The sequence below is a fragment of the Typha latifolia genome, chromosome 1, assembly GCF_019914945.1.
Source record: "Typha latifolia isolate L0001 chromosome 1, TyphaL0001v2, whole genome shotgun sequence".
Classification (NCBI taxonomy): domain Eukaryota; kingdom Viridiplantae; phylum Streptophyta; class Magnoliopsida; order Poales; family Typhaceae; genus Typha; species Typha latifolia.
Window position 1 is genome coordinate 8,875,469 of NC_133086.1, and position 55,661 is coordinate 8,931,129.

Here is a 55,661-nt window from a genome sequence, read left to right on the forward strand (position 1 = left end):
CAAAATTCCCAAAGGCTTTGTGTGAAATTATAAAATATATAAAATATAGGATGCAATTTATAAAATTTCTAAAAAGAATATATGCTTTAATATTCGGGTGCTGCTTCACACGTCACGCAAACTGCTAAGTAGTGCTTCCTGGAAGAGGTGGCAATGTCTCCACCAACTTTCCCCCCATCTCCATCCAAACGCTTCGTAGGATCACACTACTAATAATTTATTAGGAGGCCACCTACCCAATCACTAATTCTTGTTGTGCAATAAAAATTGCCCCCATTTCCCTGGTAAAAACTCTAGTTTGCCACTAATATCATATGCTAATTAAGTTTGCCTTGTGAATGTTACTATAGTTCTTTTCTTTTTCTTTCTTTTTTCTTGGGGTAAATTACATTTTTATCCTCTTGTGGTTTTAATTAACCCCATTCTCATGTACTTTAAACCCAAAAAAGCACTCAATCTTTATGTTGTTTATATCAAGGTATTAGTCAATATTTAAAGACAATGCGAAAGAAACTGATTACTCTCACAGAAATAAAGTATTATTTGAGGATCTTAGAGATAATTTAATTATGTAGCAACTTACTAAGAACGAAAAATGTGGAAGCTAATGAACCACATTGGTTCCATTACACGGTTAATTTTAGATGGAAACTATCGGTTTACAACTTAGTTTAAATACGGAAGAGTTAAATATTTAGATTAGTACGTTAGAAATTGGACCCAGACCAAAAGAAGGTGAAATATAATTTTCCTTCTTTTTTTCCTTTCTTTTGTGAATGCCAAGAGTAAGTTGACCTCCTCCATGAGAAAATAAGCTTAGTCGTCCAATTTATGTACCGAAGAGGACCGAGAATTAACTCGTGTTGTCTAATTTATAATTACTCTAAAGACGAGCAAATCCTCCTGATTAAGGGTTTTAAATATGAGCCCATACTCCATCACAAAATAATTGTCATCATAGTGACAATATTCTTGGAGCTCATGTACGTGGGATCATCTCTTCTTCAATTGAACTCGATTTCGTCGGCTTCTACTGAAGTATATTTCATGTCGCTTTTCTTGCAAGAGAACGATATAAAATAATCTTGATCATAGCACTCTTGTTTATCCTATCAAACAAAGATTAGGGTGTGCAGCATGCAATATTTTCAGCACTAAGAATATTATTTGTGCCATCCTCAAGCTTTTGTGCTTAGTTCGATGGCATATATATATATATATATAATAGCTCAAATGAATCTGGCCTGAAACCTTGCCTCCATTCACTTTTCTGATGGGGATATGACAAGATAAGTAGGATTTGGGTTTGATCAAACTGAACAGCTACCAAATTCGGAAGTACCCAACAGTGTGTGTATGAAGTGGAACTAATTAATATTATATATATAACTTTTAGGCTTTGTGTTTGTTGCATGGATGTATCCTCGGTGGTGTTTGATCATGATGAGATTTCTCGTGCTACTTTAGGTCATGTCGCTGATGGTCACGAAGGAATTGGATCCATGCATGTCTTGCACTTACTTGGGTGCTCTTCTCTCTCTCTCTCTCTCTCTCTCTCTCTCTCTCTCTCTGTCTATATATAGACATATCCTCCTCGATATATACCACTGTTAGATTAGAGTAGTAAGAAGAGGAAGTGTGAATTAATTAGTTTTATAGAGAAATCGATGGAGTGGAGAAAGAGTTATTTGGATGTGATCTTGGTCCCTCTTGCCCTCCTCTTCCCCATCCTATACCATGTTTGGCTGTCGCATATGGTCCGATCTCGACCGCATCAAACCATCATCGGCATCAACTCGATCGGCCGCCGACGTTGGGTCCTCGCCATGATGAAGGTATATAGAGATAAGGCACGAGTGTTTGTAGTTGTAAATGATTATATGCAACTCAAATTCTAAATGGGCATGGCGGCAGGACAACGAGAAGAAGAACATCCTGGCGGTGCAAAGCATCCGGAACGCGATCATGGGGGGGACGCTAATGGCGACCACCTCCATCCTCCTCTGCTCCGGCCTCGCCGCCGTCATCAGTAGCACGTACAGCATCAAGAAGCCGCTCAACGACACCGTCTTCGGCGCGCACGGCGAGTTCATGCTCTCCCTCAAATACGTCACCCTCCTCCTCATCTTCCTCTTCGCCTTCCTCTGCTACTCCCTCTCCATTAGGTTTCTCAACCAGGTGAACTTCCTCATCAACACACCCTCCGGCGACGACGCAGGCCCGGTGTCGCAGGACTACATCTGCGACCTCCTGGAGAAGGGGTTCACCCTCAATGCAGTGGGGAATAGGCTCTTCTACGCTGCTCTCCCTCTTCTGTTATGGATCTTTGGCCCAGTCTTAGCCTTCTTGTGCTCCGCTGCCTTGATTCCAATACTCTACATCCTTGATATCGTCTGTGAGGAAGAGAAGGGTGGCTCTGCATGTAGCAAGGACTGCACGGAAGCTTAAAACAATGATGATAATGATGATGATAATGATGTTGTTGTTGTTATTGTTATTGTTGTTTTTATCCTCTCTACCTTGTTCTGAGCTATTATTAATTGTACTCTTGATCTAATTACTAATTAATGCAAATGCAAAAGGTCTGCAATACTTGGAGGTGTTAGGTAGCAGCTAACATCAAGAATCTTGATCCTAAACTGATCAAGCACTAGCTAGGATCTCCTGTTGAAATTAAGGAGCCACTAGTATATATAATGGTCTACTAGCTATATCTGTAAAGGAAAAGCCATTGCTACATTATATAGCACTAGTAGATGCGACTATTTATTTTCCCAGCAGCACATTGAGGTTTAAAAAGGATACTACTATTAAGTGCAAGAATTAATTTTTGCATTAAATTAAGAACTGCCATGTCCTTTCCTACTAAATCACTCCTCTCCCCTATTAGCTTTGATCTTCTACGTCCTATCACTAGACTCAAGACGCTCCGATGTAAGAAAATGCAGCCCATTGTATGTGTTGCTCTATGTCCAATTAAATCATCTTAGTGGGTTAGAATTGGATCATAAATGTTAGGGATATAATTAATTTGTACGCTATGATCTGTGCTACTTCCTTGATAAACTTTTACATTATAATCTAGACATATTAGAAAAAAGGAACAAAAAATAACATTATTAATTTGATCCATGGGAATTAAACTTATCATGATCAGTAAAATTAAGAAGAGCTGAATTATTCAGTTATGCATCAAATTGTACTTGTTACCAACTTAAGATTTGCTACTAAAGGGGCCAGATACCTTGTTCTTTTTATTGGCTGTCATAACTTTGGTAACTAGCATGATATTGGTATAAGTATCTTTGTCAACTATCATTGCTATGGAACACTAGATGGCCCAAGGGTCCAAACTCTGTCGATATATAATTGGCCCCGTTTCTTTACAAGATCGATGGGCCTTTTAAAGGGGTAGTGATATTTATAAAGCAAAAAAAGAGAAGTAATTTGAACAAGCTTTTGCTTGTCCAAAGTTCAGGTTGGAGGCTTGGTGGCTAAAGGATGAGTCTTTCCTACCCTATTGAATCTATCTTCTAGGATCAGATTTTAGGCTAGTGAACACTCCAACAACCTACGAAACTAGGTAAAGATAGTGGAGCAAGATATTCTCAATATCAAATCAAAAGGTTTCACATCTACTGGGTTTTGTGGGATATCCACAAAGATCTTCTGCTAAAAGAAGAAATCTACTGGCACCAAAGATCTTGGGTAAACTGGCTGAAGTGGGACGACTGCAACACCTCTTTCTTCCAAGCTTCGACGACTGCACGCAATAGGCGCAACAACATCACTGCTCTCCTTTCCACAGACAACTGGAAGAGGAATGTTCGCCAATTTAGAGCAGCCTTCATCAACCACTTCAAAGCAGTATATAGTACCTCAAACCCTCCTTCACTCCTAAACTACTACCCACAAGATCTAAGTTCCACACAGAGAATCCCTCACGAGACAACCACCAGCCTTTGTGCCATCCCATCCAAGGAAGAGGTCAAGATCGTTCTCATGAGTCTCACACCGGATAAAGCTCCTAGACCCGACGACCTGAACGCAAGGATCATTCAAACCCTCTGGCCAGAGATTGGAGATGCAATCTTTAGTCAAGTGAAGCAGTTCTTCCATACCAAAACAATAGAGAAGGCGCTAAAACACACAACTATCATCCTCATACCTAAAAAAGATAAACCTAAAGGAGTAGGTGACTACCGCCCTATCAGCCTATGGAACACAACATACAAAATCATTGCCAAGCTACTAGCACTAAGAATGAAGCCTTTCCTGAACGATATCATCTCTCCAACCTAGAAGGCTTTTGTTCTAGGACGACAGATAGTGGACAATCAGGTGGTGGCACAAGAAATGTTGTGTTACCTCCAAGCCTCTAAGAACAGCAAATGATCCTTTATGCTTAAAGCAGATTTATCTAAAGTATTTGATCGCTTGGAATGGACATTCATCAAAGACTGCTTGATAGGATATGGCTTCCCTCTTAAGTTTGTTGACCAGTCTATGGCTGCATCTCAATAGTGTCAATTACAATTGAGATAAATGGTTCCGCTAAAAGCTCCTTCAACCCAACAAGAAGGCTAAGACAGGGTTGCCCACTCTCACCCTATTTATTCTTCTAAGCTCAAACATCCTATCACTGTTATTGGAAGATGGAAGGATAAATAAAAGGATTAATGGCGTCAAGGCGGCTATGGGAGCTAATCCCCTCACCCACTTGATGTTTGTGGACGACTTACTTCTCTTCAGAAGATCCACGGCTAAAGAAGGCTCAAACTTGAAGAATATAATTGATCTCTACTGTTTGCATCTCGGGCAGGCTATCAACCTCGACAAATTAGCGATCCACTTTAGTAAATGTGATGGTCAGTCAGGATGTAACAAAGCCATAGCAGCCCTCAAACTTGAAGAATATAATTGATCTCTACTGTTGCATCTCAAGGCAAGCTATCAACCTCGACAAATCAGTGATCCACTTTAGCAAATGTGATGGTCAGTCAGGATGTAACAAAGTCACAGGAGCCCTCCAAGTTAAGCGCTTGTAGGAAGGAAATCAGTATTCTCGGTAATCCAATGATCCTTCCTAGGTCAAAAGTTAAAGCCTATGCTTTTGTGGTCGAAAAGTTTCAACAAACACTATCTGGCTGGAAGGCTAACTATCTCTCTCATGCGGGGAGACTAACCCTACTAAAATCGGTCTTAAGCTCCATCCCTCTCTACTTCATGGCGCTCTACATCTACCCTAAGATACTTGTCACGACTCGAAATAGAAATCATGACCGGCCATGCATCTCAATATGCTTGAGATACACGAAGCCTTATTAATACTTTCTACGCGTACGATGGCAAATTAAATAAATAAAATAAAAATCTGCTTTGTTAAATTTTTAAAACTAATTGCAATAAACATAAAACAATGTTAATATATTTTCGAGTCTCTAAACTAAATAAATAAAACTTCTAATCTATAGCATAAATTCTAAAAGAGCGGAAAAGTAAATAGTGAATCCTAAGTGGAGGTGGAGTCCGGGTACATCTCGCTTAGTCGCCTCGCTGACTTTTACCTGAGATAGATAAATAAATACAAAAAATAGAATCCATGAGCCAACAACTGTAACTCAATGAGTGGAATCCACTCGAAAACCAAATAAATTCTATATTATTGTAATGCTGAAAAAGATTAAACTAGAAGCAACAATATCCATGATAATTTTGCAATAAGCATGCTCTTTAAATAATAACAATGATAACAATAGAAAAAGTCACAACTTGTAATCTTGCACGGTTTCAACATATTAACATATTTTCAATATTTATAATGTCATATGTCTCAATGGGTCAAAACACTGTGGATCCACATCAACTAGAAGTCACCTCAAGATAACGCTCATAACTTTTCTTCATAGCTGATCCGGTTAGGGTCATCATAAGGTATCACCCTGTGATTAACACACTCTGTCTTTTCCTCTAATCGTTGAGAGAAGTTAGAGTCACCTAGGAAATTTTCTCATTCATCCTAGGACTATTTCCTAACCACGCTAGAGTCACCTAAGAAAGTCACCGTAGTGATCTAATTTAGGACTTTCCTCTGGACTTTCAAATAGACTTGAGTCACCATAGAAAATCGCAAGCGATTTATACCGGAACTGTTCCTTAAGTCGTATCAATACTAGTCTCGTTTTTTTCTCACTAATTTCAATATTTGCACAAAATATAGTGATGCACTGAGTATAATGATTAAATATACACAGAAAATATAATAATTAAATTTTGCACGTATGGATAAAATAAATAAATTTGCACATAGAAAATGTAACAATTAAATTTTTACACGTCAGGGTGAAATAAATAATTTGCACACAAAAAATTTATATGGTCTAACCAAGGTACGAAATATAATAAAATAAATATGTGAGTGACCCACTCACCTGAGTCTAGGCAAGACAACTAAATCTCAAATCCCTAACTCACGTGCTAAAAATCACCACATTTAATAATAAATAACAATAATATTTTTCTATAATTTAACTCAATAATCATTAATTTGGGCCAAAATAAGCCCAAATCAGTTGGGTTGGGCTGCAATGCCCACCCAACCTATTCTTAAATGGATTGGGCCCAAGGCCCAATCCAATTAACCAATGGAACCGGGTCGGGTTCCTTGGATTCGGATCCAACCTGACCCGAATCCAACATCTTAATTGGGAGAAGGCCAGACTCGGGTTGCCCGAGTCTGTCTTCTCCAAGCCGAAAAGAGAGAGAGAGAGAAAGAGAGAAAGGGAAAGAGAGAGAGGAAAAGAGAGAGAAAGGGAGACGTCGGTGGCCATCGCGGCGACGGTTCGCTGGCCAGCACGCGCCCTTAGCTCCCAACACCCACACGGTGCCGCCGCCCTCGCGAGGTGGAGAACTCACCACCGACGGCCGACGCCAAGGCCGACATCGATTTGGGGCCACGAGGGCGCCCTAGAAAACATCACCGACACCGGCTTGGAGCACGAAGCTTCCGGTGACAATGCGGTTGCGACCCGGCCGCCGCGGCCGGCCTGACTTGCCGACGAAGCTGAATTCCACGAATTAGGTATTTCTAATTTACCTCTTTAAATTTAAATTAAACTAGAAGGATGAGAGAGGGCTCACCGAGGAGGAGTGCGGTGGTCTCAATTTCCTCCGGCGATGCTCCAACGGGCCGAACCCTCATCGCGATTTCGACGGAGAGAAAAGATAAGAAAACGAAAGAGGGGAAGAAGAAAAGAGAGAAAGGGGGGATGAGATGGTTAAGCAAAGAGAGAGGGGATTAGGGTTTTTAATTTATAGTTTAGAAGATGATCAAATCTAATCTGATTTGGATTAGATGAAATCCTTTTCTTTTTTTCTTTTTTTTTGTTCTGCGCTTCGTCGTGTGCCGGAGAGGGAGAGGGGAGGGGCTCCCTCCTCTCTCAACCCCCAATTATTTTTTTTTAGTTCTGACAATACTTATCTCAAAATTAAAGACTCTCATGAGGGACTTCTGGTGGGGATTTTCGGATGAGAAGAGGCACATCTACCTAAAAAGTTGGAAATCAATTTGTAAACCAAAGAATACAAGAGGCCTCGATGTCCGATGACTAAAGTTGGTTAACTAGGCGCCGATACTAAGCTTGCCTTGGCTCTTGATCAAAGAATCGAACTCTAATTGCGCCTCTCTCTTGAAGGAAAGATATTTTTGAAATGAATCCTTTTGGAAAGCAAGATGGAAGCAACGTGCCTCCTGGATGTGGTCTTCTATCTTAAAAATGTGCAACAAACTCCGACAAAGTGTAACATGGCAAGTGGGCAATGGTAGATCAATCATGATCGTGGACGATTCCTAGATCGTGCACCGCTTGTCTGAGGTTCAGCTCCCTCCAAACATTAATATGGTTGCAGATCTAATGGACAGTCATGCTTGGGATGAAAGGATAATTCGTGAACTACTTGCAAAGGATGCTACTCAAGCTGTTATAAAATCCTTCATTAGCCCGGCAACCATTGAAGAGGTTGATTGACTGTTGTAGATACACTCAGCTTCTGGAGAATTCTCTGTCAAAACTACTATCAACCTCCTTTCGAACAATGACTATACCAGCTCTTCCTCATGCTCGGATAAATGAAAGCTATGGAAGACCATCTGAAGCTACCAGAAGATCTTACCAAGAGTTCAAACCTTCTTGTGGCGCTGTTTGAACAAAGCTATAGCTGTCAGGGAGGTAATTGCAAAGAGACTCCCCATGGTTGACACCACCTGTCCAATATGCAAAAATGGATTAGAAACGCAGAGAACCTCCTCCTAGGGTGCAGCTTCGCTTAGGCCACATGGTTTGCAAGTGACCTCGACCTCAGGATTGACACAACATCAGATCGACTGGATGATTGGCTCATGCACATGTCGGAAAAGATAAACGTCGGAGGATCTAGCTTACACTTTCACCTTGATGTGGGAAGTCTAGAAAGCTCGAAATGAAAAAGTATACCGTGGCATAGAATGCAAGGCTTCATCAGTGATCAATGTTACAAAGAAAAGCAACTTCGCACTTCACGCCTAACATGGTGAGGAATCGCCCAACGAACCACTCAAGCTAAATGAAGAGTTACCCAAAGAGAATGGGCTGGTTTGCTGGGTTGATGCATCTTGGAGAAGCAACAGCAAAGGAGGCCTTGGCATTATGATCTGCAGGTACCCAAACCGATTTTGCATGGCAAAGTGTATCCATATAAGCCATTGTTCCATCGGCTTAGCTGGGGAAGCCCTAGCCCTACTAGAGAGATATTGGATAACGAGCTATGTTGGCTTTTGAGCGACTCCCTCAATGTCGTGAAGGCGATTAATGGTAGGTCTTACAATATCGACTGGTCCATACGCTCGTTAGTACTTGAAATGTAAACGGTGAATTTCTAATTACCCTAAGATTCGGGTTTGTTTTACAAGCCATGCCAATAATGGTGCAACTCATAGGTTAAGCAGTCTAGCTTCTCAAGTTTGTATTACTAAAGTCTAGACTGATCCACCAACTAATGAGGAATGTAACATTTTGACAAATGAATACTAAAGTCTACAGACATTTTCTCAAAAACAAACTTTTGCTTTTGATTGATGGGGAAGAGAACTACATACTTACCCAAGATATTAGTCCAATTAGCCTGCAAGAATCTTGTCACTAACTATAAAATATAGCTCTCCTAGCTAGGTTCAAAATAAAAGGAGAAAATAATGTTCTACCGTATTTAGAAGCTAGCATTCCAAACTAATATCATCTTCAACTACATATGTGAACCAGTTCTGATCATTTGGAATTGCACCTCGCTCTTGCCTATCATAACTATTTTGAAGTTTTTTTATTCCATTATTCTTGTTAGCTTGTTCAATGGTGTTCGTGGTGCTCCTTAATGGACTATTCACACGATGGAGACTTTTAGGCCCTTTTTATCTCATCATCTCCTCTCTTTTTTATAATAAATAAATCTCCCATATTGTTGTTTGGGTTGCCAATTGCGATCGCTTAATAATTTTTGGCTTTACATGTCTATGAGACTTGCAGTAACCATAGCGGATTATTAATAGAGATTTTTTTTCTTTTAGTAAAACATATATATCAAGACGAATTCCAAAACTATTCTAAATAACCATTCAAAGTCTTGGCTAATCCTTATATTCCATGTCACTTAAAATTGGCATAACACTTGTCTTAAGTTATTCCAATTAAAGGGTGCGATATCCATTACTTAACAATAGCTTACGTTTGGAGTTAAGTGCTTATCAAACATAGTATCGGAACCAGTTTTTTCTGGAGGTCATGTACGCAACTTTAGCTTTAATATTTAAGAGCTTTTTTTGGACTTTGAGATCAGATCCGAGAGAGAGAGAGAGAGAGAGTTGAGAAGAGAATATTCTCTATGCATGATTTGAAATTATTCGCATCTCCTTTATAACGTACCTTTGGACCATGCATCCAATTGGCCATGTTCAATTCCTATCACATTCCAGAATGGGCTTCAGAGTATCATGGCAGCAACCTCAAGGATGCCGGCACCGACTCCACCGTCTTCTATGTTTGACGCCGACTTAGATTGCCTCGTTTACTACACTTCAAAGGCTAGCTATTGAAGAAAGTTTAGCCATGCAAGCATTCATGTAATGATGCTAAGGAAATAATTCACCCTCCATGTTATTTATCCGCCTTTTCTTAAAGAAATAATTTAATGGATCAGTTTATCTTGCTGATCTTTTTTTATTTTTTTTGGGGGGGGAAGCTCGTAGGTAATAAATTTCAATAGAGATAGATCAGCGAATCTTTAACACAAGTCTCACACTTTACTATATTAAATAAAATCACAAATAAAATGATGCATCAAGACTGAGAGCACTAAGAAAGCATTAATAAAATATGATCAGCCCTAGCATATGTATTCATAGGCACAAGAAGCCTCAAGTTAGTATACGACTCTATCACTACTCAGCAATCTAAAGTATGACCCTAGATCCTATACATCATTGGAGACTAGAGAGGTCATCCCTCGTGACATAGCCAGAGAAGAGCAAAGGGAAAGGGAGAGGGAGAAAAGCCAAACTAGATGCAAAAAAAGCGATCCTCCCTTCCCTAGCCAGAGCAACTAAGGAAGAGAATGGGAAAAGGTTGTAACGACACTGCCCTAGGCGACACAGTGCTAAAGAGTAAAAGAAAAATAAATCTAGTGCCCTCGTAGGGTTTGAGAAGAAAAGAAAGGTGCATCTATTTGCCTTGCTGAATTGATCACCTAAAAGGCATATACAAGGAAATATTCTCATGAATTATTTGAGTTTAATATTACTTGTAATTAAGTAGAATAGCACATGAAGAGTTCAAATCTATTTGTCGCCATTGAAGGTGTATTTTTCACTGGAGCGCTATAAATACACATTATTTCACTTGAGTTTATTGGGAGAATTTGTTGAGTTTAATCTATATATCAAAAAATACGAACATTTTTATCTAATTTATAATTAATCTACGAGCTTATGATTTATTAAAAAAAAACTTATTGTTTTTAATTAGGAGGACAAATTTGTCAAAAGGACTTAGTGGACATAGATAATATCATATTCCATGTAGGTTGTGTTTCATCTCTCCATATTATCCGGTCCACGTACTTAGTGGACGCATTCCAATCAATTAAAGAAAAGTGCATGATTCGAAGAGAAATATATCTCATTTAGAGGCAGGAAGCCATGATTATATATTGAAGTAAAATAATCTAACTTGAGAGATAATTTGTTTCAAGTCAACATTCCTTCATGCATGAAGAAGAACTTGGATCTTCAACACATACACCTACCCACCCATATGATAGCACTTGCTAGAAATAAATAAGCACTACAGTGAGTCTACAATTAATAAAGCTCATTATTGCTCACAGAAAACAACAAAGTCAGCTGCTGTACTGCATTATTGAAGAGCTTTGTACAATAGACGAAAGCATATAAAGTAAGTAGAAAAATGTTACTTGAGAAGAAACAAAAAGGCTTTGGAAAGAGGGAAGATCATTCATTATATTTAATGGTTCAACATCATACCTTAACCTTGGTGATAACAAAGATGAAATAGTGATATATAGGTTTAGATCGAGTGTTCTTTTTTTTTTCTTTTTAACCATGTTAGCTGCCACCTTCCTTTAACCTTAGAGTAGAGCCTAACAGAAAAATGCTAAATTTATTAGTGTTTTCCTCGACAACTTAAGTATTGAATTAAACTCGACAGGTAAATTGTTTGTCAGTGTTTAATATGTACTAATGGCTTAGTTAAATACTTTCTATTAATATCATAGTAAACACGTCAAATCTTAATATAAAATACTGATTTGTTTTATTAGTTTAATTTGAAAATAAATCGTTGATCTTATTAGAACGTTAACGTTATGCAATATGATTTGCATATTTAATGTGAATTGCAAGATACATAGTTAATTCTTAATTAATATCGCAGTCTTCGATTAAATTAATGCTACATCCCAAAAAAATTAATGTTTGGCTATTTATCCTACTGATTTATAGTTTTTTTTTTCTTTTTTTTCTTCTTATGTCATTTCCTAGTCTTTCGCATAGATAAGTTTTTTAATCGGCTAAATATAGGGGCTTGTTCTCTCTTAATTTTTTTCTGCGAAAAAATTTATGCTTACAAGTGTTTAAATATATAACCTCTTGTCACAAATTGGCATATCTTAGTTCTCAGATTTTTATATATATCATGACAGATAATATTTTTTAACTTAAAAGTTTTTCTAAACGCTTAAGTTGTTAGAGAATCCCTTCGCTTTTAGGCTTGATAAATTTTTAAGAGGCCTAAAAAGAGCACTTGAACTTACTTAATACATTCTATATGAATTCACAAACCACAAATTATTAGAGAATAGTGGTTTTTATAATCTACATTCTCATAGGTGCAACTCTCAAACTTAATACATTCAAGGTTAGTTTTTATTGAAATGATTACACTTCAAACTCTCTATTTTTTCACATAAATCCTCTTATTTATTCTTCGCGGCACAATAGTTCAGGATGTAAATGTAATGAACCCTAATTAAATTTGAGAGGCTGCCTGGTCTGATATTATATTTTGAGTAAAAGTACTGAAATGAGAAGGCACCTTTGCATAGATAACAACACCTTCCAAAGTTGAGATTTATTGGAACACAGCATAGAATATTATATAGGTATAGGTGGGCAGACCCATTTTGAATGGGCAAGGCAGAGGGAGAGGCAGAGGCACATGCCTTAACCCCTTGCCTCAAGGGGGGGTAAGGATCCCTTTGACTTTGTTCTTCCTCAATAATTAAATTAGTATCCCAGAAAAAAGAGAAGCCCAGTAATCTGATTGCTAAGATAGCATCTGGGGGATATGGTCAAATCACTCTTTTAGTACTATTATAGATGAGAATTAGAGATTGCATTATATCCATACTTATTTCATACATACATACATACATACATACATGCAAACATATACAGATACAATACTTGTGAGGATAAGAGTCTGGATTGGATGGATAATATATTCCTGGAGTGGCAGTTTTGGATCATTTCCTTTAGTTGTCAGCAAACTGTTTGGTGTATTGCCCAAGTGAGTGCATTTACCTCTTCTATTTTATTTCAGCTTGCTCTATTAAATCTTTTTTTATTATATATTCTCTGATTAATCTAGTTCAATCATTAAAGAATCTAGTTGTTCATCTTTTTATTATCACCTAACGCTGATAGTTGATTGACAAGTGTGTCAAGCTTTTGGGTTGTCATTATGCTGCTAATATCTAATTCAGTTTTAAATTTACACATAGTACATATCAATCACTGAGTCATTTATTAAGTTGAATACATATAATGGAACCTTTTTTATTATATCCTTACTGTTGATAATTTCAACAAGTACTAAGCTATTGGGGTTGTCATTACACTGCTAATATGGAATTCAGGTTTAAAATTTTCATAGTAAAAAACGCATAAAATAGAGCAAAGAACGTGGTGGAGACTAATTATGAATAGCAGAATACGTATTGAACTGAGTGAAGATCATGGTCAAAAAGTATCTTCAAATATGCTTTTGTTTCTGAAAATTACAAGCCAAAAATAGAAATCCAAATTCTGATGTATATCAATCGTTTGCACCAGAAATTGTTTCAATTAGTAATTGTTCCAGAATAAAAAATCTACTACATCTGTTATTCTATATTATAGCGCAATATATTATATAGATGATAAAATTATATCAAGATGTGAAGCCCATGTAGTTCCCTGATTAAAGAGTTGATTGTTTAAGGTAAGGACCCAAAAGTCCTTTCTCTAATCCTAGAGGCAAGTCCTGGCCTATCAGTTTCTTTCTCCACAGTGTGCACTGAATAACATATTGTTCTGGTATATTTTTGTGTCATAAATGTACATTGACATGCTCTCCTGCTTCACCTTTGCATATTATGAAATTGACAAGATAACTGTGGAAGTTGTGCATCTCTAACTGTCTTGTTCAAGTCGGCACACATGCACCCTCAAAGTGATACATAACCATGAATGAATGATGAGACTCTAATTTCATATCCTGACCTTCCTCTTCCTCAGTTTTATATTTATGCTGATAAAATAATGAGAAATAATGTGAGCCATATGCAAGTTTCTATATAAACCCAGATCCATTCTCATTGAACCAAGCAATCTTTCATTGTCATCCAATTAAAACGAGCTGCATACTAGAAAACTCTTGTGAAATAGTAGATGGCTTTCTCTCTTGCTCAAACGAAGAGCTGTGCCTATGCATTCATACTCAATAGGACGCAGAGTTTCACTCGTGCAAGTAAATATGTTTGCAAATGCGTAGCGTTCTCCTATCGCTTCTCTGCCTTCCATTTTGACCCATTCTGGATTCATCTATGTTACTTTGTTTTCATTGGCTTGTTTGGTTCTCTTCTGATGATGATCCTTAAGCCAAGTAACCATGAAGAACCAAGTCCTAGGTACGTCGACATGCTATTCATGTCAATGTCTGCACTTACGGTTTCAGGTCTTGGGACCATCGAAATGGAGAACCTTTCAAGTTCTCAAATTGTAGTCCTAACACTATTGATGCTTGTAGGAGGTGAGGTTTTTGTTTCTTTAATGGGCCTTCTACTAAGAAGAGGTAAGAGTAATAGAGCAGAGCTTGCTGACAGTAGAGTTGATTCAGTTGGTACCATTGATCACATTGAGTCAGGTCTAGATGTTGTGGTCTTAGATGGTTCCTCACATGGCAGTAAGGATTTGAGGCATAGGTGTGTACAGTACTTAGGTTTGGTGGTCTTAGGTTATATTCTTCTGATTCTTGTGGCTGGTTCTGTATTTGTTTTGTTGTATGTAACTCTTGTCTCAAGTTCAAGAGATGTACTAAAGAGGAAGGGTATTCATGTAGTCCTGTTCTCTATCTCTGTCACCGTTTCTTCATTTGCCAATGGTGGATTAATACCAACAAATGAGAACATGGCCATCTTCGGAAAGAACTCGGGTCTCCTCCTACTACTTATTCCTCAGATTCTTGCAGGAAACACCTTGTTCCCTCTCTTCCTGAGATTAGTCATATGGGCCTTGAGGAGGATCACCAAAGCTGAGGAATTCAAGTATATGTTGGCAAACACGAGAGAGATAAAATTCAGTCATTTGCACCCTAATCTGCGGACGACATTCTTGTTGCTGACTGTTATAGGGTTCATAGCAGCTACGGTTGCACTATTTTGCTCCATGGATTGGAACTCTGCAGTGTTTGATGGACTAAATTCTTATCAGAAAATTGTCAGTGCATTATTTATGGCAGCGAATACTAGGCATGCTGGTGAAAACTCAATCGATTGCTCCCTCGTCTCCCCAGCTGTTCTGGTGTTATTCATTGTCATGATGTGAGTTTTCTCACCCTTTCGTATTTATTTTTGCATCTACCTCCATCTTTTTGTTCTCCCTTTTCATGTTTAAGGATTGCTATTAGAGATCCCCAGTAGATGACATCATGATAATATAGATGTTAAACAATACAAGATCTTCTCTACTGAAAATACAAGCACAGCATGAACATCAATTTACTCCACACATATGAAACAACTGAGGACATAGAAGCATTGTTCCTATTTTGCAAGTGATAACACATACTAAGGTTTTTCTCAGGTACTTTCCTTCTTCAACATCCTTCTCACCTATTCAAGAAGAAGATGCAAGCCCTACAGGAAACAATAATGAAGAAAAGAGATCATCTGTCATGCAATACCTGATATTACCGCAACTCTCCTGCGTCATCATTTTCGTAATTTGTATCTGCATCAGCGAGAGAAGAAGGCTGTCGAGAGATCCACTCAACTTCTCCACTTTGAACATGATCTTTGAGGTGATAAGGTAAGCTTCTAGCAATCGCCTGTTATTATCGCTAAGTTTTACCAATGCAAGACAGAAACAGATACGTAAAAATCGTTAACGAGAGAATTTTCATTCCTTCTAACAACAAAATCCATATGCATAGTGTTAACAAGAAAGGTTTCATGCTTCTAACAACCGAGTTCGGTCGATTGACTGGTTCTTTTCAAGTCTCACTAATATATCCAATTGATTTGTCCAATTTATTCTTGTTGCAGTGCCTATGGGAATGTCGGATTATCTACTGGCTATAGTTGTTCGCGGTTGCTAAAACTACATCCTGAAAGCATCTGTGTGGATAAAACATACAGTTTCTCAGGGTGGTGGAGTGATGAGGGAAAGCTGATTTTGGTCCTCGTCATGCTCTATGGAAGGCTCAAGAAGTTCAGTATGGGAATTGGTCAAGCCTAGAAGCTAAGAGATGCAGGGAAGATAAAAGGAAGATGTAATTAGCTAATACTCCATTGATTCGATAATGACTGTCAGATCGAAGACTTCATTCTAGATAACACCAAGATCAAAATGATCAACTCTTGTGTACAACCAAAAGTCAAAATATTGAGAGAAATCTTAGATTTTATTACTGATTAATCTGAACTTCTCTGGCCATAGATACTAGAAGACTCTATAGGATAACATAAGACTCTAAACTATATATCGGCAAAAAAAAGGTGATTCTTCATTTTATTTAAAAAAATAATAGAAAGTTGTACAACTAGACTCATAAAACGCTAACTTAACTTGGCGGCAAACTTAAATGAATTAAACAGAATTAAATTCAGAGTTGCTACTGGCTTGTGATGAAATTTAGATAAAGTACACCTTGAATCATAACTATTAAAGATTGTGACAAGTTTTGATCAGGATCATGTCTTCCATCAGCCTACTAAATTAATGTAAATTCAAGAGATTTTTATAAATTACACCTTACATTTACTTATTTAGTGTCTTTAAAATTTTGTAATTTAACCCCTTATTTTTTTCCTATAATTCTTATTAAATCTGAGCTAATTTAGATGATACTAGAAAAAAAAAGTATTTTATATAATATAACAGGATAATTTATAAATACTTAAATTACTCATCCTCTTATTCTCTTCTGCAAAAAAAAAAGAAGAAAAAAAGAGGGGGGGAGAACATGAGGAAAAATGGTAGAGTTATAAAATGAAAAGGACTAGTTGGTGTATTTTAATAATTTGGTCAATGTTAAATAAGAATTATAGGAAAAAATATTAGGTCAGATTACAAAATCCTTATAGTGCGAATCACAAAATAGATAAAATATAGAATGTGATTTGTAAAAATCTCTAAATCCAAATATCAGTTCCTTTCCATTTTGAATATGGATTCTTTGAGGAATCTCATTTTGTGATATCCTTGGAGGATCTATAACCTTTACTGCTTCATGAACCAATAATCGGGATATCAAACTTGAGCTATTGAAATTTTGCTAATTTATTTCCTCCCTCCTCCTTCGTCACGAATCTAAGTTTGTCAAAATTATATGCATATCCTCTTCCAACAGAAAACCTCTGCAAAAGAGTCCATTGTTGGAGATTTATGAAATTTTCAGGGTTGAAGCATTAGTAGTAGGGATTTTTACATAATCGACACTAAAAACTTTCAAAATATCATAATTACCGCTTGAAATATCATAATTGCCATTAAAATATTTTGACTCTTTTAAAATTGGTCAATTTTTAATAAAATATTCCTATTATCATTAAAACTAATAAAACGTATAAATAACTAAACTATCCTTCTATTTTTCTTAATTTTAGAGTGTAAAGTATTTACCAACAATTTTTGCCGCACATAAGAACCCAATCGGTGAATAGTATTTTTCTTTTCACGGCAGGGGTACATTTATCATATAAAGTCTTATGGTATGAAAACTTGGTCTATGGCCATCAAATACGATGGAAAAAATAATAAAGGTTGCACTTGGCTCTTGATCACAGAGAGATTAAGTTGAAAGCTAAAAAGTCCAGAAATCCAGTGAATAATACAAATGCTCTGGACCTCTAGTATCTTTATTTTTAAACACAAATCGAACAAAAATCCATTGGAAAGAGGTGGCAATTTCTTCTCTTTATTCTCACAATGTCACCCTTTTCATATTGTATTTATTGTGCGAAAGTGATCACAAACTCCAAATAAGTATCACTGAGAGGTTGGGAAAGTTTAGATTAAAGATTTGAAGTACACTATACTCGGGCCAGCCCGTGCTTCCCACGTGCAGCAACGTTTGGCATGACCCACATAAATATTACGCCGTGAACAGAACCAAAAAAATAAAATAAAAATAAGCAACAAATTTGTCATATCAAATGCCAATACATCTGCTGTAACTTTTAAGTGACAAGAATTAGCTGGGCCATAGAAACAAAGACGAAATTGGGAACCAAACTGGAGCTCATAGAAATTCAAACATAGAAAGGTGTCGAAGCTCAGAACATTTGAGGTAACTTGTTAGCTTGGTGCATGCATTCATGCCAAAGCAGCCATTTTCACTTAAGAGTATGGATGTTAGAATTGATAAGTTTTTCTCCTTTTGTTGTGTAATAAAGAGGACGCCTGTAAGCTTACAATAGCTTTCAAACACCAAATGTTGCATCTATGGACGCAGCATTTCTAGATAAAACAAACTAAAAGACACCAATTTCTCAACAAAAGAACAAAAATATACACAAGGTTGAAACCTGATAAATATATTAAAAAATACTGCTGCTATAAACTATGGGAAAAACAATCCTTTTGTTTCTTAGGATGATACATGCCTCGGCAACTATGAAGCAAGAATCCCAATGCTTCTAAATTATGGAGAAAAGATTGAACTTAGAGGCAAAAATTACAAGATTATGACTGCCTCCTGAGGCTTATAATGCTCGTTCTGTATAGTAATTTTATCAGCCTGAGGATTCTTCCATACAACCCTAGTCATATATAATGGCACCGACACACAGCAAAGCATCCAAGATCAATAGCATTTAAGATGCCAAAGGTTGAAATTTGACAATGGAACATAAATTAGTTGTAACAAATTTTGGCTTACATCCAAGTACATACCAAAAGTTCCATTGTGAAAATGACAATTTGATTAATACAAGGATAATTATGCTATGTCATTTCACGGCATTTGCAAAAGAGCCATATTTTTAAAGACAAATACAGTCTTTTAAAACATAATAAATATAAGGTTAATCGTGCAATTTTGGGCCTTTTTCAATGGCAATAGATAGAAGATCCTCGTTCTACAACCGATTGGAACAAAATAAAAACACTCTACATATAAGACCCAATTAATGCCCATACCTTGACCAATTTCTCAAAAAATAGAAAGTTCATGCCTTGACCAAAGCCACCAAGGCAGGTAAAGAGATTCATATTTTGATCTCTGTCTAATGCTAATTACTATGAATAACTCTAGAGAAAAGCAAGGAAAATAATTAATGGGATATACTATCAGGCCATTTGGTTTCATGTACTTGAAGAAAATGAAAATCAGTTTTTGTTTTACAGATCCATAATATAGCCTTTCTAAGTGCCAAGCTAGGTTCATATGCAGCATCTTGACATCCACCCAAATTGTGAGGGTGTCAAAACGCAGTTTCTCAAAACGCAGTTTCTCAAATTGTGAGGGTGTCAAAACGCAGTTTCTCATTTAAAGATGCAGCATCCAGAAATAGATGAAACCAAATGGCCCCTATGTAAATTTCAAGTGTCATGAATACAAATTGATATCTTTTAAAAGTGGCATAACCAATTGTCAATTGAAATGGTAGAGAGACTCTTTTCCAGGAGAATGTTGTAATGCTCATTTTCAAGAAGGAAAATTAGATCAGATACTGAAACATGTGTAAATGCAACTGAGAAATGAGTACCAAAAGACATCTTTTAAAGATCAATCAGAACATTAATGAACAAATAACTCAACCCTCGTTAGACGAAAAAAAAAACTTTTATCACTCTGTACAAGGATATGAGAGATATTTACAAGAAACGATCAGTTTACATACAACAGTTGGAAGATTCAAAAGAAAAAACAAATAAAGAGATCATTAACTAATCAGCAAAGAGCATAGGATCACAAGACCAAGAGGAATGGTGAGAATAACCTTACCATCCACAGAAGGTTGTTGGTAAATGACATTACTTCGTAATGACTAAATGCAGGTAAGCTGCACTTCAGTTGTACAATGTGTGAGCTTCATGTAGTTCAGGAGGATTGCTGACCTGGGTTCCTACTAGTGTCAATCCAGCAGTCAAATTAGGAAAAGCTTCATGTACAATGCGTGACCTTCATGTAGTTCAGGAGGACTGCTGACCTGGGTTCCTACTAGTGAATCCAGCAGTCAAATTAGGAAAAGCTGCTCTGTTGCCGTTCTCATGATCTTTCTGAATATACAGTTACTGGAATAAGCTGTTGATATAGCAGAGCATGAACGAACTTCAGAAGACAGATCTATGTTATATGACCAACAACAGAAACATAGATAGAACCACTTGGAAGAACACAAACAAAAGAAACAAGTTAAACCCAAAAGGAAGAAGTCGAGATTTAAGAGTAAATCAACCTTCTAATTGGAGCAGTAACAGCTAATTACTTTGTGAACCATTAAGAAACCACAACAGAGAATAGAGTACTAGATATCAAGGGTGCTTTACAAATCAAGAAACCTCAATGAAGAAAAAATGCAACAATAATGTGTGAAACACAAATACCAAGGTTCTTATAAGAGTAAAGTCTATTATCTTCATTAACCTCAAAAGAAAATACAAGGGGTCTATATATAGACCTATAATTAATTCAGCAAAAGACACCCTAAATAAACAAAAATTATAACCAAATCCCTATCAGCAATGTCTGCATCATTCTCCCTAGGTGAGAGAGAACTCGACCCTGTTGAGTGTGCTGCTCTTATACTGCTCTAAAATATCAGGGCGACACCCCTCTAAATCATGGCAATCAAGCCACATGTCATCAAATGAAAGTCGTCATTTCCAATGTACTAGATAGTGTTGGGTTCCACCTCCTCTAGTTGAAATAATCTCATTATCTAAAATTTTATCAATTTCGTCTACTATGTTAGGTGGAATATTGAGAAGTGAAGGTAAAGAGGGTCTCTCATAAATAGGCTCATTAGTAGGCTCACTAACTAGTGGATTATCTAGGATAAAATCTAGACATTTATAAGCTACTAGATCCTCAATATTAAAAGTAGAACTGATGTCGAAATCATTTGGGAGATCTAAAACATAAGTATTATCATTGATTTTCTTGAGAATTTTAAAAGATTCGGCACTTCGTGCATGCAACTTTTTAACAGTTCTAGGAGGGAGCCATTCCGGATGTATCTGAATCATCACATAGTCTCCAACATAAATTTCTTGAACCTCCTTAGATCAGCTTGAATTTTATAATTGACATTATTTTGAGCAATTTTGTTACTTATTTCTTTATGCAAGTCATGAATATGTGATTCGAATGCAGATGTGAACTCAAATAATATATGATAATGGGTCATAGGAATGAGATCTATAGGTTGTCTAGGTTTGTAACCATATACTACCTCAGTTGAACTTAGACCTATTGACCTATTAATAGAATTATTATATACAAATTCAGCAGTTTGCAGTTTTTTATCCCAATCCCTTAGATTTTCGTCAACAAAGATCCTCAGTAGATTCCCTAAACTCCTATTGACTACTTTAGTCTGCCCGTCAGTTTGTGGGTGGAAAGCGGTTGAATACTGAAGCTTAGTTCCCATTTTATGCCATAGAGTTTTCCAAAAATAACTAGTAAAATGTCTACATAGTTAGACATAAGAGATGCCCACCAATTTTCACATGCATTCATGTTCATATACAACATGACACCACAAGACGATTCTCCCTCCCTCTCCTGCTTCGACCTTCCAGGAGATTACTGCAGCAAGCAGCACAAATTCGCTGCAGTTTAATGCATGAATTCCTACAGGAAATTTCTCAATGACAGGTACTAAGCAGTAAACTACAGGATTTGCTGCAGTCACGGTGTTGATACTGCAGGAATTTGAGAAAAAAAAATCTGCTGGGCAGATGTCAAACCCAAGATGGGAATATGTAATTGAACATATTTTTAGTGAATATTTCTTTTGTTCTTGGATTGCTATCCTTGGTCCAATCCTATGGTCTTGATCTGACTATCCTAACACTGATCAATCCAGGATTCCTGATTCAAACCCTTAAATACAACATGCCTGCATCACCTAAATTGAGAAGGTGGCAAGCTGAGAGAATATTGATGTATTGTGTTTGTGAGCTTTTGACTAATCTATTCCTCGTCCAACATTTATTTACCGAATTAGACCATACCCCAAACATAATACCAAAGGGATCTACGCTCAACAAGGTCGCCAATAAAATGTTGAACTAATCAGTTGTTTTACTTAGAATAAGAACCATTGACGAGTTTAGTGTCTCCCTAATAAGAAAGTCACTAGTCTTATCATCATTTTTACTATGGTAACCCAATACATCTCAAAACAATTACTAAGGCACCAAATAAGTATACTGGACTTAAGTATCAGATAAAATGTTATTATGTTCAGCGCCTTCTTAAAAGGAAAATGCTAAACATTTCAGCATTTTATTTGATAGAAAATGTCGAACTTATAAGTAAAGTGCTGATCAATTCAGCGTTCTACTAATAACCTTATGACATGGATGTTGATATGACAAAAGTAGACCCTTTTTGGTATAAAGTTTGGGGCAAAGATGGTTGTGCCGATCGACACAGGGGTGCCAACGACACCCCCTGAAAGGCTTAAAAAAAACCTTCCTACGAATGAGAAAAACCATTTCCATTGTTGGGGTTTCTTAATTCTTTCAAATCGAGTGAAGAAGATGGAAATGGTTAAAGGATAGTAGATAGTGGATGCAATCCATTATTGTAAGTTACTATCCATCGTCACTAAAATTCAAATCCATTAAGATAAGTTAAATGACTCAGATCCATTATCACTAAAGTTAGGACCCATAAAAATATTTTACAATCCATTATTAAATGTAAAAAACCCTATCATCTTTTTCTTCTTCACCCACTCTTTAGCTATGAAATCCAAAGACGGCGACGACGACGGCAAATGACAGCAACAGCTAAGATGGAGAAAGCGGTGAGGATCCATCAGGTTCTTCTCTCTTTTCTCTCTTATCTTATCTTTTTTTCTCTTTCTTCTCCCCTCTCCTTTCCTTTTCTTCTTAGACATGTTGGTCATGTTGTGCAACTTAGGATTGTCAAAAAAGCCTGTGGGCTCATGGGCTCGGCTCGAACTCAGCTCGAGCTCTAAATGAGCTGAGCCAAGCTTATTTTTTGGGTCAAATGTGTTATCAAGCCAAGCTAGCTCGCTCGAGCTCGGCTCGATTAGGCTTGACACTATGTATATATATTGCTAATCCGTACAAGGGATAGTATAGAAAGTGGGTTGCATGAACGCAATCCATTTGTTTTTGACAGCGTATGTATGACCCACCCCCACATGAAGACAAAAAAACTCATGTTACCTTTCCACTTGGATGGATACCACCACTAGCATATGACCCACCACCAAGGTGAGGTTACCTGTCCCTATTCCTCAGTTTACTACAGTCATGAGCAGAGAAGAAGACTTCCTTTCCCCTCTTTCACGCCCAATGGAGATTGCAGAGAAGAAGACTTCGTTCCTCTCCTCTTTCACGCCCGATTGAGATTGCTTCGCCGCATTGTCTCCAGATCGAACCATCAAGGTGTGGGATACCTGCTCTAGCTCCATGGTGGCAAATTGGAAGGACCCAAATGTGGAGTCCATGATTTCTTGCATTTTATGTTATTATGTCAAAAAAAGAAAATTGATGCTCTTCCATTATTACTTCTCTCTCAATGTTTTCAATGTTTCTCATTTGCCTCTTCTGCTCTCGATTGCCATTTGCTTTTACCCAATGTCTATGGAGAAAGGCCACAAATCGGCAGTTGCATGGTGCTCTTCTAACGATCCGTGAACACTCTTCTATGCCCACCCCCAAACCCTCCCATCGAGCTATCAAGCGGAGCTCGAGCCTCATCAAGTTGCAGAAGAGTCTAGCTGAGCAAAACTTCTCTAGCTCAAATCAAGCTCGAGCCGGAAAAATCCAACAATCGAGCTGAGCCGAGCTGGGCCTAGATCGCTCAAGCTCGGCTCATTTACACCACTAGTGGCACATGCCATTGGTAAGGCCACCCTTGGTTTGGTTTGGGGTATGGTCCATTTCAGTAAATAAAGTTTGGGGAGAGCTAGTTTAGTCAAAAACACCATGTTTGTTGCATTTATGCTACTTCCAAATCTAACAATTCTAGCATCTGGCTGTGTAGGATTACTGAACTTGTGAGACCACAAAAGTGTCTTAAACTAAATTGCAAGTCAAGTCTAATGAAATGGTCAGAAAGATAAAAATGGAAGTGCATGAAATCAAAAGGCAAAGAGCAATTACTCCTGTATGGGGACATCAAAGGAGCATTAACAATTAGAAAATCAGAATAGTAATATGTCATGTCATTTAAATATATTTTGACTTTTCTTCAGCAAAATATATATATATCCTGTTAAGACAGATTAAAATAGAAAGCAACAAACACAAAAAATTATCCATCTCAGAGCGCAACCACTAGAAGGTCGAGTATAAACTTGCCTTAGCTTCTTACAGCAGAACTCATCGTCCCTTCTTGATAGAGGAATTCTTTGACAGATGCCTTTTTGAAGATATAAGAGCTGATGATAGCAAAGAATCAACGGCATCACGTTGTCGCTTCCTTTCTGCAATCAAATGATCTTGTTTACCAAATTCAGTTGATTTCCTCTTATCCATCTTCTTTGTTTGGTGCAAATTTCCTTCCTCGGAGCACATCAAATTTGAAGACCCCCCTTGATCTTTGCTAGATTTATGCTGTTCAGAAACTTTCCTTGCTTCTTTTGCCTTTTTTGTCAAACTTTTGGTATTAGAATCTTTTTCTACTGGCATATTGACCTTGGTCCTGTCTCCTACTCTCTTGACAATTGAATCCCTTCCCAATCCCTCAGTACTTGCTTCATTTTGCTTGCTGGCTTTCTTTCCTTCAGTGCGCCTTTGTGCCACTAGGGTCTCCCTATCTTCAGAGCATCCCTGATCCTGCTCTTGATCTCCCGCTAGTTGATGGCTGATCTTTGGCAAGTTCTGGATTACCTTCGGACTAGTCAAAGAATAATCTTCTGAACGCCTCCCTGTATGTTTGTCTAAGTTCTTGTTTGCATGCTTGACCTTTCCTCTGTGACCTTCTATAGTATTTACCCTGACATGTTGAATATTAGAGCTGCCACCTTTATCCTTACCATCCTGCTTTTGTTTACTTGAATATGAATCTAAAATAGGAGAGCCAGCTCCTTTGGAAGATGAAAGAACCTTCCCAAAAATAGAGCTATATGGTCTAGCAATTGAATTGAACAACTTTCTTTCTTTAGCGTTCTGGATCAAAGCAGACCAGTGGGGATTAGTCTGCAATGTTCTTGCATTGCCAACTATCCACAAAGAGAATTTAGCACGTGTTAATGCAACATTCATGCGTCTCACATCAGCAACGAAGCCAATACTACTAGATCTAACACTCGACTCAGAAGCTCTAACAGTTGACAGGAACAATATGTCAACTTCACGGCCTTGAAATCCATCAACAGTATTCAACTCTATATCAGAAAGAACCTCTGGCCCAAACATGGACGAGAACCGTGAGCGCAACAATGAAAGTTGACTCCTATAAGGAGTTATGATCCCAATTTTCCTATAGCCAAATTCTGATGGGTATCTGTCTCAACACAAATCAAGATAATGAAATGTTTAACAAGATGCATTGTATGTTATAAATATGTCGCAAATAGGGGGAAGAACAGATTTACCTTTTCCTCAAGAACTTCAGTATTTCAATCACTGCATCAGCTTCGGAGTCATTAAAGAGGGATTGGACACCAGTATTTTTTCCATAGCATTCATGGCCATCAACAATATCAAAGAACATGTATGGACCAAGAAGATGATTCTCATGAAATGGTGCTGATTTGCTAGCCAGCTGAGCACCATTAAGTAACTTGTTCTCATAAAAATGCAACGATGGAAATCTGCATATCTCAGGGTGCATACGATACTGGACAGGATAGCAATACATAAACTTGTCAAACAATGTATCAGGTAGGCAAAATGATGGAAGTTCAGCAAGCTAACAACTAATCTATTAGCTTTTTATCATCAGATAATTGGAATTTTAAAACAAAATAGCAATGTAATCAGCATAATGTCCTATTTCATCTGTCATCTACCGCATGGTAGTTCTTAAAAGGTGTATCATTAACGGTGCAATGCTTATGCTGTTTTCTATACCATCCAAAAGCCTTTTTAGTCTTTATGTTACATGAATAAGCCCTCCACATAAAACTAAAAACCTGTCTTGGTCAACCTATACAAATCTATTTCATAAGGCCAAACTAGCATCTCCCCACTATTGTTAATATGTGGAATCCTAAACTTTACAGTAGATATTTCGTATAGACATAACAGGAAAAAAAGGTACAACTAATTAAGTAAAAAAAATTGATAATTCATATTGTCTCAAAATGTCCACAAAGTGCTCTATATGTCCTGGATGCCAAAAAGAAAAACTGTAGGTCACACTAACACAAATATGAAAAACGTGAACACATATAGCATCTAGGGCCTTCACTACCACCTGACAAGGTGAGCTGCAACACTGATCTTCTCATCAAAAGATAGATTATTATATTGTGATCAGCTTTATGTTATGCTGCAAGTTTTCTAGAACCAAATCAGTATATCCAAATACCAGTGCTACTTATGAATATCATTATAACCTTTCAATTTCAATTGTTTCTGACCTAAAAGCTACAGCAAAAGAGCCAGTTTCATGTTTTATTCCATCTACTTAAACTTTGGTATCCACTAGTTTTCTATCTTAATGCTCCAAAAGCTTCTTATTCCTTTGGTCTATTCCAACAACATAGACATTGTTGCACATTGATAATTGTTAGAATATTAGATATAAAAACTATCATTTTAATAGCTTAAGCTTTTAGTATAGCAAGTGAGTTAACATTATATTAGAATAGATGTCCTGAGTTCAAATCCTATCATACTGATCTATTGTTTAAAATATAAAACATCCACTCATTTAAGTCAAAACTCATTTCTTGGCCCTCCCAAAATGTCTCAAGCTCAAAAGTAGGAGAGAGTGTTAGAATTTAAAATATATAAATCACTGTTCTTTAACCACTTAAAACTTTTAGAATAGTTAATGAGTTAAACAATGCCATCACGTTTGCTTCCTTAAGACTTTAAAGCTAGTCCGGTAACAAACAGGCTAGAGAAAGGAAGGCTATTTCTCGCCGTTGCCTTTTCTTTACTCAACTGATAAGACATGGTATGTTCGTGTTGTATCTTCAGATATATTCCACTGCAACAATTCTATTAACTGATGCATGACATGACCTTTAACTTCTAATTACAGACTCCAGGCTGTCTACCTAAAAGTTGACATCAGTAATCAGTTAAAATATGGAAACAAGCCATGTAGTGGCAGAAATGTGATCTGTAACAGTGTAGATAAGATCAATGGGAGATATGAGAAAACAGGTAATATCAGACTTCTTAATGTATGTATCTATTAGTAACTAGAACAAATTATAAGAATCCCTTCTAAACTAGCATTAACTTTTCCTTAGTTTACTAATATCTGATCACCTTTTGTACAAGATGTTGCATATGCTCTCTTCATTGCTGTCAATTTTTTACTACACAAATAAGCCCAAATTGAACATATCTGACCATGAAGCAGATAGCATATCATGATTAAGATCAAAACCCTAACCACTTACGACAACAAACAATTCAATAATGGGTTTCAAATATTCATTCCATTATGGGGAATGTTGGAAGCATTCCTGGAATGACATTCATTCCTTCAATTTCACCAAATATCCACCTATCACTGCCCTCTTATGAGCTCGAGCTTGACTCTTCCCTATATACATGAACCAAGAGAGATTGCATTGCTGCACATAGATTAGCTTCTGTACTTGTAGCATATGATGACCACAACAATGTTCACAGCCAGCATCAAGCAAACTCGTAAAGAGACTTTGTTAATTGTTATAGACAGCATTAAATTATTAGATTTTTAAATCATAATTTCACCAAGAAAACTGCAAGTCATTATAAGATACAGGAAGCATATCCAGGAATATTTTAAATTAAATCTGTAAAAGATTTATTACCTGTTCAGTGAGCATTATTACTGGATGGCCTGCTCTTTGTAATCGTTCAAACATGCTGCACTCATAGAGAAATTTGCTAGCTACATTAGAAAGCACAGTAGCAGGTAGCTGCTTCGGGTCACCAACCTTAAAGAAAATTTAATGTGTAAATAAATCATATATTAAAAAAGCTAACAAATTGATTGATCATTGATGTTATTACCATTACACATTTGGTTTCATTTGACTTAAGAAGCTGAAGTGGAATTAAAGTTGCCGGTTCAAGAGCCTGCAGAAGAAAATGATAAAAGCAAATTCTTATTTAGATTGGTGCACCCTAGGACACATGGAATTAACATACACAGAACAGGACAAAGAGGTACACACCTGGGCTGCTTCATCAATTATGACAACATCAAACAAGGTTTGCTCTGAAAAATTTCCAAATCTTCCAGCTGAAGAAGATTCAGAGCACACTCCATATATGTCTCCTCCGCTCCCACTGAGTGTTGTTAACACAATTTCAGCATCCCTGAGGATAGATTTTCGAACTTTATGCTTGAGAAACTTGCTCTCTTCAGCCAATTTTTTTTCTCGGGTCTGAGAAACAGCAAGGTCTCCACAAATTGCTCTTTTCTGCCCATACAAAATGTTGAGCTTCACTCCTATTGCTTCATCAGAAACTTCATGCAGGTCATCCTCCTTTGAGAATCTGTCATCAAAAGAGATCTTTCCAATCGTATCACTATCATTTAGTTTAGCACGTTTAGATTCATAGTATCTTATACTATCAACAACCTTTTCTAATCTTGCCCTAAGTGCACTAGATGATTCAGCATCCGTATCATTTCTTGCAGTAGTCTGGTATTTCACTTCTTCCACCAATCGCTGCTCAACTAGTGTATCAATGAAAATAGGTAGAGAATTAGGATGAACTGTTTTTGCATTTCCAACCCTCACTATATAAGGTTTGTATACTTTTCCATCAATCCCCAAAAGGCCTTCATTGAGTCTTGATACAAGCTCATCAACTGCAGCATTAGACTGGGCACAAATTAGAACCCTTCCTCTGGAGGAATGTTCTGTTGTTCCAAAGGAATCTTTCTCCGAATCCTCAATAACTTGTTTAGCAAAGGCTGCATCCTGCCAAGCTCTCGCTATTGCAGCAGATTGGCTAATCATCACTCTTGAATTGGTGCATCCAATATTATTCGACTTTGAATCACTGGCCATAAATTTGGAAGAATAATTCTTCCGCATTGTCGGTAAAGCAAGCAATGCACTTACAATGGCAATAATGGTTCTTGTTTTACCAGTGCCTGCATGCAACACAAATTTTGAAATGTCAATTATTCTGACTGCAAAAATTAACAATTCATATGCCAAGTAAGATCAAAGAGGAGGAAACCTGGAGGACCCTGAATGAGAGACAATTCAGAACTTCTTCTGGAATTAAATGTTCCAATGGCGATACTGATAGCCTGGAGCTGGCTGTCATTAAAAGATGACATCAACACTTTCTGCAAAGGCTGGGAAAGTTTACCCAGCTGAACTTTTCTGGATTCAGGATAGCTTAGAGAACAATTAACTGGATTCAAAATAACTGGTAGCATTGGGATATCATGCAACGATGAAAGAGCCTGAAATTCTCGAAGTTGAGGGGTTATACTCATAATCCGACTTAAGAACCATTTACTTCGTTCAACAAGAAGCCTTCTAACTTTATTTAACCGTGAAGAATCATTTGAAAGATAGAACCTGATTACAATAATTAAAGACTGACTTTTATCACGTTTCTCACGTCGTTCGACCTGCATGGAATCAAACATGTCAGATATATACAAAAGGAGTGAAACTAAAATCAAGCACCATATACAGTCAATACCTTTCCAAGTACATGCACATTTTGTGCAGAACTTTTCAGCGGATCTTTAGTAAGCAAAACTAGATCATTTTCTGTAAGTCCTCTGGACATAATAGATCCATTGCCATCAGGCCGGCCACGAACAAGCAGAAAATCATCAATTCTTTCAACTGAGAGAATGCAAAGGCTGCCAGAGGCCATGTCATCAGAAGAATTTTCCAGAAATGAACTGTGCAACTGAGCTTTAAACTCTTCCAAGACCAATGGCCTAAAAATATCAACATAATGATTTTGTGAATCAAAGCACAAAGGAACCTCCTTCAGATTGGACATCTTATTCTCGTCTCCATCAGCAGAAGATAAACCCACAACTGCAAAGAAATCTATTTCTAAAATGTCTTTGTACCAGCTGTCCAATTTTGGAGGCTTAAGTCTTCTAACGCATGTGTCCATTTTACTAAGAGAACTAGATTTGCTTCTAGTAGGCAACTGAAGTTGGACAACTTGTCTTCTAGGAGCATAAACAGGTGGCTTAGTTAGAAGAAATTGCGTGCATTGGGATTTATCACGTGCACGTTCCAGGGGATCATCTTCATCATACTGTATAATCTCTTTGATAATGGAGTCACCTTTATCTGATATTAATGTGCTTTGAGCTGAAGATTGATGACCAGATTTGTCAGATAATTTGACTATCTTCAATGATACAGAAGTACCGGTTGCACTAGAAGACTTACTTAATCCTTTTTCTGTAGTTATTTCTTTTGAGGGTATAATTGTACTTCTACTACCACTAGATTCAACTGCAGAAGAGACACTACTGGTTTCAAGCACATTGCTGCCTTGCTTTTGCAAAGACAATTGACTATCCTCTACAAATATCCTTGACGGAAAAGGCTTCCTTTTTTCTTTCAGTGAACTTGTGCTGCCAGACTTCATACGACCATCTAGCAAGACCTCTTTGCAAACCAAACTATTTGAAGGCATCTTCTCTGTTTCATCATCGGAAAGAACAATAATAGTTTCATCCTTGATTGCATGGTTGGGTTTGGCACCTTCATCATGCACTACTCGGGCACTGCATCTCTCAGGATCTACACTTCTCTTGTCAAATGAAGGTCTGCAGGATAACTGTTTTGCAATTTTCCCTCCAATGTTCCCAGAAGTTTCTTTAGATAATATAACTATAAGATTTAAAATTGTCTCTTTTAACTCATCAATCGAAATTGTATCTGGAAAAGATATTAAGGAATATTACATAATTACCAAAAAAGGGAATGTCTGAGGGAAATAGAAAGAGTTCAAGAAAAAAATATTCTAACCATGTGATATAATTGCTTCAGTGGCACCAATAAATGGAATAATACCACTATGTGAACCTTTCAAAACCTCTAGCAAAGCAAGCATGCACTGCCTCCAGTGTCTTGTAATGACAATAAGAGATGATTTGCCCCACTCCACCAAAACAGAAAGCCATGTCAAGTTAAGAACATCAGGCATTGTGGAGACCAAACTCCCTGGCGGCATAGATGAATATGTATTGAGCCTCTCATAAACAACAGGAAGCATTTCCAGCAACCGAACATTTGTCATCTGTACAAGAAACTTAAAGAGAGTTATGAGTGTAAAAGCATGATAATGTTACAAAGAAACATCTCAATGGAAGAGATGCTATTGATAAACACAATTGGAAGTTACTTCAACACCTATACCTGACAAGGTTTGCTATTGATAAGCTCCTTTCCTTCCTCAATGCATTTCTGAATAAAAGGCCAAGTAATCACTGATAGCACATAACTGAACTTATTCCATGAGACAGTGTCCACAATGCTTGCCGAATTTTCAGGAGGCCTGACTGGCAAATAATTAGGGCAGTGTTGCCGCAAAAAACCCCCCTCAGGAAGAGATTTGACAGACTCCGAAGTATTTGGTGATTTTTGAGGAGAACTAACTACCTCCTTAAGCAGTTTGCGCATGACAAAGAATAAGTGGTGAAGATTATGAAAATTTACCAAAAGCGAATTCCTCTGAACCTGAGCATAAAATGTCCATGAGTATGGATAGAAGACCTTCCCATCATGTATTATCAAGACATAAGGAACCAAAAGAAGAAAAAACCTTACAAAGACTCAGAAGGAGAAGATGCATGGTTTAATAAGATCAAAGACCCACCCATTTAGAAGAAGTGTGCCGAGGAAGTGCTAAATAACAGAAATAAAACATGTGTCTAACACCAACTTGTTGGCATAATGCATTTAATGCTGCTCATATAGACTTCTTCAAAGCAACATATAACATAGATGAAAAGGTTCTCAACTCGAATGGACCATAATTAACATAGTTGTAGAAAACGAAGACAACTGAAACAATCTAAAGACTACAACATGATACTTCCAAATAAAAAAAATAAAGATGAGATCCTTTCTGTGGAACACAATTAGATGGGACTCGATGCAGCGTTATTATTCTACTCAAAGTCTCAAACCAAGAATAAATATGCCACTATGAAAAATAGCAGGAGAAAAGACAATACTGCAAAACCTAGCCATAACAAAATATTCGTGCCATGTGCTCACAAAAGACAATATCAATGATGGCCTTAGTAGCTTACAAATCAGATTAATTCAAGAACCCAATCAGTTATTCAAATTTTCAAAAGAATAGCTGCATTCTACTCATTGCGACTCCTCTACTTTATAATGAGATGGATAATACAAGCACAAGGAAAAACATGGCATATGGAAATAACTTGTAGTGGCAGGAGAAGATAAAGACTTCCAATTGCAGTGGAAATAACTTGAAGCCTACTTGTATTTGTCACTCCATAGCTAGCAAAATTCTTCAGATAAAGAAAGAAGACAAGCATCAACATCAAAAGTAAAACCATTTTGTGTTCAAAACCAAAAATATCAGAAATTGTTAATTCTTTCCGCAGATCTAGATAAGATGACTAAAATTGAATTCACCTAAATTGGAATGTATCTGATGCATCAAATGCATCATGTAATGTTGAATGTTCAGAATTCAATCTACTCACGGAGGTTGTAAAGATTTCAAACATGACCTATCACAATTGTTAACTCACCAATTATTCTAAAAGTTTAAATTGTTAGAGCATGAAAAATTTTGTGATTTATTTTTTATATTCTAATACTTCTCCTCAATTCTTGCCTAAGACAACTTTGATAAGCCACGAAAAAGAATTGACTCAAATGGGTGGATAGTTCCCAAAATCGATCGATCGCGAGTCAGATTAGGATTGGGCCATTGGGCATAACTGATCTCAATCCGGATCCAAAAGTCTAGGATCGGCTAGTTTCGATTGATCTGTCTCGATCATATCGGCAATCGGCTAAATCTGCCAAAACTCGGACAAAAATAATTTTTTTAAGATTAACATCAAATTTTTAAAATGTGTCTAACCTAAGAGATATTAGTAATTAATATTCTCAACTGTCTTCTCAAATTTTCAGTTTTTACCATCATCGCGCACCATGATTTCAAGTTTCGACCTATCCCCCTACTGATGGCACCTAATGTAGATCCCGACGACCTCGATGTCCGGCAACATCCTCCGACTAGATCTAATGAGTCGACCTTCGACGACCTCGAGTTAGTATTTTTTTTCTTTCCTTCCTTTCTTCTCTCTCTCTCTCTCTCTCTCTCCGATGCTCCATCTCTCTCATCTCTCTCTCTCTACTCTACCCGACTCCGCGAGCCCCCTCTCAACTCTCTTTCTCTCTAGCCTCTCCCCCTCTCTTTCTTCATCTCTTTATTCCTCCGATCTCTTTCCTCCCTCTCTTTCTCTGTCTCTCTATGTTTTAATCTCTATTACTGTAGCAGAAAATATGTTGTAGTAACATATAGTGATAGAGAAATGAGAGAGAGAGAAGTAGAGAGAAGAGGAAGAGAGAAGTAGAGAGAAGAGGAAGAAATGAATCAGAGGAAAATTTTTCTTATGGCAATAAGAGAGGGAGGAAAATAAAGACAAAAAAGGAAAAGAGGAGGGAGAGAGAAGAATTTAAAAAAAATTAGAAAAAATAAATTTGTCCTGCAACCGTAGGAGAGAAAGAGAAGATAGAGAAGAAAGAAAAAAAATAGAAAAACAAAATTGGTTTTGAATAAGTTATACATTTTTTAATTTTTAGGATTTATATGAGTAATTATTATTTTCTTATTTCCTTATCATTTTTCTAAAATTTTTAAAAAAATTTCTGCATTTTTAAATAATATTCAGAATTCTTACATAATTAAAAAATAGTTTGATCCGATTCGGGCGGTCAATATGGTTGATATATATCATTTTTTGGATGGCCGATCCCACACCGAATTTTAGAACCTTGTCTGCCACTCTTCTCACATCCCTCACACTTCATCGAGCTCATTTGACCGCCGATCTGATGAGCCGCTCCAGATATTCTGTATTTTAGTGAACTCGATTAAGTGTTTTTTTCTCATTTCTCTTCTCTCTTTCTTACTCACTCTTTAACTATGTTTTTCTTACTGCTGCAAAACAATAATGAATAAAAGATCTCCCTTTTCATTATTGTTCTGTAATAGTAATTTACGAGCATCAAGATTTACCAAATTCAAGTTGAAATTCATCATAGTTTTGAATAAATTTATTCTTTAATTTTTAGGCTTCATATATGATTTTTTTATATTTTTGTGATATTTTTTCTAATTTTTAGAAATTTTCTGCATTTTTAAATACTATTTAGAATTTTATATAACTAAAAAAAGTCTAACCCGATACAGGTCACCAATACGACCAATACAGCCAATATGGCCGATATCGTTTTTTCTAGCAAATTTTAGAAACTTGGTCTAGTGGAATTCAAACTCAAAATCTCTTGCTTTAATACTATATGATATCATCAATTACTCTAAAAGCTTAAGCAGTTAGAAAACAGTGGTTTTATCTTTTTTAAATTCCAAGCTTCTAACAATGGTATCTAGTATCATGACAAAGAATTATGTCCATAAGACTTAGTAACCGAGGTTTCAAAACCAGCATGAATGCACTAGTTCATACATGTAACTAAGAACTAATCTATAGAACAAAGTATTATGTCCATAAGACTTAGGAACCGAGGTTCAAAACCAGCATGAATGCACTAATTTGTACACGTAACTAAGAATTAATCTACAGAACATCATTCAAATTGCAGTTTGTATTCTTCTTTTGCAATACTTCCAATTGACCAATTGACACAGCTCAAAAAAAATGTAAACAACAAAGTTACCTAGCATAGAAGAAGTTAAATTACAAAGTCAACTAGTTGCTTTATTGGAAGGAACACTATCAAGAGGCAAACATGTTGATAATTCTCTACCCTGCATATAGACTGCTTGTTTGGATAGACCATCATAATGCCCAGTGTCAACAAAAATACCATTAAAAGAACAAATCTATGATCTGCCACTACAATGTTCATCAACCCATCTAGTACTTTGAATTTGAAACTCTGACTCAGGGAAGATTCTTATGCTAATTTAGCATCATCAAACTGATTTCAAGTATATTGGCATATGAGGCAAATCGTAATTGCAAAATGTCTCCGCCAACTGTAGAATCACCAATCTATAGGAAATATTAATTAATAAAAAGATCTTAACCCTGTCAAAAGAAGAAAAGAATGGGTGTACAAATATAAAAAATTCCCGAAATGGATGTTGCTTCCCCTGGATAAACAATCTCTGCAGAGCATAGATGGCTGTGAGTTCATGTCAAACATCAGTAGTCATCTTTCAAATATCTAACTAAAACTTCAATCAGTTTCATTGTCATTTCAAATCTCTTGACAACTGCTTTTTTTAAAAGCATCAGTATATAATTTCAAATAATGCATAGACCTCTATCTAATCAATCTTTCTTATTGAACAGCTATTAACCCACATATGACTTTCTAAGAAAGAAACCACCGACAGGAGCAAATCACAATAATCAAAGAAACAATTTAGAACAAGGAGCATTCAAAGATAGCCTCAAAAGCATGAGCATGAAATCATGCACATAGAAACAAGGAAGATACGAATGCTTATATGCACACGCTACTAACTCCTACTTGAGAAACCTTTTGCACCCAATAGCCCATGCAATATTGCGAAACTTAGCTCCACTATCTCTACCAATTGGCACCCCAACCAAATGCTTCTTTCTCGTCACTTGATTCACTCTAATCAATTTCTTGACTAAATATCTAGCAAGATTGTGAATCTTTAGATATCAAAAGCTAAACATCAAACACCTCGTTCACATGTGAAATAGGGTTGAAATAGAAATAACAATTCTTATTTGTTTTATCAAAATTTTTATTCTAGAAACAACTATTCCTAAATTCACTAATATTTTAGAATAAAAATATAATAATTACATTGGATGTAATATAAAATGAAAAAAAAAGATAGGAAAAAGGATATTTTATTTTTTACGAAATTACAATAAATAACTTTTCATTTGATACAAAGAAGATTGATAGGATAGATATCAAGGATAAATTGGTAAATAAATTAGTGTATGGTACAAGATATAATTTCAATAAATAATGTGTGTATTCTAGAATATAACTACTATGATGTTTAACTATTAATCTGGAATAAAGAAAAAGTTATTCCTGAAATAAACGGGGACAAAAAGAATAAGAAGATACAATGCCAATATCAATGGGAATTGAGAAATGCTCGGCAATCCATCTTTTGATAATCAAAATATTTATTAGGACAAATGAATTCAACTGTTCCAAAGAGATGATTATCTATAATAGCTAGCTAAAAGCAAGAGAATCAATAGCGAGCACATGAAACCTGTATACAATTGACCATCATCAGAATAGGTTCCCTACAACACCAGGTTCCCCCTGGTCTGGGCAGGGAAAGATGCAACAGAGTGACCACTTCCCATATAAGCATGATCATGTATGTATACATGGAGACAGTATGATTCCTTGTACTAGAGCGGTAAAACCATACAGAAATATTAAAAGAAATATAACTAACATAGACAATTAAACTCATACCAGAAGCTTATGATTTGAAAATTTTAAGCATATATAGACCTGAAGAAAGGAGGAAAGCTTCAATAGCTTACCAGTCTTAAAGCATATCTCAGACCCAAAAATATAGCAGACAATGAAGATGCACTAGAGCAAAGAAATTGGAGTCCAGAAGTCAATCCTCGGGCCTTAGAAACATGTTCTAAGATGCCCCTATCAGCTTGCCTTATGTTCTGCAACAAGTGAAATAGCTTAAGGTGAACAAATTTCACAGAGATCCTTCTCTAATCGCAGCAGAGCAATAATTTGGCACTTAAAATTAACGGAATATATTCTCTTTTATCAGTGCCTCACATCATTAGGGTCTATAAGCAACAGAATCAAACTCTCTGCCATCCTTGGTTCCCATGTCCATTGCTTGTGAAGCTCGTGCTGCTCAATTTGCATGATAAAATGGCTGGCAAACCTAAATCAAAATTCATTTGTTCTATCACTGGAATATACAAAGGTTTGTGATTAAATGTTAAATAGCACAACCATCTACTCAAATAAAGTAGAATAATTAATTATAATAAAAAAGAAAAGCATCCAAACCTTTTAAATGTTCTTGTCAATAGAGTACACTGTTCTGATAGCTTGACAGAGTTTCTTGAATCCTTCCCCAGTCCACCATCGTCAGAACCCTTGGGAGTTTCCCATACAAATGTTGAAGAAATATCTCCAGCATATGATGATAACCAGTTCTCAACAGAGAGTGATGAATCCAAAGTGGATTCAGGCTCAAAAAGGGAAATATGAGATAAAGCCCAAAAGACAGCTTTGGAGAAAGATACAGGAAGCATTGAGCAGTCCACTTGTATCATGGTGTCAAACCACAACAATGGAACACACAACCAGTCCTTACAGTCCTGGGAGGTTAGCTTGTCCTGAATATTAAAATCACTCCAGCAACTGTTATCCATCTCCTCAACATCACAGGAGAAAGGTTGTTCATCCTCATCATCATCATCAATGGAGTTGCTCACATCAATATTTGAAGCTGCAAGGTGATTTGACTTGAAAGAGATCAAGGCAGAAGCATCAGAAATTAGGATTATATTGATAAGATCAAATGCTGGTTGACGTAAAGAACTATGTAATGATGAATCCTTCAACGAGCTGACTAAAGAAGGGCCCCTGTTCCACAAAATTGGAGCCAAAATGACTGATCTGTGCAATAAAATCTGAGGATAATCATTACTGGTTTCAGTATATTACTTTCATGCTGAAGAATACATTTCTTTTCATTTGTTAAATGGCTATCTAACCAACAATAAAATATATGGGTTTTTGTATGAAATATACGAGTTTTTCTCACACATAAACTGACATGCCTGCACCACAAGAAATTCCTTTACAATGATTGATAATCCCTTATTCTCTATGTGGCGATTTGAGTCACTGAAGCAATTTCCTAAGCCCACAATAATTTGAGACAAAGTGATGCAACACTACAGGGTCTAGATTATTCCATAGAAAACCTGAAGATTGTTGCAATATTATGTAGGAAAATGACCAGACATTCTACACCAGTTTTTGTTGGAATGAGAATCTAAGTATGTCACCTCAGAGAATTTTAAGTTTTTCCAAGTGAAATAGAACCCAGAGATCTATATATCACTCTCATGATCACGAACATTTACTGTAGCCCTTACTTATAGTGGAAGAAAAAAAGTGTGATGACAATTATTTTACATTGTCTAGAAAAAAATTACAAATGAATTGGAAGGAACGAGATTTTTTTATGATTTCTATCCACTTCCAAGCCTAATTTGTTTTACAGAGAAGGGTCGGTTTAAGTGGACTGAAGACCTTGTTAGGCTGACCACTAAAAATGATGGCTCATGACAACCTGGTTTTGACTACCTTGTTAACCTCCAACCCATAAAATTTTCTTTCTATTCTGAGCTGAACTTGGCCATCAGATGGTTTTATTAAAGCCAGTAATCACTTCATTCAGTTCTTTGATCGTTTTCAGTCAAGCAATCTTACATTTTGATCATTTCATGTTGAACAACATTTTTAAGGATTTAACTCTTCCTACTTTAATATCTTTTAACAGTCTACTCAAACCCACATAGAGGTAGCTTCACAGCCAGCCTAAAACTTCTCGGCGAAGAAACTATGAAAATGGATCCCAAAGGAAAAGGATTCATATAGCAGACCCCCATATAGTTAAGGCAATTGTGATTTTTGTTGAACAATATCTTAACCATGTTGAGTTGACCAACTTATCCTAAATGTAGAAGCACAACTATACCAGACTACCACAGAGAACTCACAGAATGTTGCTGCCTAGAATAATCATGTCTACTTACCATGTAGATTAAGATGCTTGAATTTAACACTCAACAAACGGACTTCCTGACTTTCTATAACTGAAATTGTACTTCATTTTCCTCAACACTAGAAAAGGCGCCTTTTCAAATTTGAAGTTCTGGGGACATCTATAATCAGCATTTCTCTTATCCAACAGTAGGACTCTATTACGAAGCAAATCACATTTTAGAATATAACTATTATAGTGTTTAGCTATATTTAGATCCCAAAGGCTCTAAATATGGAGCAAATTACATTTTAGAGCCTAGTGCACTCTAATGCATCCATGCTCTATTTTAATTATTTATTATTTAATTTTAAATTTTAAATTAACTCCAAAATAATTTAATAGTAGACTCACTACAATACCTTCCCAACGGTAGTATTTTTCTTAGAAATTGATTAACAAAACTAAATATACTCTAAATTTAAAAAATAAGTGAATTAAAAAAAAAGAATATAGATAGAATTTAAAAAGATGTTGTATATCTTTAGAGGGTAATTTTATAACTTAAAAATATAACAGTAATTTGGAGGAGGGGTCCAAAAGTCCCTCTCAAGCTCCAAATTTGGAGTTATACTATAACAAGCTCGAAATTTAGAGCTTTGGAGACCGGTTAGAGATACCCTTATTACTTACCATATTGTGGTACGTAATCATTAATCATTTAATATGCTAAGTAGCCTTTCATCACATTAACATATTACTGCACATCTACAGTGTTGCCAATCTCCTCCATTTTGTATTTTTCTGTAGTGGACTATCAAAAATTTGTTTATATATTATATTATTATATATTATATATCATATATAATTATTTTAAATTTTCTATATATTAAAAATGCCAAACAATTATGCACCGGATATGTGCATGAATACTAACTAGGAATTACATGGCCAGGTGACCGCCCACATATCCCGGATGCCTTTCAAAACATTGAATAAGATCAAAGATCAAAAGGAACCCAGCTTAAAAAAAGTGGCCGCCTTATATAAGGGGAAAAATAAAGTTGCATCACCTACTATATATAAAAATAAGAACAGGGACGCTTACTAGGTGTGCAATTAGATTAATATAAGACATCATGAATCTGACTTGCTAAGGTATAAGAGCATAAGATATCCCAAACGAGCATGGTAATCTAAAGGCAAGAGGTTAAAGGAAGTTGCACAGCCACTAACGATCAAAGAATAAATATTTTCTACTGTAGATCAGTAGTGTTGGAATTTCCAATATATATCACTAAAGCCACAAATAAATGCAGTAGTAAATTTAGTAAATTGATATTCAATAAAGTATTTATACAGGGCCTTGAATTTCTTCCTTTCAGTGATAAAAGAAATTTTAAACCAAAACAACTTTCATGGAAGCTCTGAATATGAATGTTAAAAAAGGAAAGGTAAGTCCTAGTAGAGGAACATATGTTAAAGGACTAAAAACTAAGTTACAACTTACAAGTTAGAAGTAGGACTAGTATCATTTACTATCAAACTTATGAATATATACAAGACTGATATAATGAACTTCAAGAAAATTACCGATAGAAAAAATAAGTAACAAGTGAAATTCTCTCGTTATTACCACATATGGGCACACTCAAACGGTGGACTTGGAGGATTCATCATGTAGCCTCGTTGTACAATAAGAAGAGCAATCTGGAAAGGAATTCTGGGATAATCAGAAACAGCAAATATCAACAAAAAAAAAAAAAAAGTGTTAATATCAACACAAACTTATGCATATACTTCCGAAGTGGGATAAAGAAAATATGTTAGGAAGCAGATCGACTTGACATGGATTTAATTTGACTTCGTTTACTATTATTTTGGAAAGTAAATTTCAGAAATCTAAATACGAGAGTGATTGTGCAAAAGATAAACTGACCTTACAAGCATTTTTCCTCATTAGGACGCTGAAATTACTACTACAAGTTACTTGATGGAGGAGAAAATAAAGAACATTCCTCCTCTGCTTTTCATGTTCACCATCTTGCAATGCTTCAAGTGACTAGAGGAAGAATTTCACAATAAATCAGCAACTTCAATACAGTAAACAGAAAAATAAGAAAGGTCATACATCATTTCACTTATCCAACAAAAATAAAAAGTAAAGCAAAATTTCTTGAGGAAAAAGGTTGCTGCCTAAAAAGCTCATATCATATGAAAAGACAATTACACGTGCCTGCAGAAAGGGGAGGAAAAGATCAAATATCTCTTTATGGCTTTTCTCATTTCGTGTATGAAAGCAGTGCCCCAACAGCGTGTTGCGCATCACACTTGGGGATAGTGTTGTTCGCAGCCAAAGTTTACATCCTAAAACCGCAAGGACAAAAAGCAGAACAAATTACTTGACAAGTAGATAAGCATCTTAAAAGTAAGACAAACTCTAACTTAGCATACTTACCAAGCATTTCAAATGATACTTTTAGGCAACTAACAGCACATGAAAAGTCAGATGTATCATCGCTGACATGATTGAGTACAATATTGAGAAAAACAGGATATCTCTCCAATATTCCATCTTCAAATGCTGGTGCTTCAAGAAACCCAAGGCTACAAAATCCAGGAGATATTGATCAGCATAGTTACATACAGTGATATAGCTTAAGAAAACACAAATAGAGCAATAATACATCCTAAATTCTAGAATCACATACAGTGTCTTAATTCCAAGCCACACGTTTGCACGCTCGAGTTGTACCCTTGGCCTTGAGTTGTCCAATGTTGATGGAAGAACCTCCATTTCTAAAAAACCAATATACTTCCTTAATAGAGGTTGTAAAGGTTCCAAATCTGTCGCTCTCCTAAAGAATAGTTGTATTAATATATATACTGTCAAGATAATCACTTTGGAGAACATAATATTGTTATTCAGAATGAAAATGGTAGAACGGTACTAGCAAATGTCGAGATAAAGAAAATGCAAATTCTAATCACCATAAGGGACAGAAGGACCATGATATATAGATGACAATTTTAACCTACTTAGGATTGTTATTATAACATTGCTGTGAGATGAAAAGTTAAATGTTTTCAGCATTTAAGTTCTCTCTCACATGTAATGATTTAATATGACATCAAAGACCTCTTTACAAGTCTATAAGCACTCACCGATCTACTAGAAGATTAGAACCACGCACTTTCAAGTTTCAACTGGCATATGGAAGTGAACCAACTACCTGAGGCCCCGGGATAAGCAAGAAGATTAGCTTCGTACAACGAAATGCCAAGTTACCAATCATTATCATAAAATACTTCCTCTGAATTCTCAGATAATTGGAGCATATAGGGCATATTTAGTGTGATGGCAAGGCTTGCCCCTTGCATTTAAGGGGCCATGGTTCAAGTCATCGAAGAACATTGAGTGTCTTAACTTTGGATTTTGTTATTACCCTTTGGAGTTTTATCAATTAACTTGGATCTGTTGATATAAATTTAGTCTTATTTGTTCAGATTTTGGAAATTTATTTGCTCAAGGCTTCATGTATCTCAAACTCTATTGGGATACATGCCAGTTATGATTCCGAATTAAGGTCATGATGATTTACGTCTTCCCTTTCCAAACTCCACATAGGTAGGAGCATCATGAACTAGTGCAAACAAAAAAAAACTCTCTTCCTCCCATGCTGTTCAACATCAGTAGTTGTCATTGTGAAGTCAGTTTACCTTAATTATAATGATAAATGATAATGGAAAATTTGTTTTCGCAGTCAAATCAGAAAATGATTCCAAGTGGTTGATAGATAGGTTCACTTATATGAAAAAGTTAAAAGAGCATTGGGGAAATGTTACCTCAGCTTTCCCATATATCTAGCTAAGCGAAGCCCAATAGCTCGAGCTTTACCACTTTTGAAGAAAAGTAGCGCATAGACTCCCTGAATTTATACATGAATTGTTTACGAGATCAAAATGATGATAGCATAGACAAGACCAGAATAACAATTAACAACTATAAAGCAGCATAACTAGACTGCTGAGTATTAGTAACTCTATAAAAAACAAATCTCAGATTATGTAAGCAATTACCGGATACTGCTGATTACTTGAAAGAGTCAGTTCAAACGAGTCATCAATTGCTTCAATGAAAACTTGAAACTCATTGGATAATGAATAATCATCTAACATGACAGGAAACAGCAAGACCTGTGTATAATAAAGAGCGTGAATCAAAACAGGCAGTAAGGTATCTCAATGTTTTAAACAAAAAAACTGAAGTCAGATTATGCAAACTACATATAAAAAAGCATGAATTGAGCTGGCACCACAATACAAATATTAGATCTGCTAGAACAGCAGATAAATAGAAAGAAATATGCCCATCATGATTGATCATCAACATAAGTGATTGAACCAAAACAGGTTTCCCAGGCATATAGTGTGAAGTGCATGTTTAGAGCTCACTGGGCAAGAAGTTGGTCTTCAAAAACTCTCTACACTATTGACACGTAAAGTAACTATAGATCAATGATCAAAATAAAAGAAATATGTGATAATTATACTATTTCCAGTATATTCCAGATATACTCCAGACCTATAAGAAAATTACATCTTTCACAAGTTATTCAGGTACAGCTGAAAATTTTTGCACACAGTAGGTAGATGTAATCATCAACACAGTAATGAGTTAAACCAAGAGTTGATAGCTAAGCAATGAATAAAAAAGAACACATACTTCAAACATCACGCTAACAACTTCTGCACTATGACATTTGGGGTCATATTCTTTGTGTCGAATTCTAGTGTTGATCTCTTTAAGATGCTGAGCAACCCTTTCTTCGTCAAGAAGTTGTAAGATTTTAAGAAGAGGATCAACCGTATTATGTTGATATTCAACTTCATAAGATTCCTGAGCTTGATGGTGTTGACAGACGCATTGAGAGCAACAACCCAATTCTATAGAAACTCTCTTCCATAGAAGTTTGAGAGGTGACTCATTACTTTTGTCCTTGAAATAATTGTGAAAAGTCTCCAGAAGAGGTCCCATTAAATCTGGACATCCACACCAGATGTGGTTTTCTTTTGGCAAGTTAATCAAAAAGTCAAAAGAATCTGAGAACCTGCAGCAAAATGATTAAGAGTTTGATAATGAGAAGGGCAATAAGTACAGTAAGTTAGTAACCACTAGCCAAGCATCAGAGATGACAAGATACTCAATTGACAAGAGTATGATAATCACAGACAGACAAATTGACATTAATAAGTATCCAGCATCTTCGAGTACTTCTGGAGCAACCTATTCCACTTTGCAAGAACCATTAAGGCTTCATTATTTATCATATATTACTTACTAATGATGATAAGGATAATTTTGAGTTAATTTACCATTTTGTAAAGCATATCAGGATATGGTGAAGTTCATCTCCCTACTTACCTTCAACACCTCTTGGCATCAGCACAACGACAACAACAACATTTTCCTCCATGCAGCTGTAAGTAACTATATCCTACTGGACCTGGAGTCCATGGGTATCACCCAGCTTCTACTATTTGACTAGTGAGAGCAAGCAAACTTCAAGAATGTCATAAAGCTCCTAACTTTAGTTACCATTCCATCAACTCCAATATACCATTGACATTGATCGACTAAGTTAACATAAGATTTTACTCTTGCAAATTAGAACACATCGACCAAAAAGAAAGTGCACGAATAGGGAAACGTATCAAACAAGAAACTAATCCGACAGAACAAACGGGAAGAATCGAATCGAATCAAACCAGTCCTCTTTGGCGCGGAGAATGCGCTGCTGCTTCGAGGGGGAGAGATCGTCGTCTTCGAGGTCATCCTGGATCCCTCGCCATCGATCCAAGAGCTCTCGCCGAGTGCACGCCCTCCTCGCCATGGAAGACGCCGACGGCGATCAAGGGCTTCGAGTTCCAGCGGCGATATCGTAATGCGAGGTCGAGCACCGAGATCGAGTTAGGGTTTCTTCATCCTTAGTCGATGTCGTGGCCGTTCTTCGAGGGGGAGAGCGAGAGAAAGAGAGATGGGACGGGGAGGTAATAAAACGGAAGGACGAAAAAGGGTAGAGCGGTAAATGACCATTTTGCCCCCCATGCGGCGGTAGAGGCGGGAGATGAGTCTCAAGATAACGCCAGTCAGCATGAACACGAGTGCTATATTTACGGAAACGCCCCTTCTTTGCCAATTTCCCATCGTGCGGCTGTTTTCGGATTTGGGTCTGGTCGTGTAATAACGTGGCTCCGGAACCGCTAAGCCAGGGCTCTCACATTAATCATTATCCATTTTTTTCACATAATTTTGATATCGTAAGTTCCATTATATTCGTGGAAATATCATAGTTGGCATTATAATCATTTTGTTCCTAGCATACAATTCCTAGATTAATCCTACTAAACATAATTTAACTTAATTGAGATGATACAATGATCTTTTTATCTTTATTTAACTTATAGTGCTAGTTTTTATCTAACATTCAAGAGATTGAATGTTAGATATAAGCTAGACAAAGAGTCAACTATCTCTAAATGCAGAGCACTTAGACCCAGAGGTGTTCAATTAGCCCAACCAGTCTAGGCCTGGCTCGAAACCGTTTTGGGCTCGACCTAAGCCTGAACTGGCGATAGGCTAAGCCCTTTAAGCACTAGACCCGACCTAGAAGCCTATCCCATGAACTTAGCCTAATCATCTCCTTAATATTAGTTACTCTTCAATCTTCCTCAATTCTCCCTTTTGACCCTCCCTAATGGCAACACACAAAAACCCAACCAACTTCTTCCTCGTCACCTACAGCAATAATCTCACATCTCCTTACCGCCGGCCCCTTGGACTCTGATCTCATTGTGATCGATGAGACCTATTCATTCTCCCCACCCACCCACCTCTGATCAATCCTCCAAGAATGCCTCCTTGTCATCACCGGCTTCCCCAACTGGTAGTCCTCGTCGTCGCAGCTCTGACTCCTCCTCTCCGTCCCCTCCTCCAGCCTTGTCACCAGCTTCTTTCAATGGCCGCTTCTAGTCCTCTTCTTGGGATTGACGCTAGAGATCGCCACTGATTTGATGACACGAAGATTTGTCAAAAAAATTGTGTTCTATCAAGTTTTTGGATTTGTAGGTTTATAAGAGCTGAGGAGAATAAGACAGTTGCCATTGTCAAATTTGCTCGATTAGAACACCCCTATTTTGGGGTTAGAGATGACCAAGCTACTATTAAAGGAGAGGAATGTGGACTTCAAGAGTCGGCTTAATAGGGGCGGCCCGCCACAATGGGAGAGATGAGGGGAGGTGGAGGACGGCAAGGTCGAGAAGGGTGGAATTGACTCGGAGGAAACCAAGGGAGAAACTAGGGAAAATGAAGACATGAGGGATTGCTCCTTCAGTATCCACCCGTTAAGTATGGCCCGGCTAGCCGAGCCCAACCCACCCCAAGCCTGCTCTCTCACGGGCTAAACTATTTTGGCCTAGCCGGACCCACTCATGGGTAGGATGTAAGGGTGAAAACGAGTCGAATTAATTCTAATTTGATTCGGATCGGATTCGGATAAAAAATTTCTATCCGATTCGGATACGGATAGAATTTTTCAAAAAAACTCGGATACGGATTCGAATACGGGTCGGATATAATTTTCGGATACGGATATCAAATATCCATTTACCCACATATTTTTTTGAATGATTTACAGTTTTTAGTTTGCTTATTTAAATAGTGAATATTGATATTGTTACTAATGATGTGTTACATATTATTTATAGAGATTCATTTTTCTAATTTTATATGTATTTGGCATACATAATTTTTTTGAAACTCTTTATAATTCATTTAAAATTCGATCGACATTCATTTAAGATCCGATCCTCTATTCGAAAATCATTCGTATCCGTTTAGTTAGGATATTATTTTAAATTTTACTATCCGCCCAATATCCATATCTGAATCTGTATTCGAACTAAAAATATGGATCCGAATATAGATTGAGCATTATCCGGTCCATATCCAATCAGTTTTCACCCCTAATAGGTTGGCGAACAGAGTGCTTAGCTCGATTGGCTCGATATGTCTAGCCCCACCCCCCTCAATAATCACCTCTACTTAGGGCCACCAAATTTTAGCCAACATATTAAGCCCAAATTTAGGCTTCAAATTGTGTATATTGTCATCAAACTATTGCTCTAAACTAAATATTGTTAAAACATCGCTCAAATCCACGCTCTACCAAATTGTTCCTTCAAGCTACTATCGTAACGCCCCTGCTCAGTGACCACGTGCCCACATAATACACACGATGCACATGATAAGATGAACGTAACAGTTACATAAAGATAAACATATATTTAAGATAACTCATCCCAGAGATAAATCATATTACCATCCAAATAAACATTTTAGCATATGAATAGCCTAATCCTCAATTCATACTAGACGACTGCATAGTTTGATAGAACTCACATAAGCCACGAGAAATCATTAAGATACAACTAATATACAAGTAAAATATAATCCAATTTGTGTTAGCCAAATCATCATATAATATAATAGTGTACATATATCCAATATCAGTACTACCATATATAAGATATATTCTATATCATCTCACATCTAACTTACCTCATCTTTATTCTAAAATGTCAATTCACGATATCTTAAGTCACTATTAGCTACCACATATTTTGGAGTTAGGAAAAAAAACTAAAGAGAGTTATGAACCAAATGCTTAGTGAATAGATTTTACCCCAAATTAGTAATATCAAACAAAAAGTAAATTATGTATTAAATAATATGAATCAGAAAAGAGTATCATGTCATGTATGAGTATATAAATAAGTAATAAGTCATATGTTATTAATGAGTATATATATAACAATCTAGCCTTAAATAAATTACAAAATTAAAAAATTAAAAAAACTTGGCACATCACGACTTGCCATGTTGTGGTCGACCTCATGCCTTTTATTTGCATGAGCAGGTTTGGGATATGGACGTCACACGTCCCCATCGCTGGTCGAAGCCAACTAGTTGTGCCAGCTAGACTTGGGGTTCCCACCACTCCGCTGACGTCGACTGTATTGATCCCACCGCCTCTCTCACTAAATATTCCTCTCTTCCTCTCTCTCTCCACCTCCACCTTAGTCACTCCCTCTCTATCTCTCTCGGACCGTTACAGTTGGCCACCTCAAACCACTGCCGTCGAGTTGCTATCGTCGGTGAGACCTTCCCTCTATTGTATTATTTTCTTTTACTATCTCTTTCTCTCTCTCTCTTATTAGCTCGAGTTTGTCAAAACTGAGCTGTTGGCGACAAGCTAGCCATGACTGACCAATAGCGATTGGTTCCTTCCCTATCCGCCTAGTTCCCCTTCCTTTCTTCCTTCTTCTTCTCTCTTCTCCTTCTTTCTTTTTCTTCCTCTTTACTCTACCATTTAATGTAGCACTAATACAGTCAATCCTTTTTCCATTCTATTAATTAGTTATTTTATTTAGCTAATTTAAATTAGATTTAAGACAGTTAATTACTTTAAATATATATACTTAGTAACATAGATATTAGATAAATATAATTAGTAGACATTTAATTAATTATAGTTATAAATATTTGCACATAAATATATGTATAACCTATGTGTGTGTGTATAAATATATATAATTCTAGCAACTTATTATATACTATTATGTATAGAACAAGATAATAGGCTTATCTAGCCCCTGCCACGCATGAAATCTTAGATTAGTGAGAAATTTTTAGTCGATCTCACTGCACTATTTGGGGGCAATGAGCTATGAAGATTTCAATGCTCTTCTCATTAAGACGGTTCGACAAACCACCGTGTTTTGCATATCAAGAAGAGTTTCATAGAATTAGTATTCGTTGCTTTCCACTATGGAAAGATTCATTGTTAAAGGGGCATTTATTTCAAGAGGAGCCTATGAAGATGCCAAGATGAGAGGTACCTAGTTCAACCGCACTTGACGGCTAAATATTTTTCTGCTAGACCGAGATTGCTGTTACAAGTTCTAGACAACGAGCACTTCTTCAAATCTCAGCTGATATAAAAGAGATGCTAGACCTATTGTTCGTACTCTAACACTGGCTCAGGTGGAGGAGAGGCGAGAAAAATGTCTATATTTTAGATGTGACGAACACTTCACACACAGTCACTAGTGTGTGAAAGTGACGAGAAGCATAATATTGATTGATAGATATGAGAAGATAGAGGATGATGATGCTGATGTTGATGCTAGGAAGATGAGGAGAAGCTAGAGGAGATCATGGAAGAGTATGTGGAAGAAGAAGTGCAAACTAATCTCTCTATGCATAAGTACTTGAGAACCGTCGCACCAAAGACACTTCAAATAGATGGCTTGGTCAAGAAACATTGCGTACACATTCTTATCGATTCAAGGAGTAAGCATAACTTCTTAGATGATAGATTAGTAGAGAAAATTAGGTTAAAGGTGGAACATACTACCGAGATTGAAGTGACAATCAATGATGGCACAAGGTTAAAGACGAACAATTTATGTCATTGAGTAGAGAGTGGTGTCCAAAGCCATAATTTGATAGTAGACTTGTATTCTCTTGCCATACGAGGAGTTGATGTTATCGTAGGTACTCAATGGCTTCAAAGCTTAAGTCTAGTAACATTTAATTTGTAATAACCAAAGTAGTATAAAAAAATAAAAAAATAAAAAATAATTAGCTGGTCACGACTTGACCAGCCACACTGTGGCCGACATTGTGCCCAGCATACGTTGCATGCTATGGCAGCAGTGGAGGTGCCTAGCTAATATATATTATACTAATATATATTATGTATAGTTGAGATCATTAAATTTTTGTTTAATGGTTCATATCATCTCTTATCCTCTATTAGGGTTTATCTAAATTTGTTCTTAAAAAAATCTTAATCAAGTATCATTTAATTCAAGCTTAAATTAAGCTTGAGCTAACCAGTTTAATAAAGGCATGAAATAGGCTTTTTTAAGGCCTAAGCTTGAATTAGGAATTGAGTTCGAGTTGAAATAGGCAAGCATAAGGCTTATTTAAAGCCCAAGCTTGACTCAAGCTTGAACTAGGGTCCGCTTAAATTCTTTCTAGCCAAGCCTGAACATAATTTTAGATCTTGAAATTAATTTTTAAGCTAGGGTTACTCAAAAAGCATATAGACTTAAAGCTCGTTCATATTAAGCCTTTACAAAATCAAATCAAGATCTAATTCAACCCGATTTGGAAGCTTATTAGATTGGCTCGAGTCAAGAGGGTTTGAAGCATGGCCGACTCGAGACGGTAGCTCTTGGACAGTCCATTAGAGCCTTATATATTAGAATTTGTCCACAATAATATATCACAATGGTTTAAAATTTTTGAATATATAAATCAAAGATGCCACACATAGAAAGAAGGGAGATAATAGAAATTTAACTATAGGAAATTATAATCTTTATTAGATAATTTGGATCAAAATTTTATTTTGAGGCACCAATTAGAGGACTCTAGTAAGATTTTTAACATACAATTTGGTCTCTCACAAAATTTTTATTTTATTTTTAATTAGAATTTAGTTTTATTTTACAATTGTTCATCCCTAGACACAAAAAAGGCTAGTTTAAGAGGTAAAATTATAATTTCAATTTTGAGGATATAAAATGACTAGTTTTGAGGATATAGTAGTAATTTTGGGACTCTCATTTTCCTATAAATATGGGACCCTAATGGGTCATGGCCAGGCCACCTGGCCTACTAGGGTCAAGGTTTTTGAACCTAGCATGAAATTAGTTCAAATCTATACTAAGCAGTCCAGGCCCGAGCTAGATTTTTCTTTTTCTTTTTCTTTTTCTTTTTCTTTTTTAGTCAGATTAAGTCTAACTCATTCCACAAGTACCATTTTTCAAGTTGAGCTTGATCAAAACTAGCTAGAACTAAACTAAGCCCAATTGAGCTAGCCTCTGATGCACATGGCCCGAGCTCGATAAGGTTGTGACTCGTGAGCAATATGGGTTAGGTTCTTGCTCACTCGACCCGGCTCGAAAACTTGCCTAGCAAACTCACTTTCTAAACCCCATTGGATAATTGAATGATCTTCTTATTCCAAAGGAAATCATGAAATCATATTACAAAGATAATGTGGACTACATCTTCGAGCAAGGTGAGCCTTCAAGCAAGATTATAGGACTGAGTACCGAATATGGACTTTCATGGTTGTCTATATGGTTATGATATTCAGAGTTACCGTTGATGATTGAGATATTGATAAAGGCATTGATTCTATCATATTCTAATACATGATATGAATATTATATATATATATATATATATATATATATATATTGTTAAGGATGCATTTACATACTCGTTAATGATATAATTCTGATTTACATTATTTAGTATATAAGTTATTTTTTGTTTAGCATCCCTAATTCAAGATAAGGCCTATTAGCTGATACATTTCACTTATGCCTCTATTTATTTTTTTAACCCTCAGATATATAGTACATAATAGCAAATTGAGATATCATAATGAAATATTGTACAAAGACATAGTGAGCTAGAAGTTAAGTGATATATGTGATAGTTAATGTGCAAATTGAATTATATTGAAATTGTATCTTTATATCTTGTTATATTACACTGATTTGTATAATAGATGACATTGTACATGTTGGGCTATATTTTTATTTGTGTATTAGTCGTAAATTTGATGGTTTGTTGTGACTTGCATAGATCTTGCTTGATTTTACAGCAGGTTAGTAGTGTTCTTACATATACAAGAATTTTTGTGCTAAAATTTTTATTTAGATTATATTATAATTTACCTATAGAATGAATTATCATGAGTACATAGTTTTTTTTTCTATGTTAACATCAGTCTATCTGATCATGTGCATCGCGTGCATCGTATGGGTTTGCACGTGAATGGCAAATAGGTGTACGCTAAGTCTATCGATTGACCCTAAATCACACTACCACAATCTCCTAGTCGCAACTACCCGGCCAATTTCATCACCTAGCCACCATCTCCTTTGTTCCACTATAGACAAAATCCAAGCCAAGTCCTCCCCCATCTAGCTCGGCAATCCCTTTCCGCATGCCACAAACCCTAGTCGGCCAAAGTTGCGCAGACACATGCGAGCCATCTAGGGCTTTCACCCATTAAGCTTTGATCCATGACTCGAACCTATCTAAAGCCTATCCATCTCTTACTAAGAGATTAGCTCCAATTTCATGCCAAATTCTAGCTCAAACTCTACCCATAAGGGCCCAAACTAACCCAATCCCTCGTGGATCTAGTTTGCCTAAATTCCAAGGCTTTCTTTCTTTTGACCCATTCTTTAGGCTTAAATCTAGAGCCCTCTTCATAGCTAACTCTTACTAAGACTCAAACCCATCCTTTGGTCAACTGACAAGTCTAGGCTTTAGGCCGAGCCATTCATTCCATAAGGCTTAACCCACCTCTGGTCCATTTGAGCTCATTCAGACCTATGGTTGTACCTACATTGTAAGAAAGGGTTTGTTTTTACATGTCTAAGTCTCTCTTTCTCCCAACCAGCTTCAAGGATTTTGCATCTCAAGTCTCTTTCAATCTTCTCTGAGATGGTTCATTCTTATCCACCCATCTTTACTATATTTCTGATGCTTCTTCATACAAGTCCTAGTTGATACTTGGTCTTCCTTCTTCTCAAGTACTTTTTCAACCTAAGAATTTTATTTATTGAAGTGGGCCAACATCCAAAATACTACTCTCAAAGTAGACAACCAATCTCTATTACCTTCTCATTCCTATTCCTCCACATGAAAAATGGATGCATAAAGTAGTTGGATTACCACCATCACCTCAACTCAATGAACCATAGAATATTGATAGCTTGAGCCATGTCAGGCAAGAGTCAATAATTGATTCTCAATCATTTTCACAAGGTATGTACAACCAATATAGCTCATTTGGACAGCTTGAAAGAGAAACTAGTGGTTTGTCTGCCACTGCTCATTTCCATGGTGATGCCACTTCTCATTCCCATACTGGTGAGCATGTAGTACCCCACTAGTTTTAAAACAGTATTTCATTATGTTTAGCTTTATAATTTTGGTAGGACTTGCAAGTAAGTTGGATTCTTTTATGAGTATTATGTTTGTTTTCAGTTTGTGGACTTCTTGTTACATACTTTGGACTTGTTAAATTCTTTTAGGAGTATTATGTTTCATGCTACTTGACCACTTTAACTAACACATAAGCTTATTTTGTTTGTGTATTATAATGCTACATGCAGTAATCTTTCTTTCTCTAAATTTATAAGTTGTAGGATGCCTTGTTTTATTACTTCAGCTAGAGAGCTCTTATCCTGGACCTTGCTATTAATTAGATGGACTACTGTTATCCTATGTGGGTTGACTCTTGTACTAGCTACATTGTAGTACTTTGGCAGACTATTTTGGGCATTTCATTACTTGTATAACAGCTATTGCCTCTAACTTTTTGTGCAATTATGCTTTTACCTTTGTTTGGATATTGCTTTCACCATTTTGTATGGTCAAATTTCAGATTTATTTGTTCTTGTTTAAATATAAAACTCTCTTTGAAATTGCACTAGTTTTACTCAAGAGATGTAACTATAAATCATGAATCTGAATATTCCCTTGAAGGTGATTCATTTCCAGTGGTAGTGTTGCTCCACCAAATTGTTCATGATGTGCAGTTTTGGCCAAAGCATCACTTCCATACTAGTGATATATTGGAGAATTGACTAGCAAGAACAACTTTCTTTTATCCTTTTCTCATCATACTTATTCATCAGAATAATTATTATAGTTTTATCTAATATGTAAAAAATATCTAATTTATATATAAAAGATGCACGTAGAGTTATTTAATTTTAAAAAGCCTTTTGCACCAAACTAAAGTAGGTATATTTTTATGGCACGCTAAGTGTTTTAATGTTTGACACCGTCAGAATACATGCCAACACATCGCATGTCGGTGAGATAGTATTAATCACGTGCGCCATCGGACTTGTCTGATCGACTCGAATGGACATCTCCGGGCTAAAATTGCCCTCTTTTGGACAGAGATTTTAGAGTTATTTTGAATGTGAATCATATGTCAAAACTGTTTGCTTCATATGCCACATGCAAATGAGTGTCCAAATTGGTTATGTCCATACAATGAAAACCTTGACAACCTTGTCCCCATTCCATTAGTATACACTTTCAACTTCAAATTGGTCCCTCAACTTCTTTGTAATTTGGATTTTTATAAGAGGGCCCGGCCCCCCTCTTCATTACTCAAAAGAAGACCTTTTCAAGTCCTTTTCCAAACTATTGGACATAGAAAGTTCTCAAAATATCTTACAATAAAAGAGGGAAATAGGGGAAAAGAATCTAATGTCTCCCGCTTCAAGTTGGAGAGAAGTATTGGAGAGAAGGGAGTTTTTAGAGTTTTTTTTTTTACCAAACTAGCCCTATTCTAAAAACTGTTTTTATCGGAATGAACTATCCTCAAATTTATTTACCAAATAAGGTCTAATTCACTGTAGCTTTAATAAAAATGCTGATTAGTTAAGCGCTTTTGTTTGATCCTAAAATACTGATCTGTTCAGCATTTTAGGTATATAAGTCATTTTAACTTAGTCTTTAAGTAGTTTAGAGAAAAAATTATTTAGTAATAAAAACATTGAATTGATTGATATTTTTAAAAATGCTGATCAGTTTAATATTTTTGTTAGTATTAAAGTGAGTTATACTATATTTAGTAAATACGTTTTTAACCAAACTAATCGGCTCCCAAATTTCTTTTTTTTATCCTAATAGTTCACATATCAAACTTAATACTAATATATAAATCACTGACTTGATTAGTGTTCTTATGTGGTAATAAAAATAAAAAAAACTAAGAACAATTAGCTTAATTTATCACTATTTTATCTAAAAATTAAAAAAAATAGGCGATAAGTTCAACATTTTACATGTATAAACTGTTAACAAGATTAACATGTATTTGATTAACTTACTGATATAAATACTGAATTTGTTAGTATTTTTGTCTAAATATAATTAACAACTATAATGAAACAGATATATTTTTTTATTCGATTTAAGATATAATGTTTTTCAATAAAAAAAGTTTAGAATACGACTAGTTTGGTCAACAACTTCAAAATTTTTAATAATAAAAGAGTTATATTTTTGCTGTAATAGTCATAGCTTTGTGATGTATTTGTATATTAACTTGATAACTTCCTATCTTTTTATTTACATTTAGTTAAAAAAATTCTAAATTTTTTTTATTTATTCTTCTTT

The 55,661-nt window shown here is 36.2% G+C and overlaps 3 protein-coding genes across 8 annotated transcripts; 2 read left to right on the top strand and 1 right to left on the bottom strand.

The window, feature by feature from the left end:
- Positions 1-1,472: 1,472 nt before the first annotated feature.
- Positions 1,473-2,599, top strand: LOC140781367 (uncharacterized). The gene is made up of 2 exons (XM_073127313.1): positions 1,473-1,835; positions 1,915-2,599. Exons 1-2 carry the CDS (start codon positions 1,668-1,670, stop codon positions 2,446-2,448), a joined length of 702 nt encoding a protein of 233 aa, XP_072983414.1. The 5' UTR covers positions 1,473-1,667; the 3' UTR covers positions 2,449-2,599.
- Positions 2,600-13,133: 10,534 nt separating this feature from the next.
- On the top strand, positions 13,134-16,501 carry LOC140797178 (cation transporter HKT2;1-like). The gene is made up of 3 exons (XM_073150459.1): positions 13,134-15,405; positions 15,668-15,892; positions 16,129-16,501. The coding sequence occupies exons 1-3, from the start codon at positions 14,255-14,257 to the stop codon at positions 16,319-16,321; spliced, it is 1,569 nt and encodes a 522-aa protein (XP_073006560.1). The 5' UTR covers positions 13,134-14,254; the 3' UTR covers positions 16,322-16,501.
- A 3,329-nt stretch (positions 16,502-19,830) lies between these two features.
- On the bottom strand, positions 19,831-45,395 carry LOC140793054 (uncharacterized). 6 transcript variants are annotated; one of them, XR_012109876.1, is made up of 23 exons: positions 45,131-45,395; positions 44,088-44,472; positions 43,442-43,558; positions 43,208-43,290; positions 42,073-42,219; positions 41,820-41,968; positions 41,598-41,728; positions 41,301-41,423; positions 40,998-41,071; positions 37,651-38,232; positions 37,411-37,522; positions 37,152-37,289; positions 31,774-32,094; positions 31,384-31,654; positions 30,083-31,293; positions 29,606-30,008; positions 28,585-29,516; positions 28,421-28,486; positions 28,219-28,344; positions 25,834-26,078; positions 24,596-25,742; positions 20,239-20,308; positions 19,831-20,154 (listed from the first exon to the last, which is right to left on the bottom strand). XR_012109876.1 is itself a non-coding variant. In XM_073144413.1 (22 exons), exons 1-21 carry the CDS (start codon positions 45,253-45,255, stop codon positions 24,617-24,619), a joined length of 6,867 nt encoding a protein of 2,288 aa, XP_073000514.1. In that variant the 5' UTR covers positions 45,256-45,395; the 3' UTR covers positions 19,831-20,308; positions 24,596-24,616. The 6 variants fall into 6 exon arrangements, 4 of the variants coding, with proteins under 4 accessions (XP_073000514.1, XP_073000501.1, XP_073000526.1 ...); XR_012109875.1 differs by having other exon boundaries at positions 20,239-20,333; XM_073144413.1 differs by having other exon boundaries at positions 19,831-20,308.
- Between the last annotated feature and the right edge of the window lie 10,266 nt (positions 45,396-55,661).

Excerpts from the sequence above, each read along its gene's own strand:
- LOC140781367 (XM_073127313.1), top strand. The coding sequence starts at position 1,668 with ATGGAGTGGAGAAAGAGTTATTTGGATGTGATCTTGGTCCCTCTTGCC. Across the intron at positions 1,836-1,914 it reads GGGTCCTCGCCATGATGAAG|GACAACGAGAAGAAGAACAT; the intron begins GTATATAGAGAT and ends GCATGGCGGCAG.
- LOC140797178 (XM_073150459.1), top strand. The coding sequence starts at position 14,255 with ATGGCTTTCTCTCTTGCTCAAACGAAGAGCTGTGCCTATGCATTCATA. Across the intron at positions 15,406-15,667 it reads GTGTTATTCATTGTCATGAT|GTACTTTCCTTCTTCAACAT; the intron begins GTGAGTTTTCTC and ends GGTTTTTCTCAG. Across the intron at positions 15,893-16,128 it reads ATGATCTTTGAGGTGATAAG|TGCCTATGGGAATGTCGGAT; the intron begins GTAAGCTTCTAG and ends TTCTTGTTGCAG.
- LOC140793054 (XM_073144413.1), bottom strand. The coding sequence starts at position 45,255 with ATGGCGAGGAGGGCGTGCACTCGGCGAGAGCTCTTGGATCGATGGCGA. Across the intron at positions 37,523-37,650 it reads TTGACAAGAACATTTAAAAG|GTTTGCCAGCCATTTTATCA; the intron begins GTTTGGATGCTT and ends ATTTTGATTTAG. Across the intron at positions 32,095-37,151 it reads TGAGATATGCTTTAAGACTG|GTTCAGAGGAATTCGCTTTT; the intron begins GTAAGCTATTGA and ends TTTTATGCTCAG.